We start from the raw sequence: 67,470 nt of genomic DNA, 5'->3' as shown, positions 1-67,470 counted from the left end.
GGTGTTGAGATGGAGAGAGTAGCCCATGGAGGAGTGGCCAGCATAAATGGGGTAGCATAAAACTCTGAAGAAGTCATTTTGGGGAGGGGGGCTTTTGCAAGGATGGCGCATGGTGGGAGATGAGAGCTGCCCCATGGGTGTGAGTGGCATACCCAACAATCTTGGACTCCCCCACCCCACCCAAAGAGTTTCCCAGTTTAGCTAGGTAGTTATCCTCCCACTTTTGGAGGCCAAGCATGCTTGCAGTATCAGGGAGGAGGAGGAAAAGGATTAGCATCATCATTGTCAGCTCAGAGGGAAGTGATTCTGAGAGGGAGAGAAAAGGCAATCTCTGGAGGAAATTAAAGACGGTTATGGCAAGGCCAAAACATAAAAGGAAAAGGGTGAGTATAATTTCACCTCTTTTTATCTACCTGTTTGCCGGAGGGGGCTGGGGCCTTTCTAAACAGTACCTTGAGCTCCTCCAAAGGTTCACAGGTATATTCCAGAGTCTCTGGGGGTGGGGGTGGGGGAGAAACAAGAGGTGACACTGGTTTAGTCTGAGTCCAGCTGGGGAGGCCCTTGAGTTTACTGCCATTTTGGTGGTGAGTATGACTCAATAGGGTCCCTTCCAGTTGAAATCTAATTGTTCTCCCTTTTGTGTTTTCCATGATTTTAAACAGACCCCATCTCCAAGCTGTACTGCAGCAGGACACTCTTTTTCACTTCCAAGAGGTTTTGGAAGATGTTTTTAGGTCTTTTCTGACTGCTCCTAACTGAGTTGCACATTGGGTGATCAAATGCTGTCCTGGGTCTGCAAGAATGTCAGATGTTGGGAAGGGCCTTCCAAACAGAAGTTCAAAGGGGCTAAGCTTGATATTTTCCCAAGGTGTGATATGGACTCTGAGCAGCCCAATTGGGAGTTTCTTAATCCAATCTTCTCAGGTTTCTATGCACAACTTAGTAAGGACCATCCATAGATCATAGACCTAGGGCTGGAAGGACCATCTTGTTTACTCCTCTCTTTTTAGGGATGAGTAAACTGAGGCCCAGAAAGGAGAAGTGATTTGTCCAAGGTCCCATGGGTGTCAGAAGTGGGATTTGAACCAGTACCCTTTCCCCTGAATCAGTAAGTCTGCTCCACCCCACATCAGTGCCTTGAAACCAAATCCCTTTCAGCCCACGCTAGTTATCATTCTGTCTTCTGGCCAGCTCTAATGATGAACCTCCCCCCATTTAGCTAGGCTGAACAACAAAAACACGGTTTGTTTTCCAGACTTGTAGTAGAAACCTGTCCACCTTGGAAGGACTGGCCAGAACCTACTTGGGCTCTGCTGGCTTAGCCTCGGAGAACCCAGGGTTACTTCCACAGCCCTGGAGGATAATGCCAGCAGCCAAAACACAAATCTGTCAAAACTTAAATAATGCCGTGGCCTATTTAAATTACAATCCAAGAAAACAATAGAAGAGATATCTCAGTGTTCTGCATGATCAATTATCAAAGGAAAGATACAAACAGTGAACCTCCTGGGAGTGTCTGCTGTTTGAAACTTGGAGAATATTAATTTTGATTCTCAGATGGAACAGAGATAAGAACCAAGCCTGCGATGTGGTTTATTATCATTATTCGTATTGATCCCCATAGAGGGGCTGGACTTATAATCAGGGAACTCTGGGTTCAAGTCTCAACTCAGACGCTTACATACAAGCTGTGGGAAGGAAGTCAACTTGACTTCTCTCAAAACCTCAGTTTACTCATTGGCAAAATAGTGATGACCTAGCACCTACCACCTAGGGCCATTATAATGACCAAATGAGATAATTTATGTAAAGTGTTATGAAAACTTAAAGTGTTTATAAAAATGTCAGCTGTGAATGCTATAAGAACAGGGATTCCATCTTAGTTAAAATTCATACCTTCTGCAGGGCCTAGCACAGTGCTCGGTATACCATACGTGCTTAATAAATGTTGGTGGGCAGAATTAACCAGTAAGGATGGGTTCTTCAGAGCAAAAATGCCATGAAGAAATTAGTTCAACAAGCCCTTATTAAATGCCCACTGGGTACCAGGCACTGGGGTGGGGTGCTGGGGATACAAAACCAAAAGAGAAACATCCCTACCCTCAGGGAGTTTACATTCTAAGAGAGGAAACAAGGTGTTTATATATTCGTTGTTGTTCAGTCCTGTCCAACTTTTCAAGACCCCGTGGACCACAGCACACCAGTACTGTCCATGGGGTTTTCTTGGCAAGATACTGGAGTGGTTTGTCATTTCCTTCTACAATGGATTAAGGCAAACAGAGGTTAAATGACTTGCCCAGGGTCACACAGCTACCAAGTGTCTGAGGTTGGATTTGAACTCAGGTCTTCCTGACTTTAGACCCAGCACTCAACTCACTGAGACACCTTGCTGCCTATATTTACATATAGGTATATGCAAATTAGGTCTAAGATAGATGGGATGTGGGAGGTGCTTGAGCTAATCCTAGAAGGATGCTAGGGATTCTAAGAGTTAAAGATAAGGAGAGAGTGCATTTCAGGCATGGGGCACAGCCTGTGCAAAGTCATGGAGACAGGAGATGGAGTATCATGTGTGAAGAGCATTAAAAGCCAGTATAACTGGATTGTACTGGGTGTGAAGGGGTGCAATGTGTAAGAAGGCTGAAAAGGTCATAGAGGGTTTTAAATGCCAAATAGGAGAGTTTATATTTGATCCTAGAAGTCCTAGAGAACCAGTAGGGTTTATTGAGTAGGGAAGTGACATAGTGAGACTTGCCCTTTAAGAAGTGGCTGGTATGGGTTAGCATAGGGAGAATCATGAGGCAGAGAGAGCGATTAGGCTATCTTCAAGAAGAGAATGGACGCAGGGCAGAGAGGTGGTGAAGTGAGTAGAGCACAAGCCCTGGAGTCAGGAAGACCTGAATTCAAATTCGGCCTCAGATGCTTGACACACTTACTAGCTGTGTGACCTTGGGCGAGTCACTTAGCCCCAATTGCCCTGCCTTCCTCCCTGCCCCCCAAAAAAGAAGAGGCTGGACAACCATTTGTCAGGTACTTTACAATGTGGATTCCTTTTTGGCATGATTTAGTCTAGACGCTGGGATCCCTTCCAACTCTGAAATTCTGTGATTCATTAGACAGGGAGAGATAAAGGAGAAAGAAAGGATTGTTGTGAGGGCAATTTTCTAGAGAAAATGAGAGGGGAAGGGGATCCATTGTGATGTGGAGAGCATTGACCTTGGCCACATCTTCATCAGAGACTGGAGCAGAGGACTGCAGCAAGCATAAATAAAAGAGATTGATGTTGCCCCAGGGAAGAGAGCTCCGTGTGGGTGACTTTGACAAGTTCGATTTCAATGCCATAATCAAGTTTACCCATGATAAGAAACCAGGAGAGCTAACAGGTACTTAGGATGACGACTCAGAAACAAACATCTCTGTGGGCTCCAAGAGAAGACAGCAAGTATCAAGATGAAACCTGATAGGGGGTAAATGTAAAGTTACAAATAAGGGTTCACATAACAACTGCATAAATACAGAACACGGAAGGAATGACTAAACAACAATTCACGTGCCAAGGGCCTGGATTTTAGTGGACTGCATGTTCCACATGAGCCAACAGTGTGACGTGGATGCTTTGAAAAACAAAACAAAACACTAAAGCTCTTTTTGTGGTGGCAAACAACTGGAAATTGAGGGGATGCCCATCAATTGGGGAATGGCTGAACAAGCTGTGGTATATGATTGTAATGGAATGCTATTGTGCTATAAGAAATGGCGACCAGGATATTCTCAGAAAACCTGGGAAGATTTACATGAACTGACGCAAAGAGAAGTGAACAGAACCGGGAGAACATTGTAACAGCAATATCGTAACAATGATCGACTGTGAATGACTTAGCTACTCTGATCAAGACAATGATCCAAGACAATTCCAAAGGATCCATGATAAAAAAAAAATACTATCCTCCTCCAGGCAAAGAACTAATAGAGTCTGAATGTAGATCAAAGCAAACTTTTTTTTAACTTTCTTTATTTTTCTTGGTTTTTTTGGGGGGGATCTGCCTTTTCTTTTGCAATATGGCTAACATGGACATGTGTTTTGCATGACTTCATATGTATAATCTATATTAAATTACTTACCTTATCAATGAGGAGAGAGGGGAGGAAGAGAATTTGGAACTCAATTTTTTTTAAATGAAGTTAAAAAGTATTTTTTACATTTTTTTACATTTTTACATTACATGTAATTGGGAAAAAAAATCAAGTTCTGTACCTAGCATCAGAAGGACCTGAGTTCAAATCTTGCTTTAGATATTAGGTGTGTGGGTAAGTCACTTAACCTCTGTCTGCCTTAATTTTGTCATCTGTAAAATAAAGATTATAATAGCATGTACCACTTAGGGTTGTTGTGAGGATAAAACGAGAGATTTGTAAAGCACTTGGCAAACTTTAAAAGGTCATATAAATTCTAACCAATATTATTTTGACTCCACCTAAAGATGGACTTTCTAACAGTTTTCAGCCTCCAACAACAGAACTTTGGTAGATGGTGAGCTTCTCATAAATTATGAAAGTAGTGGCTAAGCAGCCACCTGTTAATGACTTTTTAGAGAGGATTCTAGCACTAGGTGGGAGGTTGGTTTAGATAAATCAATGAATAAACATTAAGTGGCTACTATGTGCCAGGCACTGTGCTTAGTGCAGGAGATACACAAAGAGGCAAAAGACAATCCCTGCCCTCAAGGAGCTTATAATCTGATGGAAGAGACAACATGCAAAAAAAAATATGCAAAGCAAGCTATAGAAATGATAAACTGGAAATAATTAAAAGAAGGAAGGAACTAGAATTAAGAGGGGTTGGGAAAGGTTTCTGAGAGGATGTGGGATTTTAGTTGGGACTTATAGGAAGCCAAAGAGGGAGAGCCTTCCAGCCATGGGGGACAGCCAGAGAAAATACCCAAAGCCAAGAGATAGAGGGTCTTGTTTGTGGGAAGGCCAGAGCCCCTGGATGGAAGAGTATGGTTTGAGGAGTAAGGTATAAGAAGACCAGAAAGGTAGGAGGTGGCTAGGTTATAAAGGGCTTTGAATGTCAAATGGGGCATCTTGTATTTGATCATGTAGGCAGTAGGGAACCACTGGAATTTATTGAGTAGGGGAGTGTTATGGTAAGAGCTGTGCTTTAGGAAAATCCTTTTGGTGGCTGAATGGAGAATAAATTGGAGTTGGGAGAGACTCAAGGCAGGCAGACCTTCCCTTGCCCCCCACTTCCCCAGCAGGCTATTTGAATGATCCAGGAGGGAGATGATGAGGGTCTATACTAGGGGGGTGGCAGAGTCAGGAGAGAAGGGAGCCTATGCAAGAGATGCTGCAAAGGTAAAATTAACAGGCTTTAGAAACAGTTTGAACATAGGAGGTGAGAGATGATGAAGAATCCAGGATAACACCTAGATTGTGAGCCTGAGCACCTAGGAGGATGGCATTGCCTGTTCCTCTGTGGGATAGCTATATTTGGAGGGAAATTCTTCTTTTCAATTCAACAAACATTGAGGTGTTGTCCTTGAGTTGTTTTTCAGTTGCTCATTTTACAGCTAAGGAAACTGAGGCAAAGAGAGGTTAAATGACTGGCCCAGGGTCATACAGCTAGTAAGTGTCTGAGGCTGGATTTGAACTCAGGTCCTCCTGACTCCAGGCCCTGGTGCTTTCAAGGTCTAAGTCTGTGGTCCTGTGGTGGGACAGGATTCAAACCCGGATATTCCTGACTGTAGAGTTTATGCTCCATTGACTGTAACTGTCAGGTGCCATGCTGGGGGAAAAGGGCAAAAATCAAACTGTGCCCGAAAAGAGATGACAGACATCCTAGTGAATTTGAAGTCTGCGTGATTGGACCAACTTCTGGGCAACACCCCTTCTGAATGAAATTGATTCTTCTGGGACCTGTTCCCCACCTTGACCCCTTTGCCAAGCGACAGGTGAGCACCAGGTTGAGATGCAAGCTGATCCCTAAGCCTGTTGTAAGACGACATTTCCAACACAGTTTTTTTTTTTTTTGGTGTTGAGGAAAAGCCACTATGCACAGATGGTATTTTTCATTACCCACAATGTTCGGATGTTTCGCTTTGGTGGCACCCGGGCCTGGATTGTTCATCCAAATTCTCTGTAAGTGCAGAATGCCATTTGTTCTACTCTGGCTCTGTTTGCAGGCAGGAATGAGCTCATATGATCTTGGGATACGGGAGAAAGAAGGACCCCAACCTCCCTCCTTCTAGAGACGAAGACGCAGAGTCCCAGGGCTGACGTGCTTCCCTCTTACACAAGTCTAGATACTTGTAAATAAGAGCTCTCCCTGTGGTTCCTCTGGCACACACACAGCCCCCAGAGGCTACAAGACCAATTCACTTCAAAGAGATTTTGAGTGAGATATGAGAGGAAGACTAAGGTTCTTCAGGGTTGAAAGAGGCAGTTACTGGGCTCCCTGTTCTGCCTCACCCATTGGGCTTGTGGTTATCATAGGACAGTCACAGATCCCTGGAGTTGGAAGGGACTTTCAAATATAGAATGTCAGGGCTGGAAGAGACCTCAGAATATAGAATGTCAAAGCTGGGAGAGCCCTTAGATCATAGAATGTCAGCTGAGAGAAATTCCTCCCTCCCTCTCCTCTCCCTTCTCTCCTTCCTTTTTTCCCTTCTTCTATTTCTTCCTCCCTCCCTTCCTCCCTCTTTTCCTTCCCTTCTTTCTTTCTTCCTTCTTCCCTCCCTCCCTCCCTTCCGTCCTTCCTTCCTTCCTTCCTACCTCCTTCCCTTCTTTCCTTCTTCCTTTCTCCCTCCCTCCCTTTTCTCCCTTCCTTTCTTCCTCTATTTTTTCCTTCCTTCCTTCCTCCCTCCCTCCCTCCCTTTCTAATAAAAATACAAAGGCAAAAATAAGGTCTCTGCCATTAAGGACCTTATATTCTGGCCGGGGGAGGAATCATATACATAGAATATAAATTCCTTGAGAGTATGGAATCTTATTTCATTTTATCCTTTGTTTTTGTAGCCTTGGAACCTAGCACAATGCCAGGCACATAGTAGGCTCTTAATAAATGTTTGTTTATTGATTGATGCCATGAAAATTAAATACAAAATATACACAAAGTAATTTCCCAGGGTAGGGGAAGGGAGAGTAATGACAACTGGGGGGAGATTAGCACAGGCTTCCTGTAGGAGGTGGCAGCGGTTGAGCTGAATTGAAAGGAAGCTAAGGATTGGTGGAGGCAGAGGTGAGGAGGGGGCAAAGGTATGTGAGTGAGAAATGGAATATAAGGGCCAATAAGCCTAGACAGGTAGGTGGGAGGCAGATTGTGCAGGACTTTAAGAGCCAATCGGGCGGTTTGTATTTAATGCTTTAGGCAGTCGGGAGTCCTTCGAGTTTCTTGAGGAGAGGAGTGACCTAGTCTTATCCATGCCTTAGGAATCTCCATGTGGCTGCTGGCAGGAATGGACGGCCTAGAGAGCAAAGGGCCTGAGAGCAATGAGTTAGGAGGCTTTGGGCACAGTGTAGGCGAGAGTGGCCGCCTAAGTGGAGAGGCCAGGTGGCAGGTGTCTTGTGTGGATAGACAAGTGAAACTTAGCAAGTGGATGTGGAGAGGCAAGGGAGAAGACTCAGAGGATGTGAACCTGGGTTACCTGAAGCAAGTGGGGAAATCAGAGAGAGGGAATTTTTTGGGGGTGGTGCAGATAATGAGTTCCCTTTTGGACATGTCCAGTTTGAAATGCCAATAAGTTCTGGGCTGAAAGTTGGGAGGCTTCGCCTCACTTCCCATCTCTGACACTCAGAGCTGTGGGACAAAGCACACAGCACAACCTCTTCTTCTGTAAAATGAGGGGGCTGGACCAGAAAGCCTCTGAAGTCCCTTATGGTGCCGATTCTCTGATCCAGCTGGATCTGGCTAATACATTGTTGGTGATACTTAGGAGGAAGAATGAGTCTGGATAGAAAGACCTGGGAGTCTTCTGCATAAAGATGAGAACCTACACCGGAGCTGTGCAGAGAGAGAGGACACCTCCACGTGAGGGGTGGGACAAAGGTGATGATCCAGCCAATGGGATGAAGAGTAGTCAGACAGGCAAGAGAAAGCTGGAAAAGGAGCAGCCTCTGAGGAACCCCAGAGGGGAGAGGGTGGTCAGTAGAGTCAGTGGCTGGGGGATGGGCAACAAGGATGAGGCTTGAGGAAAGACCATCGCATTCAATAAGTGATCATTAAGTGACTTTGGAGAGAGCAATTTACGAGGACCGATAATGTTATAAACCAGATTACAAAGGGCCAAGAAAGGAGTGGGCACAACTTATAGGAGTTTGGCATTGAAAGGGATAAAAACCATATGGGCCAAGGGTGGTGAGCCTGCCACCTCGAAGCCACAGTCAAAGGGCCTCACTTGAGGACCTAGAGGGCCCCATGTGGCCTCCAGGCCACAGGTTCATTCCCCACCCCTGAACAGGTGATTGCTGGAGGGGGTAGAAGGATCAGATGAAGGGCTTTTTAAGGATGAGGTTTGGGGACAGGGCATTGATTGTAATGAGTGTTAAGGGGTCCCCTGAACTTGTCTTTTTGAGTGGCCATCTTTTCCAGTTGCAATGCCCATCCAATGGACTTGTGATAGTGTTTTTGGTTAATGTAAGTCAGAGCTGGATGGCATCCTAGAACATAGAACACAGAAGACAGATTTTGGCTACTCTTGGTAAGAGGTGACTGAAGTGTCTGAAGCAGGGCAGCGACTGAGTGGAGAGGCCAGATGGGAGATGTCTCATGTGGGCAGACAAAGTTAGCAGCGGATGGGGTGTGGAAGGGAGGGGGAGAGAGTCTCAGACCAGATCAGATATCTTAGACTAATTATTTTAGCAGCAGAACCTGAAAGGACCTGAAAGGACATCCTTTATCAAATGCACTCATTTCACAGAGGGAAAAGCTGAGGGCCAGAGAAGGCCACTGATTTACTCAAGCCCTTTATGGATGGAATCAGGACAAGAACCTGATTTCAGCAATGTGTCGCAAGGAGAGCAGGGAAGACAGACATGGAGGGCAAATTTAAAGTGATCCTCCCCAAAAAACCACACTGTCAAGAATTAAAAATACCCCTTATAAACAAATTAAAACTAGAGGCTTCTGTGAACCGTGGGCCTCCCTCAATGCAATCACACATCTCTGTAACCTCTGCCCACGGACCAGATTTCATCAAAACCCATTAAAAAATGATGGGAGGCCCTGCCCAGTAGAAACTTTGCTCAGAGATGGTGGCTAGCATTTTCCAGTGCACACAACATAGCTCAAATCTACAGCCTTTGTCATGTTTAATCTGCTCACATCCACCCTGTGAGAGAGGTGGGACAGACTGTCCCCTCATTTTACAGAAGGAAAAAACCAGGACCCAGAAAGGAAAGGTCTCCTTAGTCCACAGTGACTTTACCAAGAGATTCTGATCAGGCCTTCCCTAGGGAAGGGACCTAGGGCAACCCCCGAAGTGACTCGTCTAAGATGACAGAGGCAGTAAGTGGCAGAGTCAGGATTTGAATCCAGATCCTGTAGACCCCAGTCCATTATTCTTTGCAGTGTACCATAAGTCTATAAACTTTCCTTACGGGTCCCTTCAGCAGCTCTTTTCCCCAAAGCATTTTGCTTGTCAGGAAAAAAAAAAAAAGAATGGTGTTCATAATCTGTAAGGAGAAAAAAAGTCATTGTAGTGCTGGGTGAGCAGAAAAAACAGAAATGAGTCTGAAGGGGTGTGGGAGCAGGGGGGCCCAGTTACAAACCCACTTGGGAACCCTCTTCTTTATTGGGCCAAAGTCCTAATAAATTACTTCTAACCTAAGAGCTGGAGTTCCTATGTGTAATGTAGCCCTTTGGAGTTTGCAATGTGCTTTCTATGCATCATCTCATCTGGGATATGAGCAGTAGGCACCCTGACCTTCACTAATGGGGGCTCAGAGAAGGCAGGTGACTTGCCCACAGTCACACAGTCACACAGCAAGACCTACCCATTTGCTTCTGAACCCAGCTCTCTGTCCAGCAGCCCCTCTTCCTTAACTTGTAGTCCATTTTATCTCTCTTGTATTTTAGGTTTCTCCTCCCTCTGAGGCTGTGAGCCCAGGAGGGCAGGGCCTTCACTCCTATGTCATAGTTGCTAAATAAATTTGTTAAAAATTAAAGGAGCAAAGAAAAACATTAAGCATCAGCAGGAAGGAGGAAAGGCATGGGATCCTGGGGGGGGAAAGGACCCCCAAAATACAGTTAGAGAGGCCCCAACCACCCCAGCTCCATCTGGCCATACTGTGAAGGAAAGGAAGTTGGAAAAATCGTTGGCTCAGCTAGAAGGGATCTCAGGAGACCCCTTATCCAATTCGGACATTTTACAGATGGGGAACTTGAGTCCCAGAGAGCATCAGGGAGGCAAAGAATTTGAATCCAGGTCCTCCAACTCCAAATCCAAAACTCTTCTGGACCACCATCCCAGGGACCCTGCAGTCCGGGTGAAGGATTTAACACTGACATACAGGAAGCTGAGAAGGGACACCGGATTCAGTGTGATTAAGCACCAGAGAGGGTGGAGTTTCAATTCTCCATCCTGGGGAAGCTTAGATAAAGGGGATGAGGGTTCGTGGGTGGGCCTCCAGTGACCCTGAAGTCCGAGGAGGGCACACACACACACACACACACACAGCCAGCTTGAAGGGTACTCTAGGGCACCCATGTCCTCATTAGCCTCCTGAGCTCCGAGCACGCAGTAGGAGCTTTAAAGTTGGGACTGAATGGTTGGGGCAGGGTCTCTTCCAGTAAACACTACGTACCTACTGTGTGCCAGGCATTGTGTAAGTGTTCCTCCTCTCCTCCCCACTCCCCCGCCGGCTCTCTCTGTACAATGTATCGCTTTGGGTATCTTTGTGGCATGTGCCGGGAGCCAGGGGCGCCGCCTCCTCCCCACCGCCTCCTGGTCCTCGCGGCGCCCCTGGCTGCCCGCCACGCCGTGCCGCGCCACGCCACGCGGAGCCAGCCTTGACCACGCGGTGACCGGTCCCCGCGGGGCGGGGCTCGGGTGTCCTGCAGGTGGCGCCGCTGAGCGGGCCCGAGAGCAGGCAGATAAAGTCGGGGGGGCAGCGCGGGGCCGGGACCGCTATGGGGCTGGCGGCTGAGGGCGGAGGCGGAGGCGTTGGGGTGCTGGAGCTGGCGCTGGCGCTGGGGCTGGAGCTGGAGCTGGGGCTGGGACCGGAGCTAGAGCTGAGGCTGGGGCTGGGGCGGGCACTCCGGGAAGACAAAGGCTGCGGGGCGGCGGCGGCGGCGGCGTCGGCGGCGCGGGGCAGGGCGCGGCGCTGAGGCCGCCCGCCGGGGGCGCAGCGCGCTCGGAGCCCCGGCCCGAAGTTGGAGCGGCGCGGCGCCGGGGAGCGCACGGGAGCCTGGCCGGCGGCAGGTCCGGGCAGCGCGGGCAGGGGCAGCCAGTTGGTGAGCCAGCCTACCGGGGCGCCCTCGACGTTCCCCAAAGTTTGCGCGTTCGTGCCGCGGGCTGGGACGCGGGGGCAGCCCCTGTCTGGAGGCGAGCGGGGGGGGCGGGGGGCGCGGGGCACTGACCGCCTTGGGGACCAGCCTGGCTCTTCTCAGCCCAATCCGACGCGGATGCAGAGGGGGTGCAGCCCCTGTGGCAGGCCCTTCCTGGGAGCTGGGGAGCAGGGAGAGGCTTGGGGAGGTGGGAGAGCCGTCCCCTCCCATCCTCCTTTGCCAGCTTCGGAGCTGGAGATGAGGGAGAAGATTGGGGGGTTGGGGTGCAGACAGAGAAAGGGTTGCGAGCTCCGGGACTGGAAATGAGGGAGAAGGTGAGGGACCCTGGCGGAGTCAAGGTCCCCAGCTACGGGGCTGGAAATGAAGGAGAAGATGGGGGGGTCTTGGGAAGAGTAAGGGCTCCCAGTCCTGGGATTAAAAATGAGGGAGAAGATAGGGGGACCCAGTGTAAGGGTCCCCAGTCATGGGGGAGATGAGGAAGAAGATAAGGGGGACCCAGGCAGAGACAAAGTCCCTAGTTACGGGGCTGGAGGTGAAGGAGAAGGTGAGAGGGACCCTGACAGAGAAAGAGTTCCCAGCCACGGTGCTTTAGATGAGAGAGAAGATGGGGGGCCTCGGGAAGAGTAAGAGTTCCCGGCCCCAGGGTTAAAGATGAGGGGGGCAGTTTGAATACGGGTCCCCAGTCCTAGGTTAGAGATTAGAGGAAAACCTTATGAAAGTGAAGCAAGGGGGGGGTCCCCGTTACAGGATGGGGGGGGTGAGACAGAAGCCAAAGGAGGAGACCAAAGCAGCGTGAGGCCCCCTGTTCCGAGGCACTTCCTTGTCCTAAGCCTGGGCACTTTGGATTGGGGGTGACTCAGGGTGGGGGGACTAGGAGAAGCAGCCTCACCTCCCCCATCTTTGAGAACGCCTCTGCCCAGGGCGAGTTGTATGCCCCAACTTGCCAACTCAACGCAGCAGCTGCTTCCCACTGTGGGCACCACCCCCTCTGTGCGCAGCCCAGGTGTCAGGATAGGAGGAAGCTGGGTGCCCCAATATCCAGGACCTTAGGGCCCTGAGCCTTGAGAAAAAGAGTTTCACTCCAGGGGCTCCTGGAAGCTGTGACCTTGGACCCAGCCCAGGGTAATCAGATCTCCCAGCACGCATTCCCTTTCGGTAGTGGGTTGTAGGCTCTTGGGGGATTTTAGCCCCCTGACCTCCTCAAGGTTCTAGAAGTTTGGAGTCAATAGACCTTAGATCTCCCCCTTGCCCATCCTCAATGGAGGGTTGGGGGGTGTCAAACTTAAGAATGCCTGATCTGGAAGGGACTCATCCAGCACCCTGATTTTGCAGAAAGGGAAACTGAGGCCCAGCACAAGAAAAGGATTTGCCCAGAGCCATACAAGTCACTGGGAAAGCTAGAATTAGAAACAAGGTCCTTTGATTTCTGGACGTGTTTTTTCTATCCCAGTTCAGCTGATCTGGCTTCTGACCCCAAAGAACTTTTTCAAAACAACAGAACAGTCCAAGAGAGTCCCTAGGAGTGGCTTAGAGCCAGCTGGGAGAGGGGGATGGGGTTTGCTGCCCTTTGGGGTGGCACCCCTCACCCTGCTCTGCAGCCAATCTCAGCAGCCCTGCCAGGAGCCCCCAGAGCATTGGCAAGGGGAGAGGGGAGACAGGGAGCTCAGAAGCGGATGAGCCTGGCTTTATGATCCAACTGGGAACACCAGGGATAGAGAAGCTTTCAGGGAGCCTGGAGGAAGGGGGAGTAGGATAGACAGGGGTCTCAGTTCACTATTTCCTTCTGGAAAACCTTGACAGGAAGCAGAAAGCAGGAAGGAGTGGGGGTTGGAGGTGGCAACATACAAGGATGGGGGTTGGCTGCCCCCCAGGGTGGGGGCGGAAGGGGGTCCGGTTTCAGGCCGTGCCCATGTGACCAGCACAGCTGCAAAGGGAGGGGGGGAGGGAAGGGAAGAGGGTCTGGTTTGGGTGGAGGGAATTCTCAACCGGACTGAAATACCCCAGACTCCCTTGGGATCATTCTCTTCACAGGACCCACAGGCCCAACGGGCTTTAGCCAATTTAAGCCCCTCTCTCTCCTGCCGACACCCTGGCGTCAGGTTTGTGGGTGTGTTTGCATGTGTATATGTGTGTGCTGGGGGGTGGGGGAGGTGGTGTTACCAGACTGGGTTCTGGGAGGAGAATGCTGGATTTAGGGTCAGGACCTGGCACTGGATTCCCTTCATATGCCTTATCACCTTGTGACCTTGGCAAACTGCTTAATGTTTTGGGGGTTCTATTTCCTTCTCCATAAAACAAAGAGGTTGAATGAGGGAGTCTCTGAGGTCTCTTCCTGCTCAGGAGCCTATGAAGCCTATAATCCGGGTTCAAGGCCCCCATCAGCGGTGTAGAATGTTTGGGGTATAAGGAAGGGCTTTGTAAACATTGAGTAAAAGTGATTAGGCCAGCTAATTATCTTTACTGCCTCACAAGGGCCCCCGGAGCTCTCCTGGTCCCTACCCTGTTAGGGGGAATAGCTTCATGGACCACCCCCCCCTCCCCCCAGGCTCTGCCTCCTTTTCCTTCCCTATCCTGCCAGCCTGTGGGACTTGTGTGTTAGTTGGCTGAGGGAGGATCCATAAACAACCAACTCCCCGTCAGTGTTAGGAGGGGACGTGGTGCAGGGGGCAGGAAGAACTTTTTCCTGGGGCAGTCTCCTTGGCCCCCTGGACCCGAGCTGGTGGCCCTACATTTTGGGGAGGAAGCAGTGTCCCAGAGTGACAAGCCAGATATCCAACTATCTAATCTTACAGAAGGAACTGGGGCCTCCTGGGGCTCATTCAAGGTCATATGAGTAATTAGTAGGAGAGGCAGCTTTCAGATTGGTCCACATCTAGACCTAGCTGCTTCAAATTGAGGTACTGACCCCAAAATCTACTGTGCTAGGGTGCCTCAAGAGAATGGTTTAGGGACGGAGAGGGAGGAGCCTCCCAGGCTGGGAGTTTCCAGTGCAAAGGAAGGCAACTAGAACTGTGAAAGGACTGGAACAGGAGTGTGCTGGAGACAGCGCGAAACTGCCAGCTCTCCAGTCAATTGGTAAATTTCCAGTGTAATTTACTTCTAAGAAATTGACGAAGGCTACAGATCAAGGCTTGCTTATTGTTCTGTTGAGGGTCTATACTTGAAGTGATGGAGGTAATGTACATAATGGAGACTAAACATAAAAGTGTGTTGTGAGTACTTTTTCCCCCCTGGAGAGCCTGTTGTTAAATATTGTACCAGCATGTCTTGCCATCTAATGAACAGTTAAAGGAACCTAGGGGCAAATAGGGGCTCAGTAAATGCTTGTTGATTGATTGGTGTTTAGCCTGGAGAGATTTAGTGGAGAGCATCACTGCCTTTAAGGACTTGAAAGATGGTTGGGGAAGAGGTTGAGCCTTACTCTGCTTGGCCCCAGAGGGCAAAAACTGGGAGGGTGGATTTTGTAGGGAAGTAAATTTTGACTTGATGTAAAGAAAAACTTTCAGACACCTAGGGTTGAGCGTTTGGAGGTGCCAGGTTCCCCCTCTTTGGAGGATTCCTGAGCAGGTTAGCCTAGATGCCTTTGGAGATTCCTTCCATATTTGGCTCCCTGGATTCATGTGGCCTCCTCTCCCCACCAGGGACTTGAACCCCAGGGCCCAGAAGCCAGCTCTCACCCCTCCCCCTGAGCCCCTTCGCTTGGCTCCTCTGCTCCAGCCTGACCAATGACCACGAGGTGAGCCAAGACCCCAGGCCCCAATTCTCCCTCCACCCCAGCTCAGGGGTGTCCCTGATGAGGAGCTCGAACCCCCCTTGCCCCATTCACCTCCCCGGGACTGAGCTGGCTTCTTCTGCAGGGAGCAGCCCCTCTTCAGCACTCGGGCCCATGTCTTCCAAATCGACCCAGCAACCAAACGGAATTGGATCCCTGCTGGCAAACATGCCCTCACCGTCTCCTACTTCTACGATGCCACCCGGAACGTGTACCGAATCATCAGCGTGGGTGGGACCAAGGTCTGCGGCTCCTGTGTGTGAGAGTGTGTGTATATGGGTGTGTGTGTGTGTGTGTGTGTGTGTGTGTGTGTGTCCATCCCTACCTCCTCCCCAGCGCTGACACCACACATCTGTCACTTAACTTTCCTGGCCTCAGTGTCATCATCTGTAAGGTGAGGAGATCTTGAACTTGAAATCTATGAAACTATTTTCTTCCCCCAGCTGTAACCTTTACCCACATCCCTGGCTTGGACACAGGCGTCTTCCTTTCCAAGGTCCACATCTAGGCCCAGCTGCTTGACATGCACAACGAAGCAGTGCTGTTTTTCTCAATAGTCCAGTATCCTAAGTCCAGAGCGTCCCCCCTTACTGTCTGGCCTCCAGAGCTCACAAGTGGGCAACACACACACACACACACACACACACACACACACACACGCTGTGGGGTTTTCTTGTGACACCCAGGGAACACAGGCAAACCGCTTGTTCATCAGACGCCTGATTCTTCTCCTTTTTGCTTCTCCCCCAGGCTATCATTAACAGTACAGTCACCCCCAACATGACCTTTACCAAGACTTCACAGAAGTTTGGCCAATGGGCAGACAGTCGGGCCAACACGGTCTATGGGCTGGGCTTTGCTTCAGAGCAGCATCTGTCCCAGGTCTGGGGATGAGGGAGGCTCTGGGGGTGGGGGTGGGATTGAGGCTGGGAGCGGGGAGGGGCTATGGCTGTACAGTCTGGGGCGGGGCAAGCTTGGGAGGAGATCTAGGGAAGGGGAAGACTAGGATGGACCTGGGCTACTGCTCCAGATCATGGCACTGACCCTCCCTACACCTGTCTAGTTTGCAGAGAAGTTCCAGGAGGTGAAGGAGGCTGCCCGGCTGGCCCGGGAGAAGTCTCAGGATGGTGGGGAGCTCACCACCCCAGCCCTTGGCCTCTCCTCACACCAGGTCAGGCCCCTACTTTCAGGGAGTGAGATGGGGTGGAGGGGATTGGGGGGGAAGCTAAGCTGTAGCCCCGCCCCCTCCCTGGGAGCTGGTGCTGCAGGAGATACACATAAAGTGCTCCCTCTCCCCTCCTTTCATTTCCTGCTGCCTCAGACCCTCCCCACAGCCCCCATCCAGGTCCACTTTCTTGCCTTTGATCTGATTCAGTGTGAGCTGACACACCTTCCCCCCATCGCTGGGCCCAGCCCTGTGCTGGGGTCTGTGAGAGAAAACAGACCCAAGGGTAGTCCTGGTCTGTTTGAGAAAGGAAAACCCACACCCAGGGAACCGGAACTGGAGAGCATGAGCCACACTTGGCCTAGGTCATCTTAGCTGTCAAAGTGCCCTGGAAGGGACCCTAAGTGTGCTTAGAATACCAGAGCTGGGGCGGGGCTTAGAACACAGAATGTCAGAGCTGGGAGGACCCTTAGAATCCAAGATGTCAGAGCTGGGGGGCCCTTAGAAAACAGGATGTCAGAGCTGGGAGGGCCCCTAGAACCCAGAATGTCAGAGCTGTTAAGGTCTTTGTTTCATTTAAAAAGATTTGACGTTGCAAGGTAAGATTTTGGTTCTGCCAAGGTCACTTTAAGTAGGGCTGTGTGCCCCCGAGACCTGATGAGGGGGGCCCAGACACAGCCGTTAGACTTCAGATAAATATGGATTTGTTTATCAAGTGGGAAATACTTGGGTCAGAACAAGGATTCGAAGGGAGAGAAAATACCAAAGTCCAAACACGCTTTGGTTCCTGCCCTCACCCTGTTCTCGATGACTTCTCTTATTACTTGAGTGTTGCTCTTCCTCCCACTTTCTGCCAGCCCCAGGCCTCAGTATGGCACTGGGGGGGCCCTCGAAGCCCATACCCAGCTCGTATGATTGCCTTCCACCTTCTGCTGTGGACTCTAACCACTGAGGAGCTCGCTGACTCAGGCCTTAGGCCCCTGGATTAGAAGGGCAGCCGCTGCTGTCTGGGGCTGTCTCTCCAGCCTGAAATTCAGCTCATCTTCCCTCTCTACAGATCCCACCCCAGTCCCTGCTTTTTGACTCCTCCTCGGGGCCAATGAGCCAGAATTGGGAGTCCTATTCACGACCCTGTCCCGTTTCTCTGCCAGGTGCCACCAAGCCCCTTGATTGGCACCAATGGCCCTGGGGAAGATAAGCTGTTCCGAAGTCAGAGTGCTGATGGCCCTGGCCCTACTGAGCGGGAGCGGCTCAAAAAGATGCTGTCAGAGGGGTAAAGGGGTAGCTCTCTGTCTTGGGGGAAGGACCAGACTTTGGGGAAAGGTCGGTGCACACACATACACATCACACACCCACATATACATATATATAAACATTACACACCCTCCCACACATACAGATACACACATTTCACATACACACTCACACACTCAGATATCTGTACATGCACAGACCCTCACACTCACACACATGTACACTGCCCACTCACCCCCATGCATAGACACACCTCATACATGTTCACACACACTCATATTCACACATTCAGATATACTACACACTTATTCCACACACATACATACACGTCTCACACAGATATTCACACACTCATACTCACACTCAGAGATCCATATATGCACATATTCCTGCACACTCACATTCACTTAACCCCCCCATACATACACATACCTCACATACATATTCACACACTCATACTCAGATTTCTATACATGCACATACCCCCTCCCACTTACACACACATATACTGCACACTGATCCCACATACATGCACACACTTCACATACACACAGATACACACTCACACACGTCCCCTCCCACTTGACCCAGGGTGGTAGCACGGGCCTCCCCCAGGGCCTGCTCCCCACTGCTCCCTGTGTTTCCCCAGCTCCGTGGGCGAGGTGCAGTGGGAAGCAGAGTTCTTCACCCTTCAGGACAGTAACAACAAGCTAGTGGCCGCCCTCCGTGAGGCCAATACCAACGTGGAAAGGTGGAAGGAGCAGCTGGAGGCCTATCAGGAGGAGACAGAGCGGCTTCGGCTTCGGGTAGGCAAGGGCCAGAGAGAAGCACCTAAGGCAGGGAAGTGAGGCCTTTGCCAGAAGATGTCAGTGTCCAGGAGATGTGTGCTTCCTCCCATGGCAATTCTCTGGTTCCTGTGACCCCTCCTGTCCAGGGTCTTGGGGCCTGCTGTTGCCTCCCCTCCAGGTGCTGGCCAGGTTAACTGTGCCCCAGGGGGCACACTCTGGTGGGGGGCCGGTTCTCAACTGGACTCTGCTTGGGACAGCCTGTCTCCTACTGTCCACTCCCTACCAACTCAGCTGAATTTGCCCCAGGCATAAGAATGGTGATTGCTGCCCGGCTCTGGGCCACTATAAACCTGGGAGGCCCAGGGCACAGCCCCTGCTCTCAGGGAGCTCCTCATCTGAGACAGAACAAAAATGGGCAGATACTGGAGGGCGGGGTTGGTGTATGTAGTGAGAGGAAGGGGCAGAAGGGGAGTGGGCCAGACCCTAGCACCCTCTGCCTTGCAGGTGGCTGAGCTAGAGGCCCAGGGGCCCTCAGAGACACCTGGGGAGAGCGGGAAGGACGGGCTGAGCCAGAGGCTGGAGGAGTTGGAGATGCTGATTAAGACAAAAGATGAGGTGCGTGTGCCTGGAAAAGGGGGGTGGTGTAGAGTGGTGGGACGGGGACAGGACTGTGACCTCTCCCTTCCCATCTTCACTTTCATTTCTGTTGGGTCTTATTTAGACCCTAAAAAGGCACTTTCCTCACAGCACCCTGATGAGATACGCCGTGTAAATTATTAATATTATTCCCATTTTGAAGAGGGGGTGCCCGAGGCCCAGAGGGGAAACCAGTTGCTGGCGGTCACACAATGAGCCTGGGTAGAGCTCCCAGGTCAGGGGGCTTTCCCCTGGCATCCGTCGTACTTCTCTAATCCCCTGACTTCTTCATCCCTGACCTCTGACCCTTGCACCAGACACCTGACCCTCCACCCTGACTCCCAAACCCCACCCCTCCCACTCTTAGGAGATCCAGATGTTGAAGAGCCAAAAGGGCAGCCATCGGGAAGCAGAGAGTGAACGGGAACGGGAAGAGGCCCTCCAAAAACTCCAGGTGAATCAGGGGGCTGGGCCTGAGAGGCCAAGGGTTCCCTAACAATGCCTGCTTCCCGTGGCACTAGTTACTGATGGCCGTGCAGCCTTGGTAGGGCTGGAAAGATGCCAAAGGTCATCTGGTCCAATCTGCCCATCGTACACACGGGAAAACTGAGGGGGGCAGAGTGTCAAGGAATCCCACGATCCCAGATCTGGAGCTAGAAGGGGCCTCCAAGGCCATCTTCTCCCCAGCTCCCATTTGATGGAGGAAACTGAGACCCAGAGTGAGGGGTCCTAAGTCACAAAGGTGGTATATGTCAGAGGTTGGATTTGAACTGAGGTCTTCAGTGCTATCTCCACTAGACCACACTGTGGGTAGAAATCAATCAAAAATAGTACAGGTCACTAGTAGGGGGCTTTTAGAGTGAGGGGAGTGGTGGCTGGGAGACTTCTGAGAGGGGACGGGACCTGCCCAAGGTCCCAGAAGGAGTGTGTGATAGAAACCAGGACTTGACCCTAGGTTTGACTCCCAGACCAGAGAGATCTTTTCCTAGAGAAACTCTGCACAGCAAGGGTGGGATGTTGGTAGGTGTGTGGAAGAGTCCATGTGCCAGTGTGTGCCCACCCTGTGACTTCAGCAGCCCCTGCCTCCACAACCCTTCCTCTTCTAGTCTGCCCCAGGCTCCCCTGGACTATATGTTGGGGGGTGGGAAGCCCCTTATGCCTCCTGGAGGCAGTGATCCAATGTCCTTCCCCTTCCCCTCCCCCTCTCCCAGGAGCTGGAGAGCCGGTACACAGAGATGGAGCGGCAGCTCCAAGGCACCCAGCGCAGCCTGGAGGAAACCCGGGGGGAGCGAGAGCGTGCCCGGGCCGAGGTGCTCAGGGCCACTGAGCTCCTGGATGTCAAGATCTGTGAGCTGAGCGAGCTGCGCCAAGGTCTGGCCCGGCTGGCCGATGGCACCCCGTGACTGGCTGTGGGATGGGGCAGCTGGGCCAAGGGTGGGAGAGCCTGGATGCTTTCCTAAGCCTCCAGACCTGGCCAAGATAGGGTCTGTGGTGGGTAATGGGGCATGGCTTTTGTAGGGGGGTGGGACATTTGCAATTTTTTTTTCCCTTGTAGTTTTATATTTAAAGCAATTCTTCCCTCAGCCCCTCCAGCTCATGGTGGGAGACTGGACTCGGAACTCCAACCCTGTCCAGCCAGGCTTGACTGCCTTTAGGCATCTGAGTCACAGGAGGGAGACAAGAGACTTCCCAGGCCGGAAGCTCGGCTCTGACTCAGACCCTCAGGCTGGGGCATGTCCAAATGAGCTGAGATGGGGGTTGGGGGGTACAAGGCAGCCCTGGTAGGACTGAAGAATTCCTTAGAGCTTTGGCCCCTCCCAGGAAGGGAAGTAGGGCAGGAACCTAGCTCACCCAACATCTTCCTCCAGCCCTGAATGCTCTAGAAATGGTCATTCCCTTAACGCTGGCATGAAGGGGAAGCCCCAGGGTGGATAGTAAATGCCCCCAGTGAGGGGCAGGACCCTAATTCCAGCTCCTTTCCCTATTAGGGTGGTCTGAGTAGAAAGACCCAGGCAGGACTATTGCTGGGAGGGGCAGCTGGCTTCCTCTTCTGGAACATGTGGAGGGGGCAGGGGTGGGGGGAGGTGCCAGGGAGGACACTTGTGGTGGCAGAGGGTTCATTTGTGAGTTTTCAGATTTGTAGGTTTTTTTAGTATCTGGGCAATGGCTGTCCAGGGAAATTAAATTTCTAAACTTACTGTGCCTGTTGCTTACTCAGTTCACATTTTTATTCACCCAGTTGCCACACGTTTATGGAAGGTTCCTGAAGCTTGTTTAGCACACTTAAGAGGGTCTAGGGTTAGTTCCAGCCCTTCCCACAAAGGAGAAGTCTCCATGCCTCCAAGTAGAGCCATACAACCATCCTGGGCAGTAACCAACCTCCCTCCCCAGTCACTCCCAGAATCAGGATTAGAGACCTAGAGAAAGGGGACAGGCCCAGAAGAACCAACACATTGCCAACCATCTAGTCCAAGGGTTAACCTCAGGTCCACAAACATGGGGAAAATTACATCTGTATTTCAAGAGAAGTGAGTTTCTTTGTAATTTTTTCTGCATTTAAACCATTAGAGAAGGGACCATAGGTTTTGCAGGTCTGATGGCCAATGAGGTGCATGGCCCACGAAAGGTTGAGCCCCTATCTCTTCAACAGGTTTTCTTGGTGCCTTGAATTTTAACATCACAGTATTTTCTGTGGCCTTTGAACTGCAACAAGAGTTGGCCCTGAGGCTGGCTGCCCCCTCTGCTGCTAAGAGAAGCAGGGGGCATTTTCCATTCCCTCATCTCTGGCGTCAGCGTTGGTTTTGATGACTTGGACCTGAGCTTCCTTCTAAATGATTTTCTCATTTATACTACTTGCTGCTTACATTGCACTTTTGGTCCTTTTGCTGATCTGTTTGTACAAATCATCCCATGCTTCTCAATTCCTGTCATTTCTGCAAATGACATTCATTCCATCCACTTAGTGCAGGAGTTATTGGAGCACTGGGCCTGGAGTCACGCGAACCTCAGTTCAAATTTGACCTCAGACAGACTTCACTGCTGCCTCAGTTTCCTCAACTATGAAATGGGGATACAACAGCTATTTCTCAAGGTTGTTGTGAGGCTCCAATGAGATAAGTGGAAAGCGCTTAGCACAGGGCCATTATGATGACAGCAGTTGGTGCAGCCATTCCCCAGATTAATAGCATCCACTGTATGGGTGGTATACGCTAAACCTTTGTTTCTGTCTTTGGTGAGCCCAGGCTCAGGCCCACTCATTTTCCAAAGGAGGAGACTAAGGCACAGAGAAGAGACTTGTCTATGGTCAGACAGCCAGGGATAAACTGGACTAGAATCCAGGCATTCTACCTCCTAGCATGGACATTCTCCCTGCTCTGCGCCCCCACCACTGGTAGTGCCAAGGGGACAGGGAGGGCATGTACGTGTGTGTGTAGAATTCGTAAAATAGAACTCCATACTTTTTATTTTAAGTTGGTCAAAGGGAATGTCTGTGGCTGGAGCTGGGTACCCTCCAGCTCTGGCCCCCTCCCAACATTGTGCAAAGGGAGGGGGTGGCAGTCCTGGCCAGGTCTGAGACTCGGCCCTCACTTCTTCCCCTTGGCCGTCAATGGTGGCGGCTGCTGCTGCTGCTGCTTCTGCTTCCTCCGTTTCCTCTTCAGTTTCAAGGCCGCCCGCCTCTGCAGCGTCTGCATCACACGCTCCTTAAACTGCTTATTTTTCTGCCGGATCTTGGCCAGCTCTGCCTTCCTCTTGGCCTCCAGGTCTGGGTCCTGTAGAGCCGGGTCACATGCCAGTCTGCTCTGCTTCTGGGCCCCAGCTGGCAGATGCTGCTCAAGTCCTGCCCCCACCCAGCACCAAGCCCCAGGTCCCATGGGCACCTACCTTCCCTTCCAGGATCAGCTGCTTTCTCTTATTGATCTCTTTCTTCTCATCAAAGTCCGTGGCCTCCAGTTTCTGAGGTGTAGAGAGTGGAAGGAAACATTAGAGAGGCAGGGACGGGGCGAGGAGACGCCGCACGGTCTCCATCCTTGAAGTAGAGGGAGACAAAATTAGAAGCACCAAAAGTCATAGCTGGAAGGACCAGAAAGCATCGTCTCCATCTAATCTCATTTTATAAACGAGGAGATGGAGACCGCATGGGCGTTATCCCAGGCTCACCCAGCTGGTGAAGGACAGACCTGGAAGCGGAGCCCAGGTAACCTGCTCCCCAGCAGAGGGCTTGAGGCAGCTCCACAATGGCTTCCTGCTCTGAGCAGGGCTACCGTAGACTCCCTCACGGCCCGCCTGCCCCTCGCCTGCTGGGCACACTCACAATCTCACATTCTCTTCGGACTACGTTGACCTGGGTGAGGATTTTGAGGACCTTGGCCTCCTCCATGCTGAAGTCGTCCAACTTCTTCTCTGCAGGGGGCAGAGCAAGGGAAGGGTCAGGGCAGTGAGGGCACTCACCCAGCAAGTCCTGGCTCTTCCCTGGAGATCCAGGGCACCAGGAAAGGGAAGCTGGACCCTTCAGAGGTGCCCTCAGGGGAGTCAGACCCAAGCAGATACAGGGCATTTACTCACTGATCTCTTCCTCGATGGCGTGTAGCAGGTGTATGTCGTACTGAGTCACAAGTGTGATGGCGATGCCGTGACGCCCTGAGAGGAGGCCAAGAGGAGTCACCAAATGGGGACAAGTGGGCACTTCTGCTCCCTGCCTTTCCCAGCCCAGGAATCCAAGGGGCTTTGCTATCCCCTTCTGGCACCTGCAGGGCTCCCAAGTTTGTTGGGTCCACTGCTCACCATGGCCCAAGGCCATTCTGTACAGTAGAGGCTTGAACCATGGGGCTGAGGGGTTCAAAAGAAATCCTGTGCACCCAACCCTGGTGTTTCCATCCTCAGACCCTGCTTTGCTCACCTGCCCGCGCAGTCCGCCCTACTCGGTGGATGTAGATCTTAGGGAGGCCTGGCGTATTATGGTTAATGACGACCTGCACTGTGGGAATATCCAAGCCTCTGGGAATGAGAACAGGGAAGGCCACAGCATGGCAAGAACCTTGTTAGCACCAGAATAAATAACTCTCTTCTGACACTTTACTCCCTTTCCAAAGCACCTTTCTATCCAACCACTCATCTCACAATGGATGGAAGCCCCAATAACTCCACAGTTTTGTAAGGGAGGGATTATTATCTCCATTTGATGGATGAATAAATTGAGGCCCAGAAAGGGGCCCTCACTTGGCCAAGGTCACAAGGCCCCACCTGGAGTTCTTCCTAAACCTTCCTGCTGCCCCGAGACGAGGTCTCCCAACCCAGCCCTTCTTGGTGGCCCTGAGTGTCTGTGCATTGGGGAGAGGCTGGGACCCTAGGCACAGAGTCAGCCTGGGGTTTTTTCCCTCCTACCGAGATGCCACATCTGTTGCAATCAAGATCCGGTAGACGCTAGACTTGAATTTGGCCAAAGCAGCAAAACGAGCTTTCTGTTCGGGAGAAAGGGATGCCTCATGGAGCCCCATCTCTGGCTCTGGCCCTGCCCCCACCCCCATGCCCACCCCCACCCCCCATGAAGAGTGCAGCTGGAAAAGGAGGAAACAGGGCTGGGTTTGGGGAGAGCATCTTTGTGGCCCAGGCACATAGGCCCTGATGGGGAGGACCGCCCCCTAGGGCACCATGGGCCAGAAAGAAGTCTGGGCCCAGGAGCACCACCAACTTGCCTGCTTCATCATGGAATGGAGTGCCACGGAAGGGAAGCTGAATTTCCTCAGCATCATGTTCAATACCTGGCAGGTCCTTCAAAAGAAAAAAAAAAAAACTGCCTTCTGAAGGCACCCTGGGGTCTCAGTGACAAGGCAAACTATTAGGGGAGACCATACACCGAGGGGGGGGGAAGAGCCAAAGCCCCACCTCTGCTCCTTCCTTGCCAGTTTCGCATCATCAAAGGGCCGAGTGACCCCTTATCGGGGCAGGCTGCAAACGAAGCCATGGGGAGGTCAGGTGTGGCCTATCTGACCTCCCCAACTTACTTGCATGTGTTGGTGAAGATGATGATGGACCAGTCTTCATGCTCATCATGGAAGGTCTGGATCAGGTGGACAAGGTAGGCATCCTTTACCTTCTCAGGCACCAGCAAGTAGCGTTGGTCTAGCTGCTCCACGGTGCGGACCCTGAGGGTGGTGAAGGGGAAGCCTGAGACTTGGGGGCCTAGCTCCCGCCAGCTCTGCTACTGATGGGACAGAGGGAGGGCACTTGGAAAAGAGGCTGCCCTAGGAAGGCACCCAGAGCAGGCAGGATGAGGGCCCCAAGGGGCACAAGCTCCCTCATTCACCCACATTCTCCTGACCCAGGAGTGGACACCTTTCCCGCCTGAATCACCACTGTGTCAGTAGCGAGGCTAAGACACACCAGGGCTGGAGCCCAGAACCCAGTGTCCTCCCTCCCAGTCTGGGATTCTTTCCACTCTACCCCCCCCCCCCCGCCCTTTTTTTCTTTCCAGGAAGGAGAAGGGAGATGAGACAAAAACAGTAAAGACTAGGCCAGATCTGGTATGTGGCCCTTCAGAGCAAGCGAGAGGGGGAATCAGGCCAGGAGACAGGAAGTGGGGAGCAGGCCACTCACTCAGCCTGGGCTTCCCAGAAGAAGGGCTTATTAGAAGCGATTCCCCGGAGAACTTTTAACGTGTCAGTGAGGGTGGCGCTGAAGAGGAGGGTCTGTCGCCGAGGGGGTGCCGCGTCAAAGATCACTTCCAAGTCTTTGGTGAAGTCGGTGCAACCTTGTTCCAGCAGTCGGTCGGCCTCATCCATCACCTGGCAACACATGGGTCATGATTATGGAAGCTCAAGCTTCCAGGGGGCCTTAGGGTTTGCACAGGGCTTTCCTTGGATTGGGCCTATGTGGGGCAGCTAGGTGGCGCAGTGAGTACAGCATTGGCCCTGGAGTCAGGAGGACCTGAGTTCAAATCCAGCCTCAGACACTTGAAACACTTACTAGCTGTATGACCTTACCTGCCTTCTCCCCTCAAAAAAAAAAAAAGTTAGGGGAATAGGCCTATGTGGTATTGGAAGAGCACTAGCATCACTGACAGAGTAGGAAGTGCGGGGGCAGAAAGGTCCAGTGACCCAGCATGTAAGAAGAAAAGCCACGTTTGGAGTCTGGATCCCTAGACTCTCAACTCTCTTGGAGGCAGGCCACCAAAGCCAGCTCCTGAGTCTAGGAAGAAGAGGGAGGGCCTGCCACAGAGGCACAGCAGAAAGGCTGACAGGGAACCCCAGGGGCCTGCACAGAACAAGCACACAACCAGTGTCTGCTGAATGGAATGTGCAATGACATGAAGCTCCCCATCCTGGAGGTAATGAGGACAGCTTCTCAAAGGCCTGATGGGAAGCCCCTATCTCATGACTGGAGACTCCCAGAGACCCCAGAATAGGAACAGGGAGGGCTAGTTAGGTCTGGGCTCACCAAAAACCGGATCTTCTTGATGCTGAAGGTGCTGGAGCTTCGGAGGTGATCGGCCAGGCGGCCTGGCGTCGCGATGACCACATGGGGCTTACGGGACAGTTCCAAAGCCTGGGCCACCATGTCTGTAGGCATCAGAAGAAGGAAGGGAAAGCAGGAAAGTAACTATCAGGACCCACAGAGACCCTTCCCCAAGGCAGTACTCTCTGTTATCACAACTGAGAGTTACTCAGGGAATAGCTGGGCCCAGGGCTCACATACCCATTCCCCCAACGATGATACAGTCCTTCAGGCCCAATGGCTTCCCAAGGACACGGAACTGCTCAGCAATTTGATAGGCCAGTTCCCTGTAAGACAGAACCCACCATCACATTACACCTAAACAGTGCTTTGGAATCTCATTTAATCCTGAAAATACTCTGAAACAGGTACTACAGATGAGGAAACTGAGGGCAAAGACTACTTCTTTTTCATATTAGTATCCTTAGCATTTAGCACAGTGCCAGGCACATAGTTGGTAGGCACTAAAAAACTGTAAATTAAATGACTTGCCCATCATGGCCACACAGCTAGTGCCAAGGAAGGGAAGAGGCTGAAGCTAGATCTTCCTGATTCCAAGTCCACTATGTCAACCACGCCTCTCATGTTTATTGGGTGTCGAGCCCACAAACATTTTCTTGAATGCTATTACATGCCCAAGACTATCTTAAGTAACACGGGGTCGCAGAGATGGCAGGAGCCTCAGAGGGTCCTACTTGAACAGGAATCCTCTCTATAACTTGCTCCACAAATGATTGTCCAACCTTTGCTCAAAGTGTGACTTCCACCTAGCGCTCTTAGCTGTGCTCTCAGGAGCCAAGGAAAGTAAGCCTAGTTCTTGGTTCAGGGGACAGCCAACTACTTAAGGTCAGTTAGCAGGTCTTCTCTTGTCCATGCTAAAAATTCCCGGCTTCTTCCCAGGATGAACTAGAGTCTTCTCCATCCAGGTCACCCAACACAGACGCCTCAGCTTATTAACACTCTTCCTAAGACGCAGCACCTCCCACAGGTCAGTTTACGGTCCACTCAGACCCCAGTACTTTCTCAGATGAACTGCTATTCCCTATTTTATACCTGTGAGGTTGATTTTCTAATGTAAGTGGAGGACTTCACACTTATCATCCCTATCAAATTTCATCTGATTAGCTTCAGCTCAATGTTCCAGCCTGTCAAGCTCTGCGCGAAGATACTCTTTGTTATGCAGTTTGTCCACTGTCCCTTCAAGTCCTGCCCTATATTCTCCTCAGATCTGAGAAGGATGCCATCCATTCCTTTAGAAACTGAGAACACGTTAAGGAGCAGAGAGCCAAGCCTAGATCCTTGGTGCTCGAAATAACGTTGCTTAAAGACTCCAAAGTACAAGATGTGGTATATCCCAGGCTTCCCCAGGTAAGCCTGGCTCTGCAAGGAGAGTGGAACCAAATAATCTCAAAGCTACAAGAAACCTTAAAGATTATCTACTCTAAACCTCTCATTCTAGAGGCAGAAACCAATAGAGAGGAGCACAGATTTGGTCGAGAACATCTAAGTGGTTAGTGGCAACAATGAGTCTCTCTGTTATTCTACAGGAGAAAATTACTTTCTAGGTATACCTAAAATTAATACTATGATACAGAACACCTGATTGTTTACTATTTCTATTGACTTCACCAGGTTCTTCAAGGGTTCCACTGTTGAATATATAATATGTGTGTATGTATGCATGTGTATGTATATGCATGTATGCGTATGTATTTATATGTATACATACATACATATGCTTTTATGATTATTCACCCTAAGGGCAAAGAATTTTCCTATTTTCTTTTTCTAATAGTACTACTAATTATCACTAACACATAGCACTTTCCACATTCTTTCTTTGTAAGGCAGATTCTTCTCTGTCTTCAGATCAACAACCTAAATTTTCCTTGTGTCTCAGCGAATCTATATTTTCATTTTTTTTCTTGCCTTGTATTACCTTCAGCACAGAGGGGTCCCAGAGGAAGCACCTCATGCTCTATCAGGCTGGAAAGACTAGCTAGAGCTGAAAAGATAAAACTTAACAGGTGTGTCAAAGTAAAGTGTGGGTTTAAAAAAAGGCAACTAGGCCTGTACAGAACAGGGGAAGCATGACTAGACCACAATATATGTGAAAAAGACCTGGGGGTCTTAGCGGATGTCAAGCTCAATACAGATCAGCAATAGCGGCAGATCACATTTATATAAAAAATGCACATGATTAAAAAAAAGCTAATGCTGCTTAGGCTGCCTAATGTCAGGAGCTGCTGGGAGGTACTTAACTGCTAAGAGCTGGGTACCCTGGTCAGGACCCATCTGGAGTGCTTGCGCTCAGCTCTGGGTAGCACGTTTTAGGAAAGACACAACTAAGCTAAAGAACATCCCAGAGTCTGAGGATGATAAGAACCCCATGCTAGACTATGCCATGCTGGCTAAGGAACTAGGGGTTTTTATCCTAGAAAAGAGGAGACTTAGGAAGATACAAAGATCACAGACTTCAAATACTCAAAAGGCTGTCATGTAGAAGACCCTCAGCCTTGTTTGGTTTGGCCTGATGGGTACAAAAGCAGGAGCGAGGAACAGAGGCTTCAAAGGCAGATTTGGGCTCAAGAGAAGGGAACACTTCCTCTGAGTTATTCAGAAGTGCAGGGGATAGCTCAGGAAGATGTGCGTTTCTGCAAAAGCTGACTCCCTACATGTTAGGAATTGTTCAGGCACAGTCTGGAGTAGACAGCCTCTGAGAACTTCTGCTCAAATGATGAAGTGCTGCTCAGTCACCAAAAGCCAAGCCTCCGTGGAGAGGCGGCCGTGACTCAGCCAGAGGCTGGGAAACTTTTCAGAGCTAACTAGACAACCTTCCCATTCACTGGCCCTGAGGGTCCAAGTCAAAGTCTTCTTACTAGGCTGGATTTCTGTGGGCTAGCTCAGCTCCGAACAGTAACACCAGGGGACCAAAGAAATAAAAAAGGTAGGTATATGCTTTAGGTATGAAGGTCAATATTGCAAACAAATTAGAGGAGCACGGAAGAAACTACCTGTCAGTTCTATGGATAGGGGAAGAGATCATGACCAAAAAGGAGATAGAGAGGGTCATAGGAGATAAAATGGACAATTTGACAACACTAAATTTAAAAGTTTTTACACAAACAAAAACAATTGCAACTAAAACTAGAAGGAAATTGGGGAAAAAATCTTTGCAGCCGATTTCTCTGATAAAGATTGCATTTATAACAACAAAAGCCATTCCCCAAATGATAAACAGTCAAAGGACACGAATAGGTTTGCAGAGGAAGAAATCCAAACTGTCCATAGCAATATGAAAAAACCACTCTAAATCACTAACAGAGAAATGTTAAAACAAATCTGAAGTACTACTTCACACCCATGAGAATGTGCAAGTTGACAAAAAAAGAGCATTAGAAATGCTGAAGGGGCTACGGGAAAACAGTCACATTAATGCACTGCCATTCTGGAAAGCAGCTATGCCCCAAAAGCTATTAAATTATGTTTACCCTTTGACTTAGCAATACTGTTACTTGGTCTGTACCCTCAAGAGATCAAAAAAAGAGGAAAATGATCCATATATTCAGAAATATTTATAGCAGCTTGTCTAGTGATAGCAAAGAACTGGACACTAAAGGGGTACTCACCAAATGGGGGATAAACAAGCCATGGTATATGAATGTGATTCTGTAAAGAAATGATGAAGGGAATGGAACGGTTTCAGAGAAATGTAGGAAAACTTAAATGAAGAGATATAAGGTGAGCAGAGCCAAGAGAACCAGTCATGTTTGGACATTCTCAGGTTGTCCCTCGATCATTAAGTGGGAATTTTTGGAGGTTTGCAGCACACTGTGGAAAACCACAGGCAACATGTGAATGTAAAGAAAACTTAAAAATTTTATTGGGCCATAAATGCATAAATTGTTATTGATTCATTTATAGTTACTTATCTATTTTATCACTTACAACCGTAACTGTTCATATGTAAATTTATTATAAACAGCTAAATTTTGTTAAAAGTGTCAGTATGCTAAAAGAACTATAATCTATGCACTCTGGGAATGCCTCCTGTCTCTTTACCATCCAGACTCAAATCACATGACTTTCTCCCACGCCTGTCCTTGCTTTTTGATGAAGAAGGAAATCCATGAAGCAATGACACTAGTGGCTGTGAAGACTCTGCATAGTGTGCAGGATAATAATCTCTCCTGAATAGAAACTACAACTTTTTTATGGGTGCAGTGTGTTTTTTCACTTTTTTCCTGTGTTAAATATGATCAGAATTATTGAAAATACTTACTTTTGAGGGGGTCCTGTGCTCCTTAATGTCAAGGGATGACTACATAATAACAATATTATAAGGAAAAAAACCACAATGACCAACTACTGTTCCAGAGGGTAGTAACAAAACATGCTGCCCATTTCCACTCAGAGAGCTGATGGACTGGAGTACGGATTAAAGCATTTTTTTTAGACATGGCCAATGGGGGAATTTGTTTTACTTGATTATATATGTTTATAATGAGTTTTGTTTTCCTTCTGTGCTCAATGGGGGAGGGGAGATGAGAGGGAGCTGAAAATAAAATCAAATTTAAGGAAAAAAATAGTAGTGGGAGCTTACATTTATATAACGTCTCACAACTGCAAAGCCTTTTCATGTACATCATTTCATTTGATCTCAAAAGAACACTTCTGGGGAAGGTAATATAAGCGTCATTATTTCTATTTGACAAAGAGGAAGCTAGTTTTCCCTTTCCTCGGGCTCCTTCTCATCTGCCTAATAACACTTTTAAACCTCCACAATCCCCCTCGCCCGAAGACTTTTAGATAAGGGTGTCTACACCCAAGGGTTCCACTTTTTCATGACCCTCTTCCTTCAGCCCCTGGCTATCAGGTCCTTCCCCTCACACTCTCCTGATAAGCTCCCCATCCCCAGACATGGGGCCTTTTTTCAGTCCTCATTCAACAGGACTTATCTGAGCCTTTAACACTACTAGCCTCCCCCTTCTGCTGGATATTCTTTATTTGGCTGGTTTCCCAGATACAGGGTTCCTCTCCCTCCTCATCTTCTTAACTCTTTAAGGTGAGTTGCCCCAGGGATCAGCCCTTGGGCCTCTTCTCTTCTTAACTCCCTCCTTTGGTAATCTCTTAGTCCTTGTGGATTCAAATGTCAGACCTGCATCTCCACCCAGTTGTCCTGCCATACACTCCCAGCTCAATATGACCCAAACCAAGCTCACTATCTTTCCCCTTGAGTTTGTCGCTCAGTTGTCTTTCAGCTGTGTCTAACTCTTTGTGACCCCATTAGGGGTCTTCTTACTGGAGTGCTTTGCCATTTCCTTCTCCAGTTCATTTTACAGTTGAGAAAACTAAGGCAAACAGGGTTAAGTGACTTCAGTGACTTGCCCAGGGTTACACAGCTAAGAAGTGTCGGAGGCCAGATTTGAACTCAGGTCTTCCTGACTCGAGCTGCCTTCTTTCCCCTTATAGATATGTCCAATGATCTTTTCTCAGCCCTCATCATCCTTGATCTTTCTGTACCTTTGGACACTGCTGACCGCTCTCCTCCTTCTGGCATTCATACCTTCTCTAGGGCTATCATGACCACGCCTAGTAATCTCCTTTCTTTGTTATTCATCCTCCTCCTACCAGTTAAGTCTCTACTCCTGTCTTCTCCCCTATAAGTTAAGTTATCCTCAGCTCTCTATGTGGCTGACTTCCAAGTCTATATATCCAGCCCTAATCTCTCCTTTGAATGCCACAATACTTCTTCAACTACCTGTTGTACAGCTCTGTCTGGACGGTCCTGCCTATATCTCAGGTTCAACAGGTACAAAATGAAAATCACCTCTCCATTTCTGCCCCTGCCTCTCACCAAAACCAGCCCTGCCCCACCCCGCAACTTCCCTATTTCTACTGACCCCACTCTCCATCCAGTCACTCACGCCTGAGACCTGAGTGACCCTTCCCTATCACTCACATACCCTATTTCCAATCACTCGCAGAGCAGGCCCTTCGAATTCTCTCTCCATGACAGCTTTTCATCCGTCTCTTTCTCTCCATCAATACTACCACCACCTCCTATCCCTGCAGAAAGAAGCTACCAAGGGCAGGACCTGAAATAGTGTTCATCATTGTATCTCAAACATCTAACACAGTGCTTTGCGTATAGCAAGTACTACGTGTTTGCTGAGTGAACAAGTCTCAATAGGTTAGAACAATCCGCCAAATCTAATGAAATGAAATGTAACAGAGATAACTGCCAAGGCCTACATGTGGGTTCCAAAGTTCAGCTGTACAAGAAGATGGGGAGATGTGGCTAGACTGGCTTCTTCATGTAAAAGATCTAGTGGTTTTAGTGTTCTACGAGCTCGATATAATTCAACAATGTGACACAGCAATGCAAAAAGCTAACGATATCTTAGCTGCATAAAGAGAGGAAGAGCATCCAGGAGGAGGGGGGGACAGGCTTCTTCTCACTACCCGGGTAAGACTACATCTAAGACGCTGTGTCCTGTTTTGATCACCACAGTAAGGACACTGACAAACCGGAGCACATTCAAACTTGGGTGATCAAGACTGTCAGCATACTGGACACTAGGCCACACAAACACCAGTTAGAGGAAGTGTGATGGAGAAGGGAAGAATAAAGAAGATCGATGTTTATTTGAAGGGTGTACTCTTGCGGGTCTTTTGCCTTTTTTGTAGCCCCAGTGCTTAGCACAGTGCCTGGCACATAGTAGGCACTTAATAAATGCTCACTGACTGATGTAGAAGAACTGGAGGGGGTGGAGCCAAGATGGCAGCTGGAAAGCAGGGACTTGCTTAAGGTCCCCGCCAGGTCCCTCCAAACACCTATGAAAATGGCTCTAAGCAAATTCTAGAACTGCAGAACCCACGAAATAGCAGAGAGAAGCAGGGCTCCAACCCAAGACAGCCTGGATGGTCGCTGGGAAGGGTCTATCTCATGGAGCTGGGAGCCAAGCGGAGCAGAGCCCAGTGTGGGCCATGCCAGGACAGACCAGACTGGGAGCCAGGCAGAATAGGCTGTAGCGCCCTGAATTAGTGAGCTGTGGCAGTTACCAGACTTCTCAACCCACAAATGCCAAAGACAACAGAAAAGGTTAGTGGGAAAAGCTGCTGGGACAGAGTGAAGGGAGTTCTTGGTTCAGCCACCGCCCCAGGGGCAGAGGAGGTGGTGCAGCTCTGAGGCTGCTTCCAGAGCTACAGCTGCAGTTGCTTCTGGCCCCAGGCCCAGACCTGCTTGGATCCAAGTCGCGGTCTGGGTTGGTGGCTCTTCGGGGAGGAGGAGTGCTAGTGTGGCAGAGCTTGCTGTGTAGAAGTAGCTCTGAAAATAGCAGTGCAGCCCCTCAAGCTTGGAACAAAGTATTCTCTACTCTACAAGCAGTCATACCCTGACGAAAAAGCTCAAGGGTCAAGTATGGCTGGGAACATGGCCAGGCAGTGAAAACAGACTGAGGTTCAGACTCAGACTTTGCAACCTTTCTTTGGTGACAAAGAAAACCAAAACATACAGCCAGAAGAAGTCAACAAAGTCAAACAGCCTACATCAAAGCCTCCAAGAAAAATATGAATTGGTCTCAGGCCATGGAAGAGCTCAAAAAAGATTTGGAAAAGCAAGTAAGAGAAGTAGAGGAAAAATTGAGAAGAGAAATGAGAGTGATGCAAAAAAACCATGAAAAACAAATCAATGACTGGCTAAAGGAGACCCAAAAAAATACTGAAGAAAACACCACCTTAAAAAATAGACTAACTCAAATGGCAAAAGAGTTCCAAAAAGCCAAAGAGGAGAAGAATGTTTTGAAAGGCAGAATTAGCCAAATGGAAAAGGAGGTTTAAAAGACCACTGAAGAAAATACCACCTTAAAAATTAGATTGGAGCAAGTGGAAGCTAGTAACTTTATGAGAAATCAAGATATTGTAAAACAGAACCAAAGGAATGAAAAAATGGAAGACAATGTGAAATATCTCACTGGAAAAACCACTGACCTGGAAAAGAGATCCAGGAGAGATAATTTAAAAATTATTGGACTACCTGAAAGCCATGATCAGAGGGTAAAATAGAAATTGAAAGAATCCACTGATTGCCTCCTGAAAAAGATCCCAAAAAAGAAAACTCCTAGGAATATTGTTGCCAAATTCCAGAGCTCCCAGATCAAGGAGAAAATACGGCAAGCAGCCAGAAAGAAACCATCTGAGTATTGTGGAAACACAATCAGGATAACCCAAGATCTAGCAGCTTCTACATTAAGGGATCGAAGGGCTTGGAATATGATATTCCAGAGGTCAATGGAGCTAGGATTAAAACCAAGAATCACCTACTCAGCAAAACTGAGTATCATGCTCTAAGGCAAAATATGGTCTTTAAATAAAATAGAGGACTTTCAAGCTTTCTCAGTGAAAAGGCCAGAGCTGAATAGAAAATTTGACTTTCAAACACAAGAATCATGAGAAGCATGAAACGGTAAACAAGAAAGACAAGGGACTTACTAAAGTTGAACTGTTTTGTTTACATTCCTACATGGAAAGATGATGTGTGTAATTCATGAGACCTCAGTATTAGGGTAGCTGAAAGGAATATGCGCGTGCGCACGCACACACACAGCGGGCACAGGGTGAACTGAATATGAAGGGATGATATCTAAAAAAAAAAATCAAATTAAGAGATGAGAGAGGAATATATTGAAGGAGGGAGAAAGGGAGAGACAGAATGGGGTAAATTATCTCACATAAATGTGGCACAAAAAAGCAGTTCAATGGAAGGGAAGAGGGGACAAGTTAGGGGGAATGAGTGAATCTTGCTCTCATCAGATTTGACTTGAGGAGGGAATAACATACACACTCAATTGGGTATCTTACTCCACAGGAAAGGAGGAGGAAGGGGATAAAAATGAGGGCAGATGGGGGAGGAGGTAATCAAAAGCAAACACTTTCAAAAAGGGACAGGGTCAAGGGAGAAAACTGAATAAAGGGGGACTGGATAGGAAGAAGCAAAATACAGTTAGTCTTTCACAACGTGAGTACTGTGGAAGGGTTTTACATCATGATACACGTGACCTATGTTGAATTGCTTGCCTTCTTAGGGAAGGTGGGTGGGGAGGGAAGAGGGGAGAGAACATGGAACTCAAAAGTTTTAAAAGCAGATGTTAAAAAAAAAGTTGTTTTTGCATGCAACTGGGAAATAAGATATACAGGCAATGGGGCACAGAAATCTATCTTGCCCTACAAGAGAGTAAGGGAAAAGGGGATGGGGGGGAGTGGAGTGACAGAAGGGAGGGCTGACTGGGGAACGGGGCAATCAGAATATATGCCTTCTTGGAATGGGGGGGAGGGTAGAAACGGGGAGAAAATTTGTAATTCAAAATCTTGTGGAAATCAATGCTGAAAATTAAAAATATTAAATAAATAATAATAATTTTAAAAATAAAATAAAAAATAAAAATAAGAACTGGACTTACTCTTTTAAATCTGAGGTACAATGGGTAGAAATTGCAAAGAGATAGATTAGAATGGATGTAAGGAAAACCTTGCTAAAAAGGCAAGTTATCCAACTGTCCTGAATGGTTTTTCCCCTCACTGAAAGGCTTAAAATGGAGATCTGATAATGACTTTTCAGCTGCTGCAGTGGGGATTCCTGCTGAGGAATGGGTTGGACTAGATGCCCTCTGAGGGCTCTGCCAACTCCGTGAGTCTGTGATACCTGTTTGTTCTTCTGACCTTGTTATAAGTGTGGTGCTACCATGGGTGGGCAGCTAGTCCCCCATATTTTAAGTCACAGAGTTTCTCTCTTCCTCACCTCTTATATCCAAGCAGTTACCAAGTCCTATGGATTCCACCTCCATAACACCATTCATAGCTGTTCCTTCTGTTATTCTCACTCTGAATCCCTCAGACAAGGTCCTCATTACCACAGGCCTGGGCTACTAAAGCCTTGTTAGGTCCTCCTGCCTGCACTCAGTGCTCTAATCTAATCCAATCTTTGGCCACTTTATATGCAGGGCATTCCAAGTGTCTTAATGAGGCTGTAAGCTACTAGAGCTGCACTAAGTCTTTCGGGACACCCTATATTTCTTATCCATAAATCTGGTTATGTCCAGTTGCTCACAAGCATTCGGTAGTTTCCCACTGCCCACTAAAATTCAAACTTCTCTGCCTGGGATTCAATTCCAACATTACCTTCCCCCATTAGAGTAAGCTACCAAACAGAATAAATAAATTCTTTGTGGACAGGGACCATTTTTGCTTTTTCACTTTGTATCTCTATTATGCAGGGTGGCTGGTGCATAATAAGTGCTTAGTAAATGCTTGTTGATTGCCTATGGGATATTTTGAAGGGAATGTCACACATGTACCTCAAACTTTACATGTCTCAAACAGAATATTTTCCCCTTCTGAACTTTCCTGTTTCTGTCGAGAGCACCACAGTCCTTCTGGCAACCAGGTTTGCAATCTCTGAATTGTCCTTAACTCCTCATGATCCATTTAATCCAGACCTAATCAACCACCAAGTCTGTCCAACTAACCCCCACAATGCCTCCCATGCCAGTGCCCTAGTTCAGGCTCTCCTCGCCTCTTCCTAGGGGCCTCCAGACTCTGCCCTGGCTGACATCTCTTCCTAATGCACAAGTCTGACCACATCATTCTCAGGATTCTCATGAACCTCATGACTCACAATCCCAAAGGCTTCTTAGGACCTCTGGAGCAAAACAAACTCCTCCCTTTTAGCAGTGAAGGCCCTTCAAACCTTGGTCTCCAACTACCTTTCCAGTCTGAAGACAGATTACTCCCCTTCAGACACTCTGCAGTTCAGCCAAACTGGCTTTCCCACCATTCCTGGAATATAAAGCTTTTCTCTTTCTTTCTCTCTCTCTCTCTCTATGCCTGTGCACAGGTAGTCTCCCATGTCTGGAATGCATGCTTTTCCCGCTTGGAATTCCCTTCAAAACTCAGGTCATGTGCCCCCGCCCACGTGAGGCCTTTCCTGATCCTGGCAGCTGTTCATGCCTCTCCTCCTCCAACAGCAACCAAAAAAACTGGACCTTGTTTTTATTTTGTATCTGTTGATTGAGAGGCATATGGTTTCTCCATTCCTCATCTCAGACTGTGAGTTCCCTGAGGGCAGGGCATGTTTAATTTTTGTCTTTCTGACCTTTATGCCTAGAACATATAGAAAGGGTTTATTAAATGTTCATCTACTGACAGACTGGTATCAATGCACAAGTAAATATATATTAAATATCATCACACAAATGAAACTGTTCTCCAGAGTTACCAACGGGTCTCTTAACGGCCAAATCTGATGATCTGTTTACAATCCTCATCCTTCTCAAACTATCTGCTACACTAACATGACCTCCCTCTTCACCGGGATATTCTCCTCTGGTTTTCCTCATACTTGCTAACCACTCCTCTTTCTCCTTAGGGGGCTCCTCATCCATATCACACCCCTAACTGTAGGTGTTCCCTAAGATTCTGTCACAGGAAGATAGATTTAAAGCTGAAAGGGACCTCAGAAGCTAACCAGTCCGACCCCCTCAATTTACAGAGGAGGAAACTGAAACCCACGGAGTTAAGTGACTTGCCCAAGGTCATGAATGTAATGAACATGAGAGGTGGGCTTTGAATCTGGCTTGGGCCCATTCTCTACTCTCAGCACCTAGTTGATGCTGGGCCTGGAATCAGTAAGAGTGAGTTCAAATCAGCCTCATATGTGTAATAGCAGTGTGTCCCTGGTCAAGTCCCCTGCTTGCTTCAGTTTTCTCAATCGTAAAATGTGGATAACAATAGCACCTACCTCCCAGGGAGATATCTATAAAGCATTTAGCACAATGCTTGGCACACTGTAGGTACTTAACAAATGCTCGTTTGTTTCCTTCCTTCCTTCCTTCCTCCCTCCTGGTGGCTTCAACTCCCATGGGTTCAACTGTCATCTCCATGCTTCAGTTTTGTATCACCCAGTGCCTATTTCAGACTGGACACCCTGGAGACATCTCAAATACAACATATCCAAAACAGAACTCCTATTTCCCCTCTGCAAATCCCCTCCCCACCTTCATGCTTCCCATCTTCTGTCAAAGGCACCATCATCCTTCCTGTCTCCTAGGTTCACAATCTCAGTGCTCCTCCTGACTCCTCATTCTCCCTGACCTCACAGATCCGGTCCGTTGCCAAATCTGGCTGTTCTACCTCCACAACGTTCCTCTTCTCCCTATTCATACACCTACCACCTTAGTTCAGGCCCTCCTCACCCCATGCCTAGATTACCGCACAGGCCTTCTAAATGGCTTCCCTGCCTCAAGCCTCTCCTCATTTTAAACTGTGCTACACACTGGTGCCAAAGCAGCTCTCATTAAGTGCAGATCTGACCATATCCCTTCCCCTCTCGATCAACTACAGTAGCTTCCTATTGCTTTTAGGATAAAAATCAATGCTTCTCTTTTTAAAAGCCACTCTTTATTTTAAAGCCCTTCAGAATCTTGTCCCAAACAATCTTTCCAGCCTCATCAGGTGTGACTCTCCACAGGAGCACCTTTTGGGGGTGGGTGGCTCCACAGTACAGCCACACTGCTCTTCTCTCTGTTGCTCACACATGAAACTCAATCTTCTGTCTCCTTTGCACTAGCTGCCTGAAATGCAATCCCCCTCTGACTCCCCTTCACAGAAGCCCTCTCTTCCTTCAAGATGGTTCAGGTATCACCTTCCACATGAAGTCTTTCCTAATCTCCACAACTGGCCGTACCCTTCCTGCCAAACTATTTACAAAGAATAACTCTGTATCTATTTTTTTTTATATTCTGTGTCTCTCCTGCTCTTTTTGAGATAGAGATTTTAACCACTGGAATTTTTTTATCCCTAGAACAGTGCTTGGCACATAGTAGGCATTTAATAAATGTTTAGATGTTTTTCAGTCACTCTCTGTGACTTGGCAAAGATACTGGAGTGATTTGCCATTTCCTTCTCCAGCTCAATTTAATGAGGAAACTGAAGCAAGCAGGGTTGAGTGACCTGCCCAGGGTCACACAGCTAGTAGGTGTCTGAGGCTGGATTTGAACTCAAGAAGATGTATCTTACTGACTCCAGCCTTGGCACTCTATCCACTGTGCCGCCTAGCTGCTCCATTTATTTAACAAATATTTATTAACTAATTAATACATAATATAACACTAAGTTCCTTCAGGAGGAAGAGTCCTAATAATGGAGGGAAGAGAAAGGCCTTGTTTCAGAGGTGATGCCTGAGCACAAATGCTACATCCTCCAGGAAGTTGTTCCTGATACCCATTCTGTAGCTAACTTAACAACCTTATGCCCATCACAACTCATACAGCTCAATCATTATATACTGTGTATTGTAGTCTTCCCCCCTCTGCTAGACTATGAAATCCAGCCAGTCAATAAACATTTTTTAATTGCCTATTCTGTGCCAGGCGCTGTTCTAAGCAGAAGAGATACGAAGAAAAACAAAAAACAGTCCCTGCATTCAGAGAGCTCAGTCTAATGAGGGAAGCAACACGCCAACAGCAATGTACACACAGAATACAGACTGGATAAATTGGAGGTAATCAACTGAGGGGAAGACATTAGAGCAGGGATGATATAATGCTGCACGTCCTTCAGTCCTAGAACAGCACATATGTTTGTTGCATTGTATAGCTCTACTATAGGGCAGCTAGGTGGTACAATGAACAGAGTACTGGGCATGGAGTCTGGAGGATCTGAGTTCAAATCCAGCCTCAGATGGTTACTGGATGTGTGACCCTGGGCAAGTCGCTTAACTCTGTTTCCTTCAGTTTTCTCCCCTGTAAAATGAGCTGGAGAAGGAAATGGCAAACTAGTACATCTGCCAAGAAAACCCGAAATGAGGTTACAAAGAGTCAGACACACTTGAGATGACTAAACAACAACTATAGTCTTGCCTGACATCAGAAAGCTAAAAAGTGGTAGATCTGGGTCTGGATCCCGTTTCTCTAAGGCTTTCTCCCCCATCATGCATGATACCCTTTGTTACGGTACTCACAGTGGACATATGGAAAAAAAGTCATAGATTTCGATCTACAGTAGATGGTACCTCACCAGAAAGGTGAACATGGCCATACCTGGTGGGCGTTAGCACGAGGCAGAAAATGCCATAGGGGTCTTCGGACAACTTCTGCAGAATCGGAAGAACAAAGGCAGCAGTCTTGCCGCTGCCAGTCTTTGCACATCCCATGCAGTCTCGACCTAAGATGACAACAACAAATACCATAACCTTTTGCACATGATGCACTTTACCGAGTGACTTTAAATACATTTTCTAATTTCGCCCCTGTGAGGTAGTTCAAGCATTATCGCCCCACCTTCCAGAGGGGGATACCCCAGTAAGTCCAAAGCACAGGCAAACATCCAACGGGGAAGAATCCAGGTGGGTCTCCTGATTCTCACTCCAGGACTCTTTTCGCTGGACCAGCTGCTGCCTCAGGTAGAAGGAGCCTGGAGAAATTTAAAGCCCAGAAGGGAGGAGGGGAGGAAATCCAATGGTGGGAAAGAGACCCTTTCTAGAGGGGCAGAAGGATGGAAAGGACCAGGCACGAGGAAGAATCCACAGGCTACCTAGGATGAAGGACAAAGAAGATGGGAGCCAACCAGACAGCAGGGAAGGAGGAAGGAAACTGAGGGGATGGGGGGGGGCGGCTGAAGAACTGAAGGCTTAAATGAGATCGCCTAGGGAAAGCACTATATAAATGTCAGAGAGTATTATTATATGGAGGGCGGTGGATGCCATGCAGGGGGGTGGGGGAGGGAGAGGATGAAGGCTGAGACAAGTTGGAGGCTCAAGAAACTGGGGCATGAAAGGAAGGTAGAAGGAGAGGTGATGAAAGAATGAGTGGCTGAGAAAGATGAAGGGAGGGGGATGATGATAGGTGACAATTCATTCTATCTATCGCCCTTTGAGGTTTGCGAAGCATCAGTTACATACACGAACACACACTCACTCTCTCTCTCTCTCTCTCTCTCTGTGTATATAGTATATACATATATACATATAAAATCTCATTTTAACCTTCCAACAACCCCGAGAGTAAGCGCTATTATCGACATTTTACACATGAGGAAACTGAGGCAGAGAGGTAAAGCGACTTGCTCAGAGAGGCACATTCGCTCAGAGTGGAACGTGGAACTCAAGCCTTCTCATCTATCACCAAGGTGGGGAGGGGGGGACGAGGCCGCTCACCCTCCAGAATGGCGGGGACGCAGTTCTGCTGCACGGGCGTGGGATGTTTCAGGCCCAGCTGTTTGCACTGCTCCACGAGCCACGACGCCAGCCCCAGCTTCGCGAACTCGGCCATGGCTCCTCCGCCTCCGCTGCGACAGCCTCCTCCTCCTCCTCTTCCCTCACAGCCAACGCCGCCGCGGGCTCCCAAAGAGAACTAAACTTGCTCCTCGCGCACCGGTCCTGCCGCATTTCCGGGGCGCTCCTACGTCACCTCCGGAACACGCCTTCCTGGTCCTCCCGCAGCCCCCTCCCTTCCAGCGCTGTTCAAGGTAAGAACTACGATTCCCAGAGGGCCGCGCGGGCGCCGGCTTGCGTCACTTCCTTCTCGTCTCTGTCGACGTGTCGGTAGCAAGATGGCTCCTCCGGCTCCTGGTCCCGGGCCGGCCCCTGGCGGCCCCGGAGAGGTGGACGAGCTGTTCGACGTGAAGAACGCCTTCTACATCGGCAGCTACCAGCAGTGCATCAACGAGGCGCAGCGCGTCAAGGTGCGTCCAGAGCGGACCGGGATGGAGGGCAGGGCGGGAGGTCCAGGGCCTGCCGGAGCTGGGCGACTGTCCGCGCCTCTCCCGTGGTCCAGGCCAAGGCCGTGGTCAGAGCCGGTCCCGGGGCGGGGCAGGGGTTTCGTAGCCCAGCCGCCGGGGCCCTTTAGAAGGGATCACGTCCAAATTCTCGCGTGCCATTTTACCGACTAGGCAAACTGAGGCCAAGAGGGCGCTGGCGGCCGATACGGCGAATCCATTTCAATGCAGCGAATGTTTATTTAGCCCCCCACTATGTGCCGGGCCCTGGGGAAACCAACGATGACGGACAGTGAGACGGCGTCCTGGGCTCCCAGGGCAACCCCCTCAATTTTACCAATTCAAGAAACTGAGGCTTCAGAGCCGCGAACGACTTTGCTCGAGGTCAGCACGCGGTAAATAGCAAACAGAGATTCAAAGCCAGGACCCCAGACTCCAAATCCAGCCTTCTTCCGGGGGCAGCACACCTAAACTTTTACATCTTAACACGCGCCAAGAAAAGGCAGAGACAAAGTGCTCTAGGAGGATAAGTCCTGGAGAGATTTTGTCCAGCCCCAACCGGAACGGACAACTCCTCCCTTCCGCCCCCAAATCCTACTTAGCGAGTGGACATCTGGACATCTGGCCCGCTGCATAGGGAGGTCTCTAGTGACTGGGGCCTTGCTACCTGCTAAGGAAAACGGTCCCACTCTTGGGCCGTTCTCGTTGTGGAGAAGCTGCCCCTCCTCCCGTTAAAGCAGGCTTCTCTAGGGAAGCCTGGTGAGGACTAACTCTAGATGGTCCAGCTTCGTTAACCTCCTCTGGGACTGTTAGAGAACCTGAGTGAGCTGCCCCAGTCAGTAGCTAGGGTGGGAGGTGTGGTCAGAAGACAAGACTAGGAGCTTTCTGGTAAGGACGGAACTTAGGTGCAGGATTGCTGAAAGAGACCTCTGCCAGGCTGGACCTTGGAGTCCTACATCCTCCCCCTTCCCCCCTCCCCCAACGCTTTCTCTCCTGCTGAGAGGGGAGGTGGAAGAGCAACTGTGTAACATTTCTCTACCCAGATTATGTAGGACCTTTAAATTACTAAATTGTCTACCTTGGATAGCTCTTTGACCTCGGCTGGGTGGAGCCTAGGGTGAGAGGGATGTGAGGTAGGAAGTGGTCATTTTTTTTAACCATTAAGTGTTAAGTTTTACAGATGACTGGTGTTTGGGAAAATCTCAACTTGGTGCTCTCCTGGATCTCTCCAAGATCCAGGCTCCAATAAGGTATCTTCATAAGGAAAACTCTTGTACGTATCAGGTCCCCAGCCCTGGGTTCAATTTAAGATTTTCTACAGATTTGTCCTTTGAGTATCTACCAAATTCTTCCCAAAGGTGGCAGGCAGAAATTGTTTCAAAGGAGCCCAAAGTCTAGCAAAGGTAAATGATTTATGTGTTCAGAACACTCTTCACTTTAAAAAAGGGGGGGACCTTCACATAGGTTTTGATTTGATTCTCACAGGAGCCCTGTGAGGTAGGTAGCAGAAACATTATCCTCATCTTCGAGAGTAGGTTCTTGGAGGTCAAGGACTGTTTCATTTTTTTCTTTTTTTTTTTTTAATTAAGATTTTTTATTTTTAGTTTACAACACTCAGTTCTGCAGGTTTTTGAGTTCCAGATTTTCCTCCCCTCCCTCCTCAAGACAGCATGGAATCTGATATATCATCTACGTATAACTTCGCATTCAACTTATTTACACAATAGTCAAGTTGTAAAGAAGAATTATGACCAATGGAATGAATCATGAGAAAGAAGAAACAAAACCAAAAAAAAAGAGAGAAAAGAAAAAAAAGAGAGCACATAGTTTGCCTCAATCTGCGTTCAGACTCCATAGTTCTTTCTCTGGTTGTGGCCAGCTCTCTACATCATGAGTCCTTTGGAGTTGTCTTTGAACCTTGTATTGCTGAGAAGAGCCAAGTCTATCGAAGTTAGTCATCACAGAATCAATATGTCTGTGGTTGTGTACAGTGTTCTCCTGGTTCTGCTCCCCTCACTCAGCATTAGATCATGCAGGTCTTTCCAGGTTATTATGAAGTCCGTCTGCTCCTCATTTCTCATAGCACAATAGTATTCCATTACATTCACATATCACAACTTGTTTAGCCGTTCCCCAGTTGATGGGCATCCCCTTGATTTCCAATTCTTTGCTACCACAAAAAGAGCTGCTATAAATATTTTTGTACATATGGGAAGGACTGTTTCATTTTTGACTTTTTGTCTCTAGCACGGTGTTTTGCACGTATTTGCTGAGTTGAATGAGTAAGTCGAGGCCTTATCCATGGTCATATAGCTGATAAGTGGCAAAGCTGCTTCTGTTCAGATCCAAGTCTTTCTTTTATTCTGTTATACTGGCTTGGTAATTACTGGAAGTTGACAAAACCAAGGCAAAAGACATATGGCATTTGTGTACATAAGACTCCCCATACTAGTCCACCACCTTGGCTGGGGATCCAGTCCAGTGCAACAAGCATTTATTAAACTCCTGTGTTGGGCAGAGCCCTGGGCTAGGAGTACAAAAACAACAGAAGTCCTTAAACTCAAGGGGCGTACAGTCTACATAAGGAAGACCTAGGAGCAGAGAAGTACATGCATGATAACTTGAGGAGAGCCATATTTAACAGCGAGGCAGGATCACTTTTTCTGTAGGAAATCCTGTAGAAGTCATGGAATTTGAGAGTTAGAAGGGGCCTCGTTGGTCATATAGTCCAACCTATATATAAAAGGAATCTCCCCAATAACATGCCTGAGAGGTGGTAATTCAGCTTCTGAGTAGAGGGGGAAGCCACCACCTCTCCAGGCAATACATTCTGCTTTCCAAGAGCTGTCATTGTTAAGAAGTTTTTCTGACCTCAATCCCAAATTTGCTTCTTCAAAACTCCAACCTATTGCTCCTGGGTTGGAGAACAAGGCTTGTCCTGCCTTCATATGATAGACTTTCATATACTTGAGGATCTGAATTTTCTCTTCTGCAGGCTAAACATACCTGGTTCCTTCTCTTTGCAGCCTTCCCTGTGGAAGCTCAGTTAAGACTGACTGTGGGATATCCCTATGATGTCCTCAGAGTCCTTGACATGGACTCAAGGCCCTACACCATTCTGGTTGGCCTCTAACTGGATACAGTACTCCAGAGGAAGTCTGATATAGAAGTACCTCCTTCCTGTTCCAGAAAACTGTGCCTCTCTTAAGGCAGCCCAGATTGTCCTGGCTTCTTTTGGCTTTCACAGCACACTGCTGACTCCTATAGAGCCACTTACACCTCCAGATTTTTTTTCAGACTAGCCGCTGTTTCTCCATGCCTCCCTGTCTTATGCTCCAGAAGCTGAATTTTTGTGCCCACGTGCAGGCTTCCCACTTGTTTCTGTAATCGTGTTAGATTCAGCCCAGTGCTCCAACCTGTTGAAATCCTTTTGAATCCTGCTTGTCTTCTAGAGGGCCAGCTTCTTCCAAGCTGGGTGTCATCTGCAGACTGCATGAGCCTGCCACTTAATCATTTATCCGTGCCATTGATAAGAATGCCAAACAGCTGGAGGGCAAGCACAGATCCTCCCAGGGCTCCCCTGGGCTCCTCCTGCCATGCTGAATCGTTGGCAACCCCTTAGTGAGGCCAGCCTCTTCTGAATCCATTGAATTGTGTTATTTCCGAATGCATAGCTTTTCCACAAAAGTGGTAAGAGAAGTCTTATCAAAAGCTTTGCTAAAATCTTCATACACTCTCTGCCCAGACTTTCCCTCATTCACTAACCCAGAAACCCTGTCAAAAAGGAAAATGAAGTTAATCCAATGTTAAAGCCATGCTGGCTCTTTGTAATCCCCACTTCCCTTTCTAAATAAATGTTTGCCAACTAGCTCTGTAGTGATAATTTCTGGTTTTCTCAGGAATTGAAGTCAAGCTCACCCTTCTAGTTTGCAGGCTCTGGTCTGTTCTCTTTCTCAAAACTTGGGACAACCAGTATTTTCCCTTTTCCTATTCCCTCTCCATGATCAGCCATGGCAGGCAGTGGCTCAGCAGTCACATCTGCCCACTCTTTGTGGCTCCTGGTGTTTGATAACCTTCACAGTCAGGCTCTGGCCTTCCTTTCCAGACTTACTGCACTTACCTCCCTCTCCCAAACTCGGTGGTCCAGCCAAATTGGACTTCTCCCACCAGACCTCTATTTCCCTTTTCCTACAGTCTTTGCACGACTGTCTCCCATGCCTGATGCTTCCTCCCACCCTGATTCTTAAAACCCCCAGCTATTCTTCAGAGCTCAGCTCCTGTGCCACCTCCTGCTTGAGGCCTTCCCTCATCTATCCCAGCCCATGCAATGTGGTGCGTATATGTATGGTACTTACTCACATGTATCCACCAACAGGATATAAGCTCCTTGAGGGGAGGCGTTTTTTGTTTATGTTTTCCTAGCATAGCACCCATCACTGTGCCTGGCATATAGTAGGTGCTGTTGGTTGACTGTTTCCCTATGTGTTCATCCTAACATTTCTTGTTCTTTCTAGCTTTCCAGCCCAGAAAAAGAAGTTGAAAGAGATGTCTTCTTGTACAGAGCTTATCTCGCACAGGTGATGATGTTTTCAGACTTTGTAACTTGCACACACCCTTCATTCAGACTTCCCATGCCTATATAACAAAGTTAGATCTCCGCTTTATCATCCATTTACTTTGGTTCTGTAACAAGTCTCGATAACAGTAATGATAGAAAGAGCTGGAAGGGACCTTGGAATTTTACAATTGGATGGGAACTGTCAAAGCTCGAAGAGAGCCTCAGAGATCCTCTCTTCCAAGTGTGTCATTGGATGGAGAAGGAAGTTCAGAAGTTGTTCATCCCTCATATAGGTGTGCTTTCTAAAGACTGCAGGCAGGGCAGGCCTGCTCTATTAATAGAGAAATGGCTTCAGAGAGAGGTCAGTGCTTTGTTTTTAAAAAAGTTTTTATTCATACCTTTCAGATTAGTTTCTTTTTCCAATAACTTCCTCCCATCACCAGTAGAATCATGTTGATAGCAAAGGAATGCAGTTAAACAAAACAAATCCACCCACTGGCTACGTGATTTGTTTCCTCCTCTGTTCTCTGGAATCAAGATGGTCATTCCATAGATCTGAATTCTGAAATCTTTGCACTGTTTTCCTTTCTGTTAACATGATTGGTGTGTATACTGGCCTCTCGGTGCTACTTCTTTTACTCTGTATCAGTTCAAATAAGTCTTCAGGTTTCTCTAAATTTTCCATGTTAGCCTTTTCTTAAGAGGCAACATGACTGAGCAGGTAGCGTGGGAGCACTGGGGTCAGGAAGCTTTGAGTTCTGGTCCTTCCTCAGCAACAGACTTGCTCTGTGCCTGTGGGGAATGCCCTTAACTTCTCTGTACCCCAGAGAAATTCCTAGGATTCTGGGTTACAAATTGCTAATCTATGTTGATGGAGAAGTTTCCACAGTAGACATTACCTACGGAGAAGAATGATAGGTCTGACTGGTCCACCCCACCCCCGCCAAGCCTACTTACAGTGTACTACTGTCCTTTTCAATTCTCTCTCCTTGTGGGGCGGGGGTGGGAAAGACTTCCTAGAATGTAGGACTAGGTTCATATGTTGCTTAGTTTTACTGAACTGTTTTGTCTTTTTCCTTTATATTACTTGTTATAAGAGATTGCTCCCTGGGAGGACAAGAATAGAGAAATTATATTGAGAAATTAAGGTAGCAATAATATTAAATTAAATTTATAAGCTCTATACTGCCTCTACTGATAGTAACTAATATAGCACCTACTGTGTGCCAGCCGCTGTGCTAAGCACTTTACAAATATAATCTCATTTGATCCTCACAACAACCCTGGGAGGGAGGTGCTGTTATGATCCCTGTTTTGCAGATAAGGAAACTGAGGGACACAGAGGTGAAGTGACTTGCCCAGAGTCACACAACTAGTAAGTGTCTGAGGCTAGATTTGAACTCAGATCTTCCTGACCTCTGGTCCAGTGTCCCATACACTCTCCCACTTAGCTGCCACATAGCTAATAACTATTAGGGCTGAGCCTGACACTGAGGGCCTAGGAGCTCCTCCCTCCAAGTCCAAGGCCTCAGAGTGGATATTGACATAGGCTTCCTTGTGGCTGCTGGTGTCATATCAAGGCTGTGCAACCGTCCACAGCCCTGAGGATGTGGAAGAGAGTAGAAACCCTGCCTGGCTCCTGTAGCCTTGCCATTCCAAGTCCTGAACTGCCTTTTTATGAATGAGGGGAGTGATACAATGGGATGTCTCTCTGCTCTCCACAGAGAAAGTATGGCGTGGTACTGGATGAGATCAAAGCCAACTCCTCCCCAGAGCTCCAGGCCGTACGGATGTTTGCAGACTATCTTTCCAGTGAAAGCCAGAGGTGAGTGGGAGGGGCCCAGTACTCACAATGGCAGTGCCTTAGTTTCTTCATCTGTGAAACAGGGGTAACATTTGCCTACCTAGCTCACAGGCCTGTTGGGGAAAGCAAGGCACCACAGTTATGTTAGTGGCTTATTATTGTCATCAGAAGCCTGGGTCTCTTAGAGCTTCCAGGGCCTCCAGCGAAGGAGAGATCTCCATAATGTTTCTGGGCTGGGGCCAGTGCCTTCTTGACATTGTTAAAGTGTGGGAAAGATGTTCAGGGTTCCGGTGACATTGTCGCCAGGCCCCAGGTTTGCTCCAGAAGCAGACCAACGGGCCTCCAGGAAAGATGCTTTCATGGGCTCTACCCCTCAGACTGCACTCACCCCCAGTCTGATTAATTAAAGCCTTCTTACTCTCTGAGACTACAATGGACCTTTTCTGGTACTGGAATTTAAATCTTTTCCCTTGGAGTTCCTGTTTTATAAAGGAGACTGTACTGGAGAAGTGTTCCCCTCTCTTCCAGTCCCCAATCCAGTAGACATTTGACATCCATTTTAGAAATATAAATTATTACACTTACAGAATCATAGATATTTTTTAGAAGGGGAGGAACTTATAGAGTCTTGGAGCTAGAAGAGTTACTAGAACATAGTATATACGACATCAGAGCTGGGAGGGCCCTCAGAACCCAGGATGTCAGAGCTGGGAGGGCCTTAAGAAATAATCTAGTGTAACACCTCATTGTTCAGGTAGAGAAAATGAGATTCAAAGAGAGGAAATCGCTGCTGGTTTTAGGCTCTGCTGGACGTCAGTGTCTTTGGGTTGTCCTGAGCCTGGACTCCAGCATCTGATCTCAGCTTCTGTATCAGCAACATCTCAGTTGATTCTGTCACAGCAGGCAGGGAAAGGGGAAAGGGAATACGGGGGCCTGGGTTTCTGCTTCTCTGAGAAACAGCACATACTATTCTTTCCCAAAGCACTCATAAATGCTCCCAGTGACGGTCTGGGTTGGCCTAGTGATTTCTAAGCTCCCTCCCTGCTCCAGCATTCTGAAATCCCTTCCAACTTGGACATTCTGTGGCTTTGTGAGTGGATGAGAATATTTTCCCACAGGATTAGTAGGGCCCAGGAGATCCCAGGGGATGGCGGGGGGAAGGGGTACAAGTCCTGATCACCTCTATCTTGCAGAGATGCAATCGTTGCAGACCTAGATCGAAAGATGGCAAAGAACGTTGATGTGGCCAATACGACCTTCTTGTTGATGGCTGCTTCCATCTATTTCCATGACAAGAACCCTGATGCTGCTCTGCGTACATTGCACCAGGGGGAGAGCTTGGAGTGGTGAGTGCCATTGTGTTTCATCATATCCCCCCACCCCCGCCCCCAGCACCCTTCAGCAAGCACTGTGAGGGGGCCAGGGGCAAAGACACATTCTCTGGGATGCAGAGAGTTTCTCTGTACTGTTGTCATGGAAACAGATGAATGAGACTTGTCTGGAAATATGCAGGCCCTTCCAAAGCCTGTGTGTTTGGAAGCAGGAGCTCCACATTGGTATTCTGGGTAGATGCTCCTCCCTGAATGTGAGGGACTCGCTTCAAGGACACAGCCCAGAGGCCTGAAAGCACCTTTATTCCCTCAGGCGGCTGAAAGCAGCTTTGTTTCTGACTCTGCAGACCCTGCTCGGCTGTTTGCCTTCAGCACCATCCCCTTTCCTCCCTCAGGCCAGGTCCAGGATGTCTTGTCCCTTTAACAGCAGATCCAGCAGGCTCAGAGCTGTCCTCCAGTTCAGTTCAATAGATACCAAGTCAAATCAGCTAGCATTTATTAAGCACCTACTATGTGCCAGGCACTGTGCTAAGTCCCACGGTTACAAAGGCAAAAGCAGTCCTTGTATTCAGGGAACTCAGTGTAACAGAGGAGACATGCAAATAACTATACTGAGACAAGCTATAGGCAGGATAAATTGGGTAGTCTCAAAGGAGGGCTGAGACAGGCTCCTTGTAGAAGGTGGGAGTTTAGCTGAATCTTGAAAGAAGCCAGGGAAGCTGGGAGCCAGAGAGGAAGAGGGAGAGAGCTCTAGGCCTAGGGGAGAGCCAGAGAAAATGCTTATTGAGGAGATGGAGTGTCAGGGGAGGAACAGCCAAGAGGCCTGTGTCACTGGATCACAGAGTGTGGGAGGAGTGAGGTGTAAGAAGCCTGGAGAGATGGGGGGCTTTGAACACCAAACAGAGGAGTTCTCATTTGATTCTGGAGGCCATAGGGAGCCATGGGAGTTTATGAAGTAGGGGAGTGACATGGTTGGACCTGTGTTTTAGGGAATACATAAAATACCTACTATGTAAAATGCCATGTGGTCTTAAATGGACGATATAAAGATGAAACAGTGGGGTACAATGGAAAGGGTGCTGGATTTGAAGTCAGAGGATCTGAGTTCTAATCCTGGTTCTTCTCATTACTACCTGTGTAAGGACTTCAGACAAGTGCCTGCATTTCTCTGGCCTCACTATCCTCATCTTTAGTTACACCAGATGGCTCCGAGGTCCCTCCTTGAGTTGAATCTCGGATTCTACGACATCCTTGTTCTTCAGGAGATGATGTGTCCATGAATACCAGTTAGAATGTGGTACACGCACAGGTGTTCCCACCCCGGCCCTGCGCTTCTGGATCCTCTCCCCCTCAGGCCCTCCTGCTCCCTTTGGCTTCCCTTGCTGCTGCATTTAATGCTGTTCCAGTAATTATCCAGCCAGCCACTGGGATCTCTGTCTCCTGTGGTTTCACACCCGCTAATCATCAGCTCTTTCTCTCCTGTTCCAAGGCTGCCCAGCGTCACTGGCGAAGGCCTTTTGCCCTCTGCATGTCGGTGGTGCCCGAGGTGGCTGGGCCCTGTCTGCTGCTCAGCAGTCCTTCTGCCCCACCTCGCTCCTTCCCCACAGCAGCTGTTCTAAACCTGCTCCTCTCTCCCTCAGTCACCACATAGAATCGGATGCCCCCTTCACTGAGTACATTGAACGTCCCTGGCAGGAGCTCTCTCGGCCTCTTCCCCAGCTTCCCCACCCTGCCACCTCAGTCCCCTGGCTCACCAGCCAGGATCCCCCTTTCCAGAGGAAGATGTAGTCCTGCCTGCAGCTGTGCCCCGGGTCCCAGCCCTCCCATCTTCCTGTGTTATTGTTCCATACAATAGTCCTCTGATGAAACTCCGAGCCACCTCATGTCTCCTCCCCTTTAGTGTGAAACTTCTGGGAAAAGCATCTATAGCCATCTCTGGTCACTGCATCCCAGCCCCTGGCTCTTCTCAGACTCCGCTGTTTGGTGCCTGCCCTGTCCCGCTCCTGAAGCCCCCCTGCCAGTTGTGCCGACCAGCTTTGAGCTTTGATAGTAATACTTGCACCGTCACCCTCAGTGTGTGTCAGGAGAGGTCTTTGTAAACCCTGAAAGGATGGAGATGGGAACCAGACCTGAGGTTTCATTTGTATTAGGACTTCCAGGAGAGGGAAAGTCCATCTCCCAACACACGTTGGCACCTTCTCTGAGCTTTCTCATCTTAGAGCATGGGCGAGGGCACTGAGGTTCAGCCCTTGCCCAGGGTCACACAGGCAGGGCTTGAGCCCAGGTCTTCTGGGTTTGGGCTCTCTACCCACTGTCCCATACTGTCTCTACTGTAAACATTGTGGAGTTCTAAAAGTATGAGCTAGGATTCCTATCATTATCCTTTGCTTTTGCCAAATCCAGCAGTCTTTTCTTCAGTCCTCATCCTCCTTTGCTTCTTTGTGACTTTTGACTCAGTGGAACGACCTTTCCTTGTAGATTCTCCCTGTTCCCTTGGCTTCTGACTCCCCATCCTCCTGGCTCTCCTTATAGGGCATCTTTCTAACATCAGGAGAGGAGAGAGTCCTCTAGCATCCCTGACTGCACAGCCGTCTCCCCCTGGGGCTCAGTGTGTCCCAGAAGCAGCTGCTCGCCTTAGCGGCTTGGCGTGCTCTTCCTTGTCCCTTGGCTCCTCCTGTCAGTGGCAGCCTAGTCATTCAGGCTTCCGTGTTTGTTACCTTGATATTAAGTTGCTTCTCCTCCGTCTCTCACCTCCCATAGCCAGCTAACCACCAAGCCCTGTCACTGCTACCTCCATGATGTACCTCTGTGGTCTTTTCCTCTCTATTCTCATCTCTAGGCCTGTAGTTCAAGGCCTTATCATCCACCTGAATGGCGTCATAGCCTCTTCTCACATCTTGCAGCTTAACTTTCTCTTCCTTTGCCTGGCGGCCACATTAGTCTTCGTTTTTCACAAGCTAGTTGTGTTATTCCTCTCCTCGGGAAGCTTCAGGGTCCCTGGTGCCTGGAATGCTCTTGCCTGGCATCGAAGGCCTGGTTCAGTGGCCTGCTTCCGCCTTAGCACATTTCTTCCCCTTTGATTTATGCATTCTGTGCTCTCTGTCCTGCAGCCAGCCGAAGGGGCCTGCTGTCCTCTGAGCCACCCGGCCCCCACTCTTCCTTTGTTGAATTCCTACTCATCCTTTGAAGCTTGGCTCAGAGGCCGTACTATTCATGGCATTGTCTCTGAGTTTGCCCAGCCTCTCCAGTTGATAATGACACATGTTTGTTATTAATGACTCTTTTCTTCTTGGACCTGACTTGGCACTTCTCTGATGAACTTTATGTCTTTTGTTGTGGTTACTCATGCTTGCGTCACATCCCCAAGCTCCGTGAAGAATTGCCCAGCACAGTGTTTGGTACATATTAGCTACGCAATAAATATATGTTGGGGGCAGCTTGGTGGCAGATCCAGCCTCAGACACTTAGTGTGATCCTGGGCAAGCCATTTCATCCTATTTGCCTCGGTTTCCTCATCTGTAAAATGAGTTGGAGAAGGAAATGGCAAACCACTGCAGTGTCTCTGCCAAGAAAACCCCAGATGGGGCCACAAAGAGTCGGACAAGACTAAACAACAGCAGCAACAACAAATATTTGTTGTGTTGAATTTAGGTGGCATGGGGCTAGTCCTTGAAAAATGAATAGGATTTGAAACATTAGAGATGGAAGCCTAGGAGTGACAGGCATCAGCGATGGAGCGGGGGAGGCGCAGAGGTGAGAAAGTGTCCGCTTTGGCTGGCCCCTGGAGTCTTTGGAGGGGAGCTGGGTGAGATGAGGCCTATTCTGGAGGGGGAACCTGGATCGTAGATGACCTTGAATAGCAAACTAAGGTGTTTGGCCTCCTAGAAGGGGGTCCATGGAAGGGTCTTGAACAAGAGAGTGGCAGTAGTTTGTGAGAAGGTCAGAATGAGATGATGCCTGCCAGGGATTCCCTGGATTCATCAGTGAACTCCCTCCTTGCCCCTAGCTATGCACTCTTAATAGGCATCCTTAAAGCAGGCCTCCCCACAATGAAGCCTTTAGGACCGGTTTGCCCCTTGTACTCTTTCTGCCCCTCGCAGTGTAGTGATGATGGCTTCTTCACAGGCTTTGCCTTGAGACCGCAGCCTTCCCCTCCCTCTTCAGTCCCCTCCCTCTTCGGCTGGCATCTTCTCGGCATAAGCTGTATTCAGTTGGCTGGTCACAGGGGGCAGTGTAGGGACACCATGTCCATACGGTTACAGTTCATGGTCTCCTGCCTCCATGGAAGCTGCAGACTAGAGTGGAGCTCCCGTGTCTCTGTCTCTCGTGCTTCCTAACAAACCTATGCAGTAGGGAATGTGAAGAGGATCATGCCCATTTTACAGATGAGGGAACCGAGACCCCGAGAAGTGATGCAGCCGGCCTAATGAGGAAGGTCCCCTGACTTCACTGTGCCACAACATGCCTTCATGGAGCATGTCTGACAAATGACATCCATCCACAAGACCTTGGCTGGGTGTCTGGGGTGGGGCTCAAGAGTAGGGGTCAAAAGACCAAGGCCAGCGATAGGACCCCAGGCAAGTGACTGAGCTCTTTTCCTCCTTCCCAAGTTGAGATTATTGGCCTCACAGAGTGGCTCTGAGGAGCGCACCTTGTAGGCCATAGAGTGACAGAGAAATGGTCATTACTAGGATTGGTGTTATTTTAAAATGGAAAAAGGAGGGACGTGGCCACAGTCTTCAGAGAGGCTTTCTGGGAGCTGGACGTCTAAGGCTGGGGTCAGCCCACATGCTGCAGACGGCGGGGGGATTCCTCACACGGACCGGTGTGCCTGCAGACATTCATCAGGCTTCCCTCCTAGCTTAGCTGGGGGGGGGGTCCCACCTTGAGCCCCTGGCTTGGATTCTGTGGTCCTCCTGGGATGCCTCTCAGGTCTGGGCTCCCATTCCAGTTGGAAAGTTTTGTCACCCACCAATGCCAACTCAGCCGGGCTAACCTGCCTCTTTTGTGGGCCCATGATCTGTCCTTTCCTGCTCTGCAGGTTTTAAGCTTTCCTAATGACTTCACCCTGTATGTGTTGCTCTTTGAATTACCTATCCTTTCTGGGACCCTCCCTTTTCTCTATCCCTGTTTTCCTCCCACTGGGCTTGGGGAACAAGAAGTTCCTTGCTTCTTTGCCTTCCTCATTCAGATACTGTTTTTTCTAAAATCCTCTTTGATGCTCTGCTAATCCCTCCCTCTTGAATCCCTGTGACCTTTGGGAAGGAGATTTTCCCAGGGAATGTGTCCTGAGGTATGGCTGGGCTGCAGTGGAGGAGATCTGGCCCTGGCTTCCTCAGGGGGTGCTAAGATGTCAGGCAGGCCTAGCACTTCAGGGTGGTTGATGTTCCCAACTTTTCCCTTTGGCCAGCATTGCCACTAGGGCTTAGGAAAAGGTGGGAAACAGGGTGCCCTGGCCTGTGTCCAGCCAATGTGTTTATAGAGGTTGGAGCTGACCTCCTTTTTTGTCCTTCTTTCCAAACAGCATGGCCATGATTGTGCAGATACTCCTGAAACTGGACAGATTGGACCTAGCCCGGTAAGATCACATGCCCAACATATCAGAGAACCCAAGACCACAGTCCAATGCCTCCCTCCCTAAAGCACGAATCATCTCCCTGGTGTTCCCATAAGGGATCATCCAGCCTCCACTTGCACACCTCCAGTGAGTGCCCCCCCAAAAGGAAACTTTTTCTCTTCTGGACATCTTTAATTGTTAGGAACCTTATCCTTTGTGCTGAAGATAAAAGGATTTTTCTGCATCTTCTCCCCATTTGTTGTTGCCTGGTTATTGCCTCTAGGGACCAGCAGAACTAATCTAATTTATCTTCCAGAGGACAGACTTCCAAGATGTTTGCAAAGAGATATCATGTGTCTCCGAAGTCTGCTCTTCTTCGGGCTAAATATTCTCAGTTCCTTTAGCTAACCCTTGTATGACTTGCTTTGGAGTCCCTTTCCACTGCCTTACTTTGGGTGTATTCTGCCCTCCTGACATGGGGCTCCCAGCCCTGAGCACTGTACTCCTCCTCCTGGGCTCTGACCAGGACAGAGCACCAGGCCTTGTCCCCACAAAATGTATGGGCTTGTACAGTTTACCTTGTTGAATTCAGGTGTAGAACTTGACTCTTTAGCTCTGTATCCCCAGTTTCTGCTCTACCCTTCTGGGCTAAAGAACCACTAAGGGTGGACAGATCAAGACATAAGGTCCAAAGTCAGAGCAGGAAGGCACCTTAGAGATCCTCCAGGTCAGCCCCATTGTTTTAGAGGTGAGGGAACAGGCTTGATGAGGGAGGGTGAGGCATAGAGGAGCTGGGACTGTCACCAGGTGCTTGGTTACGCCTTCTGGCCTCTGGCCTACTACCTTGGAATTCATCTCAAGTCCTTTATTATGTCTCTGCCCTTTTCTCTTCCCTGGGCAGTTATATGGTAAGCTCCTAAAGGGATCATGGGTAAGGCTATTACTACTAGGCATATGTTACTTCAAAAGAGTGATGACTTCCTGGTATAGTGCTTCCCTGTGCTTCCCAGCACCAGGACCAGGTTCTGATTCCTGGCCTGCTGTGCTTCCTCCCAAGGGCCCTGCAGGAATTGTTTGGGAAGTTCAGTTGAGGTGTGTTGGCAACACCTGAGAATCCCCTTCATTGGAGCAGGTTTACACAAGGAGGACCCACAGTAAGAGATGTAACCCTTTTCTCCTGACCAGGCATCCCCCTTGGTAAAATGTGGGTCAGTGGCATTGTGGCACCCGCCTCCCAGAGTCTGAGGGACAAACCCTTAAAGCATCATGTCAGTGGGAACCAGTCAGACTATTTGGTGCTGATTCCTTCTTCCTTTTCAAGCCACTTTTTGGATGTCTTGTCAGTCAACAAGCACTTATTAAAGTGCCTGCTGTGCCAGGCAATGAAGGCCTGCACCAGGTGCCAATAGTGTCAGAAGAGAGAACAGGTCCTGTATCAGAGAGGTGACAAAGGCAGAATCGATAGGATTTGACCACTGATTGATGGGGTGCGGGTGGGTGGGGTGGAGCTGTGAGATAGTGAGGAGTCAGTCAAGGATGACCCTGGGCTGCCACAAGCTTGGGTGACTAGGAGGGTGATGGAGAAGTTAGGAAGACGGAGGGTTTGGGAAGAAAGATTATGAGGTCATTGATTCACATAGCTCCTTTTTTTAAATATTTTTTATTATTTTATCATCTTTATTTTCAAAATATATCTTTTCCTCCTTTCCACCGCTTCCCCAGGGCCCCAAGACCCATCCCTTACAATAGAGAATTAAAAAAGCAGCTCAGAAAATTTGACGAACACATCAACCATGTCTTACTCTATATGCGGTGTTCTATTGCATAGTTTCCCCTCCCCACTCCCCTACCTCTGCAGAAAAGGAGAGAGGGGGCCATTTTGGGGTCTTTTCTTTGGGGCCAACCATGGTCATTTTAATTAGACAGTGTCTAGTTTCAGCCTTTTTTTGTTCTTTTACATTGTTGTGGTTATTGTGTGTGTTGTGTTCTTAGAACAGCTCTCTAAAAACAAACAACTTGAAAGGCTTAAGTACTCTTATCAACACAGTAATCATTCATGATGGCAGAGGACCAGACTTCCATGGAGCTGCCAACCACTTCAGCATCCACTCATGCACAAAAAGGCATAGATTTTTGGTATACAGCCAATGCAGGAATTTCTTTTCTTTTTTCAGTTAGGGTAGAAGGGAAAGGGTGAAAGGAAGACAAAATAGATTTTTGTTCATTAAAAAAATTTTTTTTAATTTTTAAAAGGAAAAATTTCAGCAAAATTAACTGACATACCAACACATGCAGAGTTCCAAACCTTCCCTCACTTCTGTGAACAAGGAAGATAGTTATTTTCTCATATCTCTCCTTAGGAGCCATGCTCTGTCATTATAATTCAATTTTCATCGTTTTGTTTTTCCATTTATGTTCTAGTCACTACGTACGTTGCTTTCCTGGTTTTGCTTACTTCACTTTGCATCAGTGCATGCTTCTCTAGTCACCATACTCCTAAGTTTCTTATATCATCCAACAGTAATATTCCATCACATTTGGGAACCACAACTTGTTTGTCCATTCTCCCATCAAGAGGCCCACCTCATTTTCAGTTCTTTGTTACTATAAAAAAAACCTGTTATAAATATTTTGCTGTGTATGGAACCTTTTTTTTGTTTGTTTTATTTTCAAGTCTGTATTCTCTCCCCTTTTCTTCCACCTCTTCCAGTGGGGAAAAAAGCGATTACAAACATGTATAGTCAAACAAAACAAATACCTATATTGACCACGTCCCCAAAATGCCCCGATCAGTGCTGAGTCCATCAGCTCTCACTCTGGAGGAGGGCAGCTGTTCCATCATGAGTCCTCTTCTCAAAGCTGTTTGTCTTTCCAACATTGTTGTTATTATAGAAATTGTTTTCCTAGTTCTGCTCATGTCACTTTGTATCAGTTCACACAAGTCTTCCCAGGTTTTTCTGAAGTCATCCCCTTCATCATTTCTTACAGCACAATAATTCCATAAAGGTGATGATAATAGCTAGCATTTACATAGCCTTTAAGGTTTTCAGGGCCCTTTGCAAATAGTATTTCATTTAATCTTCACAACAACCCTGAGTAGATGCTGTTATTAATCTTGATTTTACAGTTAAGAAAACTGAGACAGACTTTCCCTGGTTGATAAGTGGTCAAAGGATATGAATAGTTTTCAGAAGAAGAAATCAAAGCTATCAATAGTCACATGAAAAAATGTTCCAGATCACTACTGATTAGGGAAATACAAATTAAACAAAACTGAGATACCACCTCACACCTGTCAGATTGACTAACATGACACAAAAGGAAAATGACAAATGTTGGAGGGGATGTGGGAAAATTGAGACATTAATTCACTGTTGGTGGAGTTGTGAACTGATTCAGTCATTCGGGAGAACAATTTGGAACAGTGCCCAAAGAGCTATAAAACTGTGCATGCCCTTTGATTCAGCAAGATTACTACCAGGTCTGTGTCCCAAAGAAATCAAAGAAAAGGAGAAAGGACCTATTTGTGGTAGCAAAGAATTGGAAAGTGAGGGGATGCCCATCAATTGGGGAACGACTGATGAATGTGATGGAATACTATTGTGCTATAAGAAATGATAACCAGGATGACTTCAGAAAAACCTGGGAAGACTTACATGGACTAATACAGAGTAAAGTGAGCAGAACCAGGAAAACACTGTATGCAGTCTGGCAGGGAGGCTAAACCAGGCCGAGGGAAACCAATGGGCCTCAAACCCGTTGGTAAGTTAGGGAGGTGTGTGAAGGCATATGAAGACTTCTCCCAGTGAAATGGGCGGATGAGAACAGTTTGTATTGATGGCCATGACACATCATAAGTGTTTGTTGACTGACTGATGAGTGTGAGCTGGTACCCCAGATTTGTTTTAATTTGTACTTCTCTAGTTATTAGTGTTTTAGATCTTTTTTTTTTCATATGGCTGTTTATAGCTTGCATTTCTTCTTCTGACAGCTGCCTATTCATATCCTTTGCCTGTTTATCGATTGGGGAATTACTCATGTTCTTATAAATTTGATTCAGTTTCTTATATAGGTTAGAAATAAGAGCTTTAGCAGAGAAACTTGCCACAAAGATATTTCCCAGTTTCCTGCTTCTCTTCTAATTTTGCTTGTGCACAGACTTTTTAATTTTATGAAATCAAAATTGTCCACCTTATTTCCTGTGAACCTCTAATCTCTTGTTTTGTCATGGGACCTTTCTATCTTTATCTTCCTTGGGATGTGTTTCTAGCAGTCTGATCTTTGGGTCAAAGGGTCCAGACTTTAAAAAAAAATTTGTAAATTGCTTTCAAGTATAATTAGATGAACCCATAGCCCCACCCACATTGTATTGTGCCAATTTTCCACAGTTTCTTGGCCCTTATTTTCCTTTCTTTCCTTTGCTACAGCAAGGAGCTAAAAAGGATGCAGGAGCAAGATGAGGATGCCACTCTGACGCAGCTGGCCACTGCCTGGGTCAATCTGGCCATGGTGAGTCCCCCAAGCAGAGGGAGGCCTCAGCACACAGATCCCCGCTGGCAAGGAGGAGCCAGGCCTGCTTCCCAGAGCAGGGGTCAGCAGGCAGTTTCCTGCACTGAGTGAACCAGTGAGTGTGACCTGCAGTTGTAGCTATGTCCTGTGAATGGAAAACATTCCCCCGCTTCAGTCCCTCAGTGTGCAGTGATCCGCTGAAGGGAAGTGGACTCTCTTCCCTTTCCAGTAACCTTATGTCTCTTGCTACAGGAAAGGACTCTGGTGTAAAAAGAAGCATAAAGGCCCACATCAGGAAAGTGATCCTAAGCCATTATCTAAATATCTAGGCAGGCTCTGAGTCTCCTCTAAGAGGGAAGAATGCCTCTGGTGACAGGGCACTCCACACTTCGGGGAACCCCTTCCATCATTGGACAGATTGCTAAGTAGTTCTTTGTCTTCTTGAGCAGAAATCCACCCTCCTGTTAGGGCAGTTCTCCCTTCTGGGGAGCACATCTAGTCCCTCTTCCCCTGATGGCCCCTCTGATATTTGAAGACATCAGTCCAGATTTCCCCTCAGTCTTTCTTCTTCCAGCTGAACATCTCCAGTTGTTTCATTCAGAGTACTGGTTAATCCCAGTTCTGCCTTCTGGGGCCACGTGAAATATTTGTGAGATTAGAATGGCCTCTGTGGCCTCGAAAACAAGGATGGTGTCTCTCTCACCTTCCTCTCTTGAGCTGCAAGCATGGGGCCATGCAGCACATGGACACTTCCTAGCAAACAGTGGTGGAATGAATGGCTATTTGGGGGATGACCTAGGCATGTGTATGTGTTGTGTGATGATGCTTGACTGGTCCTGCCACACGCAGACATATGATGTGTCTGTCCTAAATGGAAAATTTCCATGGGTGCACATCGGCCAGTGGCTTCCGGTCAGAGAATGTGAGGCTTGACTTTCGTCATCCATTTTGAGTTGAGGTTGGGCTGGTTTCCTTTGAGGTCGGTGTCCTCCTCTGTTTTCCCAGGGCCACCCAGCAGTGAGGATCATAGTGATCCCACTTGCTGCAGGCTTCTCTGCCTTGCCTTAGCATTCAGGGTTGGCTCTTCCTGCAGACCATCTACCTCACACGTCCTGTGTTCTCTTCGGGAGTTCGTTAGTTCCATCTTTTTCTGTTTCGATCCATTTTCAGAGTGATGAAGCCATGACTTTGATACTTCCCCCCCTTGGCAGCCTGGCCTGTCCCTGGCTGGGCTTTCCAGGTTTTTGACAAGTTCCTTTGTCAGACTGCTGATCACTGTTTTCAGAAGGCCCTCCTAGGAACACACAAGGCATTCACAGTCATTCACCTGGGCTGGGTCAAATGCCACTGTCCTAGAGCCCAACAGATTTGTTTCCCCAAGCCTTGGACCTTTTTTACTGGCTTGATTTTTGTACGGAAAAGATTCCCACTTGTAGAGTCTTGGGTTCGCCTTGCTTTTCTCAGTGAGGAGGCTAGAGCCCCTTAACTGCCCGTTGCCAGTAACTGGATGGATTCCAGAGCTCAGGCTGTGTGTCTCACTTCTTGCCTTTTCAGAGACAACTGAGTCAGAGCCATCAAGGCCTCTGAACAACACAGAAGCAGTTACTTTAGTGACTAGAGGACCAAACTAGCAGCTGAGAGGCCTGAGTTCTGCTGCTGACTCTCTCTGAATTTGTTCATGTTTCTTCCCTTCTCTGGGCCTCAGTTTCCCTATACAGAAAACGAGGGGTGAGAGATAGCCGAGCACAGTAGACTCAGTGGGAGATCTTACCTCTTGAAGACAATCCATCTTGAGATGGTAAATTAGTAGGGTCAGGCATCTCCCCTTCTCTCTTAAAGAAAAGTAGTCTGTTTGCATTGATGGAGGGCATTTCTTCTGTACTGGGCATTCCCTACCCAGATGAAATCACAGGTCTGAACAAGGTGGGGAAAAAAGGCCTCGTATGGAGTAGATGATCTCCAAGTTCTTGGCTTTGATCGTTGACATTCTGGGTCTTTTCAGAAAGCCACCTGATTCTGACATTCTGTGCTCTAGGAGGTCTCCCAGATGTTGAGGTTCTTTGTGTCTTTGGTAAATTAGCAGGGTTGCCTCCCTAGCCACAGGACATGAGGGTGGGTCTGGGAAGGTGTTTCAACAATCCAGCTAGCAGCTGCTGTGGGGGTTGTAAAACCAACAACAACCAGCTCACAGAACGCTGCAAGCCCAGGTTCTTTTGATCTGCTTTACTAAGAAAAGCAACATTAAGGGGTTGCCAAGCTTGCTTTAATTCAACATACAAATATCATTCACTTAGTTCAGGGGAAAAAGCCAGCACCCTGAACTTCAGAGCAAATACAAACAAATTACAAATATCCACAGACAGACCAAATACAATTCATAGTTACCAACATCTAAGTGCAGCCGGGAGCTCATAACAATGGCTGGCCCAGATTCATGCTAGCCACCACAGCTGTGGGTCAGAGCTCCGAAAAAGAGAAAGCCAGCCCTCGGTTTTATATCTTTTTCAGGGTCAAGGGTGATTCACACATGCAACTCACCCACGTGACCTAAAATCGTCACAAAGAGGCAACTTAAACCCACATGGTCTAAAAGTCTCTGGTGTCACAAACATGTCATTCAAACCCATGTAAACTAGGCTTTCCCTTGAGGCAAGGAGGTCATCAAGGACTCCCAATTTAATCCAGGAAATAAAGGCCAAACTCTTCAAGGGCACTTGGTTGAACTAAGTGCTAAGAGCCCATTTTGATTGCCCACACAGAAGGGAAGCCTGTTATTGCTGGATTTTGGGGTGATTGAACATAAAGATGGGGTGCCAGTTGTCCCTGGGTGGTGGCAGGGCAGGCCTCTAAGCTATAACAATTGTGTCTTCTTGCAGGGTGGTGAGAAGCTGCAGGATGCCTACTACATCTTTCAGGAGATGGCTGATAAGTGCTCCTCCACCCTGCTCCTACTTAATGGCCAAGCAGCCTGCTATATGGCCCAGGGCAAATGGGAGGATGCAGAGGGAGTTCTCCAAGAGGCACTTGACAAGGTTAGGTTTAAGGCCCCATGGGAGGTAGGCACACCCTAAATGGGGCCCTGGCAGCACCCAGTTTTATGCTTGGCTGTCCACCAGAGGAAGCCACCCCCAGAGGTAGGCAGCCTAGGGTGATTCCTAGCTGGGGGCCCATGCATGTAAAGTAGGGGTGACAGCCCTGCTGCCTCACCTTTGCTGAAAAGGGTTGGACTTGGCATCACAGACCTGGGTTTGGACCCCTCTTCTGAATCACCGCTCAGCTAGGGACTCGGACAAGTCCCATAGCCCCCAAGTACACCAGGCTCCTCACAAAAACTCTAGAGCTACAGAAGGGGCCGATCCCAATTGCTAGAGGATATTACTCACTGACACGATGAAGTCACTGGTCCTAGGCAAAAACAGATCACTCTGTTGGGGGAGACTGGGGAGGGAAGCAGACAGCCTTCTGTCCTCATCCTGGACCTTCTGTCCTTGTTGCTTCCAGGACAGCAGCCACCCAGAGACCCTCATCAACTTCATTGTTTTGTCCCAGCACCTGGGGAAGGCCCCTGAGGTAAGATCCCCTTGCTCTTTCCCCATTTTCCTCCCTGGTACTCAGGCCTGTGCCACTGAGACTCTGTGGAGGACACAGGAGAAGACAGCTGGAACTGTCCAAAAATAGACTCTGCCGCATTGGCCCGTCACTAGAGGTGTCCGAGCGAGCTGAGGAGTGTGGGTCAGCCATGAGCATGGCATCTGAGGAGGGAGTGGGGGAGGGGGAAGGGTGCAGGACAGCTTCCTCAAAGAAGAGGCCTCGAAGGGTGGGTACAGGGAAGAGCAAAATTTCAGAGATGGAACAACTATTGGGGGGATGCAAGTCATCCAGTAGGATGAATGAAGCTTCTTCCTGCCCTAGGTCACTAATAGATACTTGTCACAACTGAAAGACGCCCACCGGTCCCACCCATTCATCAAAGAATACCAGAGCAAGGTAAACCCCCTCCTGAGTCCTTCCCAACTCATCCAAGTGCCTGTTGGCTCCCCAGCGTCTCCTCTCTAGGCTGTGTCCTGGATGAGGCCAGGCTGAGCCAGCTATGTCCTGCCCTAGGCAGACCCTGCCTGGAATCTTGGGTCCAGTCTTGGTTCCCACATTTTAAGGGGTACATTTAAGTCTTTCAAAAGATCATATGTGAAGAGCTGGAAGTGACCTTCAAAGCCATTCGGCCACCCACTCCTTTTTGTGAAGGAGGAAACAGCCCCAGAGAGAATAAGTTCCAGGGAAGAGACAGCTGAATCTGAACACAGGGCCTCTGTCTGACTCCAAATCCCGTGGCTTGTTCTGTACCATGGAGAGCTCCCCCTGGGAAGAGGGATTAAGGCTTGTTCTGCCTGTCTCCTGAGGGCAGGTCCAGGAGGCTGTCTCAGGGAAACAGAGTTCAGCTGTTTGTAAGAAATAACTGTCAGAGTGGAGATAGTGAGCTCTGCATCATGGGAGGAGTTCCAGTGGGAGCTGGAACAAGCCTTTGTTTAGGTCACTGTAAAGGAGGGAGCTTCCCCGTGGGGGGGGTGGGACGTCGCTGGATTAGATGTCCTGTTGAGGTCACTTCCTCCTCGGAACTTTTGGGAAGCTTGTGAGAGACTGATGGGGTTCCTCTCCCTTTTGTTTTCTGTTGAAGGAAAATGATTTTGACCGGCTGGCTCTTCAGTACACTCCGAGTGCATGAGAAGGGCCACAGGGATTTGTGGAGGGCCCCTTCCCCAGAAAGGAAGAATACTCCCTCGGCTGGCTACTCTTCCCAAAGCAAAGCACTCAGCTTTCCATGCAAGACCATTACTTTCGGAGCCAAAGGCTTGTCCTTCCTTGCAGGTTCTCTCCAGCTTCCCTCAGCTCCTTCTGAGGACTCTGGACCAGGCTCCTGGCCACAGCACCTTTTCCAATAAAGGCTCTTCAGTAAAGAACCCTAGCATGTGTCCCCTGGGGGGTGGGAGGGTCAGGGCCCTGCCTGGTTGCTTATAAAATGAGGAATGATGCCGCCTGTGCTGCACACCCTGAAACCTCTCCTCTAGGAGTGAAAGTTGCGATCATGGTGATGTCCGGGCTCATTGCCAAAAGTTACTGCTGGGTGAGGTGAGCCCCAGCTCAGCTACCTGAGCCACACCCTGCTTTACGGATGCATCTGCCATCTCTTGGGGCCGGAGAAGCGCCGGCACTTGCGGGATCTCCCAAGGAGCTTGTCTTCCTGGGCCGGATGGGAATGTTAATTGTTCTACACATGTGAATTACTTAAAATGAACCTTTGTTCACATCTATGATCTCACTGGATTCTCAGCCCATCCTTCGAGGGGCTGGGGGCTAGGAGTAATTTATCCATGATTTTATAAGTAAAGAAACAAGCTCCTCGTGGAGGAACTTGAGGGCTTTGGGCCTGATTATCCTTGGCCTCTTGGGAGCCTTTGAAGCCATCAGTCACCCTCTTGGTTCTCAATTCTAACTTCTAGTTACACTCCTCTCCTGGTTCTCCAAAAGGTCTGAATGCTCCTTTCCAGGCTTCTTTGCTGAATCTTCATCCAGGCCCCACATGCTGACCCCAGGTACCTCAACACTGTCCTGGCTCCTCTTCTGCCTCCATAACCACTTCACTTGGTTATCACATGAGCTCCCATGGATTCTGTCAGCATCTCTATTTGACTGGTTTTCAGATCTATTTAACCAGTCCTAATCTCTCTTGTAACCTCCATCTCCAAAGTGTCCCAAACCGAACTCCTCTTTCCCTCAAACACTCCCCTACTCATAATTTCTCTATTACTGTAGAAGGTAACCCTTCCCCATCCCCCAGGCCCACAACCTGGGTGTCATCCTGGACCCCTCACTCTCATCCCCCAGATTCAGGCTGTTGTCAAGACCTGTCCATTCAGCTTACCTTGCCATCTCTCATGTCTCCTCCCTTCTCTGCTCTGACACTCACCACCTAGATGTTGGCTCTCATCACATCACACTTGGCCTGCTGGCTGGTATCTTCACCTCCAGGTTTTCCAGGCTCCAGCCCATTCTCCACTGAGCTGTCACATGGATCTTTCCCCCCCTCATTATTTATCCAATTATATGTAAAGATAGTTTTCAACATTCACTTTTACAAGATTTTGAGTTCCACATTTTTTTCTCCCTCACTTCCTTTCCCCCTCCCCAGGATGGCAAGCAAGCTAATATAGGTTATCCATGCACAATCATATTAAACCTATTTCCATATTAGTCATGTTGTGAAGGAAGAATTGGAACGATAGGGAAGAGCCCTAAGAAAGAGAAAAAACAACCAAAAAAATGAAAATAATATGATAATATCTGCATTCACACTCCATAGTTCTTTCTCTGGGTGTGGACAGCATTTTCCCCTATGAGTCTTTTAGAATTGTCTAAGATCATTGTATTGCTGAGAAGAGCTAAGTCTATCAAAGTTGGTCACCGCACAGTATCGCTGTTACTATGCACAATGTTCTAGTTCTGCTCAGTTCATTCAGCATCAGTTCCTGTAAGTCCAGGTTTTTCTGAAGTCGGCCACCTCATTTCTTACAGCATGATAGCATTCCATTATAGTCATATGCCACAACTTGTTCAGCCATTCCCCAATTGATGGGCGTCCCCTTGATTTCCACGAAAAGAGCTGCTATAAATATTTTTGTATATGTGGGTACCTTTCCCTTTTTGGGGACACAGACCTAGAAGTGATAGTGCTGGTCAATGGGTGTGCACAGGTTTATAGCCCTTTGGTCATAGTTCCAAGTTGCTCTCCAGAATAGTTGGATCAGTTCACAACTTCACCAACAATTAGTGTTACGTGGATCTTTCTAAAGCACAAATCCGACCACCCTTCCGAGATTCAGTCAGCTCCAGTGACTCCCTGTTGCTCCTAAGATCAAATATAAAGTCTGGCTTTTAGAGCCAAGTCCTTCATACCTGCTTCCTTCCTACCTTACTGGTCATCTATTTTATTCAATTCCATGTAATCCATACTTCAGTAACATTACAAGACGTTCCATTTCCCACCTTGATTCATTTTCTCTCTGTCCTCCACATCTGGAACAATTTCCCTGCTCCCTTCTGTCTCCTGGCTTCCTTCTGGTTTCAGCTGTAATCTCACCTGCAAGATTCCTCTCTCTGTTCCCCTTCACGTCAGTGCATTCCCACCAAGATTTCAAGTTTCCTTATACGTAGCTTTATTATACGTAGCAAAACAATGATATTTGTATGTCATCTCTCCTGTTAGATTGTGACCCTCTCAAAGACATACAGGAATCATGTTTTTGCTTTGTTCATATCCCTAGTGCTTAGCATAGTAT

General features: G+C 48.4%; 3 protein-coding genes across 4 annotated transcripts; 2 read left to right on the top strand and 1 right to left on the bottom strand.

Annotated features, from left to right (window-relative positions):
* Positions 1–11,336: 11,336 nt before the first annotated feature.
* HOMER3 (homer scaffold protein 3) lies at positions 11,337–21,320 on the top strand. The gene is made up of 11 exons (XM_036768027.1): positions 11,337–11,449; positions 13,535–13,602; positions 15,145–15,239; positions 15,361–15,517; positions 16,026–16,157; positions 16,339–16,446; positions 17,592–17,713; positions 18,344–18,500; positions 18,987–19,097; positions 19,486–19,572; positions 20,330–21,320. The coding sequence occupies exons 3-11, from the start codon at positions 15,229–15,231 to the stop codon at positions 20,519–20,521; spliced, it is 1,077 nt and encodes a 358-aa protein (XP_036623922.1). The 5' UTR covers positions 11,337–11,449; positions 13,535–13,602; positions 15,145–15,228; the 3' UTR covers positions 20,522–21,320.
* Positions 21,321–22,558: 1,238 nt separating this feature from the next.
* Positions 22,559–42,195, bottom strand: DDX49 (DEAD-box helicase 49). Of its 2 annotated transcripts, none has more exons than XM_036758282.1 (13): positions 41,821–42,195; positions 40,706–40,829; positions 26,811–26,896; positions 26,553–26,674; positions 25,713–25,900; positions 25,121–25,261; positions 24,812–24,887; positions 24,501–24,577; positions 24,016–24,113; positions 23,682–23,756; positions 23,431–23,519; positions 23,001–23,072; positions 22,559–22,888 (listed from the first exon to the last, which is right to left on the bottom strand). In XM_036758282.1, the coding sequence occupies exons 1-13, from the start codon at positions 41,933–41,935 to the stop codon at positions 22,703–22,705; spliced, it is 1,449 nt and encodes a 482-aa protein (XP_036614177.1). In that variant the 5' UTR covers positions 41,936–42,195; the 3' UTR covers positions 22,559–22,702. The 2 variants fall into 2 exon arrangements, with proteins under 2 accessions (XP_036614177.1, XP_036614182.1); XM_036758287.1 differs by lacking the exon at positions 41,821–42,195 and adding an exon at positions 40,946–41,300.
* On the top strand, positions 42,185–65,094 carry COPE (COPI coat complex subunit epsilon). Its single transcript, XM_036758299.1, has 10 exons — positions 42,185–42,347; positions 46,895–46,957; positions 48,663–48,763; positions 49,936–50,088; positions 55,598–55,651; positions 60,058–60,139; positions 63,016–63,171; positions 63,641–63,709; positions 64,052–64,126; positions 64,812–65,094. Exons 1-10 carry the CDS (start codon positions 42,216–42,218, stop codon positions 64,857–64,859), a joined length of 933 nt encoding a protein of 310 aa, XP_036614194.1. The 5' UTR covers positions 42,185–42,215; the 3' UTR covers positions 64,860–65,094.
* The last annotated feature ends 2,376 nt before the right edge of the window (positions 65,095–67,470 follow it).

This window comes from Trichosurus vulpecula, chromosome 1, assembly GCF_011100635.1.
Source record: "Trichosurus vulpecula isolate mTriVul1 chromosome 1, mTriVul1.pri, whole genome shotgun sequence".
NCBI classification, from domain to species: domain Eukaryota; kingdom Metazoa; phylum Chordata; class Mammalia; order Diprotodontia; family Phalangeridae; genus Trichosurus; species Trichosurus vulpecula.
This window is presented reverse-complemented; position numbering and strand designations above follow the sequence as displayed.

Coding starts and splice junctions, on each gene's coding strand:
- HOMER3 (XM_036768027.1), top strand. Junction 17,714..18,343: donor AAAAAGATGCTGTCAGAGGG/GTAAAGGGGTAG, acceptor GTGTTTCCCCAG/CTCCGTGGGCGAGGTGCAGT. Junction 19,573..20,329: donor AGGCCCTCCAAAAACTCCAG/GTGAATCAGGGG, acceptor CCCCTCTCCCAG/GAGCTGGAGAGCCGGTACAC.
- DDX49 (XM_036758282.1), bottom strand. CDS start 41,935: ATGGCCGAGTTCGCGAAGCTGGGGCTGGCGTCGTGGCTCGTGGAGCAG. Junction 26,675..26,810: donor TATCATCGTTGGGGGAATGG/GTATGTGAGCCC, acceptor TGATGCCTACAG/ACATGGTGGCCCAGGCTTTG. Junction 24,114..24,500: donor GCAACAGATGTGGCATCTCG/GTAGGAGGGAAA, acceptor TCTCATTCCCAG/AGGCTTGGATATTCCCACAG.
- COPE (XM_036758299.1), top strand. CDS start 42,216: ATGGCTCCTCCGGCTCCTGGTCCCGGGCCGGCCCCTGGCGGCCCCGGA. Junction 48,764..49,935: donor CTTTCCAGTGAAAGCCAGAG/GTGAGTGGGAGG, acceptor TCTATCTTGCAG/AGATGCAATCGTTGCAGACC. Junction 63,710..64,051: donor ACCTGGGGAAGGCCCCTGAG/GTAAGATCCCCT, acceptor TTCCTGCCCTAG/GTCACTAATAGATACTTGTC.